Source organism: Phragmites australis, chromosome 1 (assembly GCF_958298935.1).
Source record: "Phragmites australis chromosome 1, lpPhrAust1.1, whole genome shotgun sequence".
Taxonomy (NCBI): domain Eukaryota; kingdom Viridiplantae; phylum Streptophyta; class Magnoliopsida; order Poales; family Poaceae; genus Phragmites; species Phragmites australis.
Window position 1 is genome coordinate 42,552,956 of NC_084921.1, and position 62,355 is coordinate 42,615,310.

The 62,355-nt window shown below is 44.7% G+C and overlaps 3 protein-coding genes, 1 long non-coding RNA gene and 2 pseudogenes across 10 annotated transcripts; 3 read left to right on the top strand and 3 right to left on the bottom strand.

Annotated features, from left to right (window-relative positions):
• Positions 1-153, bottom strand: part of LOC133885037 (probable 3-hydroxyisobutyrate dehydrogenase-like 1, mitochondrial) — a 972-nt pseudogene extending 819 nt beyond the window's left edge.
• A 10,982-nt stretch (positions 154-11,135) lies between these two features.
• Positions 11,136-15,495, top strand: LOC133920126 (elongation factor 2). Its single transcript, XM_062364794.1, has 3 exons — positions 11,136-11,292; positions 12,200-12,329; positions 12,752-15,495. Exons 2-3 carry the CDS (start codon positions 12,239-12,241, stop codon positions 15,190-15,192), a joined length of 2,532 nt encoding a protein of 843 aa, XP_062220778.1. The 5' UTR covers positions 11,136-11,292; positions 12,200-12,238; the 3' UTR covers positions 15,193-15,495.
• Positions 15,496-27,272: 11,777 nt separating this feature from the next.
• LOC133885043 (receptor-like protein kinase HSL1) lies at positions 27,273-35,853 on the top strand (annotated as a pseudogene).
• A 142-nt stretch (positions 35,854-35,995) lies between these two features.
• Positions 35,996-40,532, bottom strand: LOC133920135 (hexokinase-6-like). Its single transcript, XM_062364807.1, has 8 exons — positions 40,351-40,532; positions 40,070-40,252; positions 39,476-39,550; positions 39,098-39,253; positions 38,732-38,830; positions 38,344-38,474; positions 36,882-36,963; positions 35,996-36,790 (listed from the first exon to the last, which is right to left on the bottom strand). Exons 1-8 carry the CDS (start codon positions 40,513-40,515, stop codon positions 36,443-36,445), a joined length of 1,239 nt encoding a protein of 412 aa, XP_062220791.1. The 5' UTR covers positions 40,516-40,532; the 3' UTR covers positions 35,996-36,442.
• Positions 40,533-44,480: 3,948 nt separating this feature from the next.
• Positions 44,481-47,810, bottom strand: LOC133920141 (uncharacterized). Its single transcript, XR_009910008.1, has 6 exons — positions 47,554-47,810; positions 46,768-46,902; positions 46,521-46,666; positions 45,927-45,987; positions 45,716-45,832; positions 44,481-44,754 (listed from the first exon to the last, which is right to left on the bottom strand). It is a non-coding gene; the product is annotated as an uncharacterized LOC133920141 (long non-coding RNA).
• An 8,514-nt stretch (positions 47,811-56,324) lies between these two features.
• LOC133920148 (protein IQ-domain 26-like) lies at positions 56,325-59,525 on the top strand. Of its 7 annotated transcripts, none has more exons than XM_062364833.1 (5): positions 56,325-56,751; positions 56,855-57,356; positions 57,637-57,959; positions 58,440-58,613; positions 58,724-59,525. In XM_062364833.1, the coding sequence occupies exons 3-5, from the start codon at positions 57,654-57,656 to the stop codon at positions 59,381-59,383; spliced, it is 1,140 nt and encodes a 379-aa protein (XP_062220817.1). In that variant the 5' UTR covers positions 56,325-56,751; positions 56,855-57,356; positions 57,637-57,653; the 3' UTR covers positions 59,384-59,525. The 7 variants fall into 7 exon arrangements, with proteins under 7 accessions (XP_062220817.1, XP_062220828.1, XP_062220844.1 ...); XM_062364844.1 differs by having other exon boundaries at positions 56,855-57,170; XM_062364860.1 differs by having other exon boundaries at positions 56,855-57,120.
• The last annotated feature ends 2,830 nt before the right edge of the window (positions 59,526-62,355 follow it).

The window sequence follows — 62,355 nt, forward strand, 5'->3', positions numbered from 1 at the left end:
CGTGTAGCCGGCGGAGAGGAGGTAGTCGGCCATGGACTGGCCCCTGACACCCGTCCCGACCCAGGCCACACGGGTGGTGTCCGAAGAGATGGGACGATCGGAGACTGCCCTGGACACCTCTATTTTCGGGTTGAGCGAAGGGGATGAGCACATCACAAAGAAGAAGAGGAATAGGTCGATGACTCGCAAACCAAGCGCACGCGCACACAAGCCCAATGTGAGATACCCTGAATCTGAATAGACCATGTAATAGAGTTTTTTTTTTTTTTTACATTTTCTAACTTAAAAAATTAAATAAATAGATTTTAGATGAAAAAAATTATAAAAATAGATGTGACAAGCGTAGCCCTTACCGTTTCAAAGGGCGGTAAAGATATCACGGTGACAAGGGCAAGCTTTACTGCCCTCTGAAAAGGCGGTAAGCCCTTGCAGCCACCTCAGAGGGCGGTTGGGCTACTGTTCCAGTTGTGAACAGTAGCCTACCATTAAATTTTCTTTTTCTGTCTTCTCTGTTTAAAACAGTGATCTTTTGTTACTCTAAAAATCTTAAATTTTTTTTACATGTTTCGTAATCTGTGTGCAACCCATTTTAATTAGATTCACCTAGAAAGCATGTGTAGAATTTAAACCAAAATTCTCTAAAAAAGGGTACTTTTATAACTTCTAGAAATTGTTAGGGCATAAAATAAATTTCCAAAAATCTGGAAAAATTCACTAAATTCTTCTTATATGATGGAGTATTTTTTTAAATTATTTTCAACCCTATGTTATATGGTGAAAAAGTGAGTTCCTTTCTAATACTCTATTTATATGTATTTTTATAATTTCATGTGATATTCTTCTTTTAACTCTATTTGAATTCAAACATATACAAACCTAGGTCTAAAAATAATTTTAGAAATTATTCCATCATATAAGAAGAATATTAGTGAATTTTTCTAGATTTTTGGGAATTTATTTGATGCCCTAAAAATTTCTAAAAGTTATAAAGTACCATTTTTTAGAGAATTTTAGTTTAAATTCTACACATGCTTTCTAGGTGAATCCAATTAAAATGGGTTGCACATGGATTATGAAACATGTACAAAAAAATTAGGATTTTTGGAGTAAAAGAAAATCACCGTTTTAAACAGAGGAGACAGAAAAAGAAAATTTTGCGGCAGGGAACACTAGCCTAACCGCCCTCTCAGGTGACTGCAAGGGCTTACCGCCCTTTCAGAGGGTGGTAAGGCCTGCCCTTGCCACCGTAGCATCCTTACCGTGGCATCTATTTTTGTAAATTTTTTCATTTAAAATCTATTTATTTAATTTTTTAAGTTAGAAAATGTAAAAATAAAAAACTCCATGTAATAGGCTATAGCGGGCCGGAACCAGTCGGGTTTATTAGGCATCAAGTTGTGGAGTAAGAGACAAGAAAGAACAGAACACTAATTTCCTAAGCCTCTAATGCTACAGTTCTCTGCCTAAAACCTCTGCTCGATCCCTTCTTCCTCCTCTCCGATCTCTTCTACACATCTCTAACTCATTCCTCCGGCCAGGACCGTGACAACTGATATTAGAGCAAGCGACCTAGAGCTGCCAGATTACCTTCGTAAGCCACAGTACCAGACCCGCGAACAACAAAAATTTTGGCAGCGAAGAAGCATTTGAGTGAGATCAGCAAGGCGTTCATGGCATTGCAAGAATCCAACAAGTCCATCCTCGAGATGATTGCAAACCTGGTGGATTGGAAGCCGAAGATCGACACCATGGTGGATAGTGTGCACGAGGAGATCGGAGAGTTGCGCTAACAGGTTGCATAGATCGCCAAGAACTTGGTCTTATCAGTGACGCCAGTGGATCTACCTCCGCTACTTCCAACTCCACCAGCATTGATGCTCACGCCCTTACCTGTCCTGCGTCAGGAAAGCGCGAGCAGACGGGAGTGTGACCCAACCTCAAGCAGGAAGCACAACACACTCAAGCTCAATGGCCATGGCGATGATGAGTGGAACTGGAGGATGGCAATTGGGGATAAAATCTTCCTAATGCTACCTCCACACAAGGGTAAGCATCACATGCCAAAACCTATTTGATCTTTTGATTCCAAGGGGGATGGGCATGTTCGTGCTTGGAATGGTTTGGATATGCATATGCCTCCTCGTATGGATTTCCCTTCGTTTGACGGAGAGAATCCTAAGGCATGGCAAATTAAGTGCAAAGCATACTTCAGAGTGTTTAGAGTGCAAGAGGATCATTGGGTGTAAGGGTGAAAATGGGCTGGATTTTTCTTGACTGCCCGAACCGTTTTTTAGGGGGTATACAGTAGGGAGACCTCTTCCGCAGAAAATGAAACGCCTAGGTTGCAACCCCAAGGATTAAACCTAGATGGGCTGAGAAAACAATCTCGGACCAAACAACTCGAGCTATGCTTGGTTTTCGCCTAAACCGTTTTAGATGCTAATCGGATCTTAGATATCGGATACCTGAAAAAAAATCTCGGGTATCGGATTGGATCTCAGATAGTTGTATCAGATATTGGATTCAGATATAGGGAGGCAGGTATCCGTCGGATATCAGAATCCGAGAATAAAATTAGATATATTTGAAGACTATCCGACAACTATTTGGTCATATCTTCCAAAGCTTGTAAATTTTTTCATACGGAGTCGGATGAAGATGATTTTTATATGAAAATTGTAGCTCTCAACGAGATCTACATATTTGTAGTTGATAGATTTTCATTTGAAGTAATTAATAAATTTAAATATTAATAAAAGCTTCAGGCAGCATATTAGGCACTCGTAACTTCTCTAATTTTCCTCTAACATAATTCCTTTCATGGCAGTATATTGTTGATTTGCTTGTTGACCTCTAATGCAGTTGAGTTTTGGATATGTGTAATGGTCGAACGACCATAACATATGTGATATATATTGTTGTTGTTTTTACTTAATATCCGAATAAATATTCATGACTAACATTGTTTGCATCTGGCTCGTTAAATATTCGATCCGTATTCGTGACCAAGACTATTCGTATCCATATCCATGTCGGACTCTGATTTCGATGATAAAATGTTAGATGGGATATAGGATCAGCAATATCCATCCATATTCGATCTGATTACACCCCTAATTGGGTGAGTATAGCCACTTTGCATATAGGGGGTAATGCGGCTTTGTGGCTGTAGGCCAATCCCGGGGTGCATCATGTTGGTTGGGATTGATTTACTTAGATGGTGTGTAGGAAATTTGGCAAGGGAGAGTTTTAGAGTGTGCATCGACAATTTTCTAATCTTAGGCAAACTGGTAGTGTATCCCAGTACACCAAGAAGTTTAACAATCTCATGCACAGTCTATTAGCTCATCATCACTCTTGGGATCCTCAAAATTTTGTGACCTGGTTCTTAGATGGATTAAGGGAAGATATTCGGACTCCATTAATTTTACATCAGCCTACTGAACCAGATGTTGCTATTTCACTTGCATGTTTGTAGGAGGAAGTATTGGAGTGATTACGGACTCAAGATCACCGTCGATTCAAGCAAGTTACATATCATGCTAACCCATGAGCAAGCCTCCCATTGCCGCCACCACCAAGCCGATCACGCCCTGCCTCAGTTCCTCAACCTGAAGAATGCAAGGGAGGTGAGCCAACCAAAACATCTTTCACTGAAGACAGGTTGGTTGTGCTACGAGCTCAGCGCAGACCGCAATGCCTCTGTATGAAGTGCGGGGAGAAATGGTCGAGGGACAATTGTTGTGCGCCAACAGTCGGATTACATGTGATGGAAGAATTGCTAGAATGTTGGGGTGGTCTGGATAAGCTGCAAGGCTTATCGGACGAGGAACAGTCACAGATGGGAGCTGATGAACAACTATTCATCTCAATGAGGACAATGTGCGGAATTGAGGGCCCTAAGACAATTCGACTCTGAGGATTTATACAAAATATGAAAGTGCTACTGTTGATCGAATCTGGCAGCTCTCATAATTTTGTCAGTGAGAGATTTGCAAATCACATACCAGGGTTCATACATCAAATAGCACATATTACTGTCAAAAACGTTGATGGAGGCCTTTTGCGCTGTAATCAATAGATAATCAATTGTGAGTGGTGGGTTTAGGGAATTTCATTTTGCACCAATCTCAAGGTCCTGGCATTGGAAGGTTATGACATAATTCTCGGTATGGATTAGCTGGAGAAGCACAATCCCATGACAATACATTGGAATAACAAATTGTTGTTGATTGAACATCAGGGCAAGTGGGTATCTCTTTATGGCAATCAAAGAACATCTAGTCATGGTACTATGGTCTCAGTTGTGGAGCTATAGTCGCTAATTTGAAGGAAAGCAGTGTATAGGATGGTTCATTTATGCACAACAGAAATGGAAGAAGGTTCTGAACATGTACACCCTGCTATTGTTGCACTTCATCAGGAGTTTGGAAGCATCTTTGCTATGCCAAATGGGTTGCCATCTAAAAGACATGAGACCATACAATTCCCCTCAGTTTTGGTGCTAAGCCAGTCAATTTAAGACCATACTACTACAACTCGACTTAGAAAGATGAAATTGAGTGCTAAGTGACAGAGATGCTAGACCAAGGAGTGATCCAACTGAGTAACAATCCTTATGCATCTCTGGTGCTCCTGGTTCAAAAGAAGGATAGGTCTCGGCGGTTCTACGTGGACTGTCGATGATTGAACACCATCATGATGAAAAACTCTCTTCTTGTTATTGATGAACTTATAGATGAGTTTACGGGTGCCTGAGTGTTCACCAACTTGGACATGAGGGCTGGGTACCACCAATTCAAAATGCACCCTGCGAATGAAGTTAAAACTACGTTCAAAACACATCACGGTCACTACAAATTCAAAGTGATGGCTTATGGAATGAAGGGCGCACTAGCTACATTCCAAAGCGTGATGAGCATTATGTCCCCTCTGTTGCGAAAAGGAGTATCAGTGTTTATTGATGACATATTGGTGTACATACGAACCATGGATGATCATGCCAACCTTCTATGGCAAGTATTCCATATTCTGCAGAGCAATCAACTGAAAATCAAACTATCCAAGTGTGCTTTTGCACAGCCAAGCCTCACATGATTGGGACATGTGATAGTGATGTTAGTGTGGGAACAAATGACAAAACCATTCACTCAGTGTTGAAATGGCTGGTACCATAGAATGTTAAGAAGGTCAAAGGATTCTTGGGGTTGGCAAGTTATTACCACAAATTCGTTCATCACTTCGGTATCATCAGCCGCCCTTTGACAGACTTACTAAAGAAGCATGCATTATTTCATTGGACACAAGAACATTAACAGGCCTTTGAAACGTTGAAGCCCACCCTAGTTTCAGCATCAGTGGTGACGCTACCGGATTTCTCGTGGTAATCTGTGATCAAGGCCGACGCTTCTGACAAGGGCATCAACGTTGTCTCATGCAAGATGGGCATCCCATTGCGTTCTAGAGCAAATATCTCAGTCCTCACAACCAGGCCTATCAACATACGAAAAGGAAGATTTGGCTATCCTAATGGTGATCGATAGATGGTGGCAATACTTGTTACATGGGGAATTTTCTCTCTACACCAATCAGAAGAGTCTTGTGCATCTCGAGGATCAACGATTAGTGACACCTTGGTAGTAGAGAATCATGGCCAAGCTCCTAGGTCTTCAATTTCATATGGTGTACAATAAAGGCTTAGAAAATAAGGCCACCGACGCCTTGTCCAGATGTCCCAAGAGTCAAGAAGCTAACTTATATGCCATCTCGTCCATGGTGCCATCTTGGCTGGATGAGATTGTTCAAGGCTATGGCACTGATCAAGATACCCACAAGATTATCACCCAATTGGACGTGTCAAACTCCTCGATGCAAGGCTTCCAACTCAAAGATAGAGTGTTGCGTTTCAAAGGCAGAGTGTGGGTAGGCGATAATGGAGATGTTCTAACCAAGATTTTGAATGCACTGCACTCTAGTGTGATCGGTGGACACTCTGGTTTTCAAGTCACCTATGCACAAGTGTGGAAGCTATTTACTTGGCTGTGAATGAAACAAGTCGTCCAACAATTCATGGCTTCTTATGCAATATGTCTGCAAGCTAAGTCTGGGCATGTCTGTTATCCCGCATTGCTACAGCCGTTGACTGTCCTAGATGCAGCTTGGCAAATCATTTCTCGACTTTATTGAAGGATTGCCATGATCTTCAGGATAAAATTGCATTTTGGTGGTCGTGGACAAGTTCACAAAATATGCCCACTTCCTGGTGTTAGCTCATCCTTTCACAGCATATAAAGTCGCCCAGGTCTACATCCGGGAGATCTACAGGCTTCACGGTATGCCTCAATGCTTAATCTCTGACCATCACCATGTCTTTACAAGTCTACTATGGAAGGAATTGTTCAAATTAGCAGGCACAACACTCTGTATGAGCTCCTCATATCTAATGGACAGACCAAGCGTGTGAACACATTTTCACGAAAGTGTCATTCATGGCTATCTCTGGCGGAATTCTGGTACAACACTGCTCATAATTCCATCCTTGGATGTTATATGTTTGAGGCCCTGTATGCACACTCTCCTCGGCCCTTTGGTCTAGATGATCCTACTTCTTGCTCCGTGTCGAACCTCGCACAATGGCTTACCGATTGATGAAGATGCACTTGGAAAGAGCACGCCAAAGAATGAAGCACCAAGAAGATAAACGATGTTCAGAGCGTTCATTTAAAGTAGGCGATTGGGTCTACCTCTTCTTGTAGTCGTATGCCCAATCTTCCATTGCTAACTGAGCTAACCACAAGCTCTCATTTCGCTATTATGGTCCTTTTCAAGTGGAGTCAAAGGCGGGTGAAGTAGCCTACAAGCTTCAGCTCCTAGTAGCAAGTAAAATACACCCAGTGATCCGCGTCTCTCAACTCAAGAAGGGGGTTCCACCAGCAACGGTCGTATCAACACCATTATTAGACTTACAGGACGAAGTTGATGCAGAGGAAGTGCCACCAAAGAGAGTCCTACAACGACGCCTCTATCGTAAGGGCTCCAAGGTCCTGATCCAATGGAAGGGCATGCCTTCAGAGTTCGCCACTTGGGAAGACAAAGATGAGCTTAGACATCGATTTTCGGCTTCAACGCTGTGAGAAACCATCCAAATTATATTCGAATTAATCAATTGGGTGATCATTTAATAAGTTGAGAGATAGCACACGTATGTCCCTCAACATGCCACATGCTAATCCACATCTCATCACAACAATCGCAGCCACCAATGATTCAAACAAATCCAATCTCGATAGTCCCAACATGTGTTTTTTATATCCAAGATCGGAACACACATCTTTACAACAAGCTTCATCATATCAAGGCATAATAAAGAGCGAGTAATGTAAATATATTACAAGACTTTAAGTCAGTACAAGTACAGTGAATTAAAGTTCAACATAACATCAACGAATGATAGGAGGAACAAAATACATCAAGTTTATATCATAGCTAGGTGATATTACTACAATGCATAAAACAACTTATAAATAGCAAAATAGATGGCATTGCCACCATTGTGTCACCACGAGTAGCCCACCACTACTTTCGCCTGTAACCGACATTGGTGGGCATGAAGTGACCATATACTATTTCATCCTCACCTGTAAAAACTCAACAATAGCAAGGTGAGTATAAATGTACTCACAAGACTTACACAATAGTGGGTACATATAATAATCCGACTCCAAGGATCATGTATTTGGGATGCATAGCAAGGAGTAGGTTACAAGGTTAAATAATTTATACGCAAAAGTAATTTATTGACTCAAGAGTATGAGCACCTAACATATCTCAAACTTATGCTATCTCACCATAAGAACATAAGTGTAGAAATAACCATCATAAAACATACTCCTCTCAATATAGAATTACATGAGCCAACTCCCAACATACCACATACAACCACATGCACCCCAATAATCAAAAAACTCTACAATTGATGCGGATGGATATAAGCGTGCTCATGACTGAGAGCACAATAATTCGAATTGATTTTACACTCTGCAGGGGGGGTATTTCTTTATCCACATGACACGAGACCACACAGCTCAAGCAACCGATCAAATTGCAAGAGGGAGTACCCATGAAAACATTTCCCAATTAAGTCCGAACCGCTTCAAACATGCGTCTCTTAGTGTAGAGGCCACTTATATCTACTCCCAAAGCAACCTCAAGTGTCTCTCCAACCCCTCCCACTCATATCATAGATGTTTAAGCACAAATGATCATAGCTACAAGAGGTATTCGACTCATCTTTATCATATTTGGATATGTGAAAAAGTACGGATAAGTGCTTAAGCCAACGACACCAACGATCGGTGCTTAAATGATCTAGGCGGGCCTATGACCTTCGAGACTCCATTCACGAACCATCCCTAATGCCCGTCCAAATCTTATCTCATCCACACATATCATCATCCCAACATATTTATTTTGGTGAAACATTGTTAAGCCCTAAAGTTCGCGAACGATGGACGAACAACCGCTTGACTTCTACCAGTTACATAATCTTGCTAAGCTCATCGTGTTTATTTTAAGTTTGCCAATTACATAATGACACCCCGGGTTATAATAGATCAAGATATACACAATGTTAAGGTTAGGCAATGCAAAAATTAGGATCTACCCACAAACACCCTGGGTTACAATGGATCAAGATATACACAATTTCAAGGTAGAGCAATGCAACAATTAGGATCTACCCACGAAACCCGACATTGACCCGCTAAACATGCATGACATACATAAAGCTATAATTTATCAAAATTAAACACGCATAGATACAAAGTAGAGGTGGATATATGCATAGATGCTTACCTTAGTGCTTTGGTGCTTCGTTCATGTATACTTTCGGTTTGATATCGGCCTCAACCGCTTGAGCCGTCGATACGTCACTCTCTAATCAATGGAAGAACGCATCGAATGAACAAAAGAATGAACGAAGATGTATGCTCATGATGCATGATTGTGAACGAGATGCAATGTGATATGTCATGAAAACATTTGTAAAAGAACACTTAAGCGATTGGGTTAGAACAGATTTAAACCTCGCATGAGACAACCTAAGGTCATAGGGTTCTAAGTTGCAGGCGGTTAGACCGGCCCAGGTGGAGGGCCAGACCGTGGGGGTCGAACAGAGAAGAAAACGGTACTGAGTAAACCTGGCGGTCTGACTCCTAACTATGGAGTCTAACTTGAAGTCTAGCTGGCCAAGTTACAATCCGACGGTCAGACCAACCCTAGTGGCAGTCAGACTACTGGGCCTAGCTGGCAGCACCTCGATGAGGTCACCGACGAACGCTTCGGCAATGCCTTCAACCAAGAGTGGTAACAAAACACTCTACAAGGTTATGAGAGTTCATTCTAGATGATTTATGAGACATGCACGGGGTCAAACTCTAGGACCTCATGGATGAAGTCCATTGCTAGGGTGGAGCTCGGGTCTAAATTAATGGGGACTGGTTGGAGCTCATGAATGCTAGGGAAATGATTGGGGATGTCTCACCTTGGTGAGGGGAAGCTTCCTAGAGGTTTGGTCGACTCCGGGAACGCTTCGATTAGAAGATTGGGTTTCGGGGTGGTGTTTTGCCTTGAGGTGGAAAAAGACTGTGTGGAAAGCTTCTCCAGTGAAGAAGACAACAGAGAGGAGTTCGGGGAAGCTTGGTGAAGCTCAGGGAAGTCTTCCTCTGCCGATCTCCGGTCGCCATGGTGGAGCTCTCTCTCTCTCTCTCTCTCTCTCTCTCTCTCTCTCTCTCTCTCTCTCTCTCTCTCTCTCTCTCTCTCTCTCTCTCTCTCTCTCGATCTTTGGGTGGAAGAAGAAATGAGTGTGTGAGAGAGAGTGAGGGAGTCAAGGGGACCTTAAGTGGGGGTTTTGAGCCATGGCAGTCATATCGTAGGCTAGGCTCATGTGCAGAAAGTTCTCTTTCTTTTCACCGTTTCTACAAATTATTTTCCTTTTCCTTCCTAAATGATCTTAGGGCTTCCTAACTATTCTAAACAATTCCCACTGATAATTATACGGTGGGAACATGCGTTGATCAACGATGTAACATTTCCAAAATACCTTTGAACACTTAAAGCAAAACCAAAAGCATAAAGCATGATGTCAAGATGCATGGTTGGTACCTAGGTTAGGGTTTTGGGGGTGTGAAAAATGGCTTGGGGTCAAGCCGGCGCTAAAGGAGGGGGAATACCACGGGCACTACCTTTGTTGCTGGGCTGAGCGAAGGGGATGAGCATGTCACAGAGAAGAAGAGGAATGGACCGACGACTCGCAAGCCAAGCACATGCGCACACAAGCCCAATATGAGATACCCTGAGTCTGAATGGACCGTGTAATATGCTAGAGCAGGCCAGAATCGGTCGGGTATATTAGGTGCCAGAATCGGTCAGGTTTATTAGGTGTTGAGTTGTGGAAAGAACAGAACACTGATTTACTAAACCTCTAATGCTACAATACTCTATCTAAAACCTCTGTTCGATCCCTTCTTCCTCCTCTCCGATCTCTTTTGCGCGTCTCCGACTCGATTTAGCATCATGTACATTTGTTGCATCAGAAGTTGAAATCTTATAGGGAGCTACTAAATTGCAAACATATTTTTTGGTTTTTCTATTGATTTGTACTAAATCTAAACGATGTTCTTAGACATTTTTCCTGTTAAATTAGTGATGAAATTGGAATGATTTTGTATGATTGAGCTGACTACCTGCAATTTGCACTAGATATATGCCTCCTACCCTTTTTTGAGAGAAAATATATGCCTCCTACAAGAGAAATAGTTGAAAATCTGAAAAGAAGTTTAAGATTAAAAAAATAATTGAAACCACACAGCACAAAAGCACAAACGTGCCAGTGGCGCATGCAATCCCGGACGACCAGCGGCCCAGAAGCCGCCCCGCTACAAATCTGCCGAAGCCGGCTCGACTAAACCGATCGCCACAACACCGCACCGCACCGCGCGCCCTACCCGAACTGCCCCCAGAAATGGTCCGATCGGATCGGACGGCCAATCGCCATGCATCGGCCAGAAATCCCCGGACTGGACATGCGTTTCTCTTCCCCCAGCCGCCGGCCGGCTCGACCGGACCCGGCGGTCCAAGCCGCCGAATCGCCCGCGGGATATTTCTTGCCCGGTGCGCCAAGTCCGCCAGCACCTATAAATACCCTTACAGGCCGGCCTCTAGGGTTTTAGTGCTCCTCTCCCGGCGGCGCCTCCACTCCACATCTCGTCTTTCAGATCGGGAGGCGAACCCAAGGTGACGACTCCTCCTCGCTCTCCCTCCCTCTGATTGCTATATCTCGTTCGTCCATGCACTAATTGTTTGCGTAGCTTGTAGCTTGTAGCTTGTTCGTAGTTCTAGTCTAGTTTGAGGAGTTTTCGTTCCGTTTCGTGCTGTCATGTGTTGACTGGATTGAATCAGAGGCGTCGAAATGGTTTGCGTCGCTCGAATCTGAAGTTTTGTGTCTGTAGTTTCGAGGTAATCTGGGTCAATTCGTTGGGTTACAGGCCCTAGACAGGTCTCTTCTATCTGTCTGTCCGATTTGTAGAGATGCGATGCAATCCTTGTTCACCCAAAATGCCCTAGACGTCTCTGTTCTTCACTTAACTTTCGTGTCGATTACTTAGTTTTGTTCTTAGGGTGTAAGAAATAGATATGCTTCCATCCGTTTGTTGATACTGAATTTTTTACTCAGATCTGATGTTTCTGCATTATCAGTTGTGACGCACTGTAATCTGATTTGTCTAACGATTTGTGTTCTGTTGGTAGTCTTGTTTTACCTGCTCTGCTTTAGGTTAGTTACGTTATCATGTGGTTTGGCAGTATGCATGTTGTTTCGCGGTCCATTCAGTTTTTCAGATGTCCAGTACATTGAAAAGTATAGATCAGTGTTTGTCCGAGTCATAGTTATACTGTTACATGAATTTTGGTGATTTGGTCTCAGGATGCTTTTTTGTCGCCTTAGATTTTTTATCAGGAACTAAATTTTCTGCCTACTTTATATGCTTGTCTAAATATCTTCTGGCGTTTTCATGCGTGCTAGTATCTCAATTCTCTGATAATCTGTGGTAATGCATATGATACGTTGGTGTCAAGATTTTCGTTTTAGTTCTTTCCACTTGATTTTTGTGTTATTCTTACTTTTATTCTACCTCGAAAACAGGAATACATATTTGTACTGTGAACTTCATTAGAAGTCAAGATGGTGAAGTTCACGGCTGAAGAGCTCCGGAGAATAATGGACAAGAAACATAACATTCGTAATATGTCTGTTATTGCTCATGTGGACCACGGTATGTTCCAGAAGAGTGTTTTGTAAGATTTCTTATGTACATTTATTGCTTAATGTATTCTAGCCTTCTCAATATTAAGGATTTCTGTTCTTTTCAATATTTAAACTCTATGTTGTGCTTTGCTATTGATCCGTCTATGCATGATGTGTAATCCATTTTAGTCCCAGTATATTACATTTTTTCGTGTTCGTCCCATATAGGTGCTGGGTTTATCATTTCTTCATCTTGTTATTTATTGGTTCTTTTGTTGATATTATGGTATATATCATGTCTGTTAACTGTATGTTCTAGATCATAATGTATTGGTATGTCTGTTGACATAGGATTAGATATCTATGGCCAATGTTGCACTATTCTATGATGCATTTTCAGTTGGATGTCGGAGTTATGCACTGTTCTTATATGCTATTAATTCTTTGCAGGCAAGTCTACGCTTACAGATTCCCTTGTGGCAGCTGCTGGGATTATTGCCCAGGAAGTTGCTGGTGATGTTCGCATGACTGACACTCGTGCAGATGAAGCTGAGCGTGGTATTACAATCAAATCCACTGGTATCTCTCTTTACTATGAGATGACTGCTGAGTCACTGAAGTCTTTCAAGGGTGAGAGAGATGGGAATGAATATTTGATCAACCTTATTGACTCACCTGGGCACGTCGATTTTTCTTCGGAAGTCACAGCTGCTCTTCGCATCACCGATGGTGCTCTGGTGGTGGTTGACTGTATTGAAGGTGTCTGTGTACAGACTGAAACTGTGCTCCGCCAAGCCCTTGGTGAGAGGATTAGGCCTGTCCTTACAGTGAACAAAATGGACAGGTGCTTCCTTGAGCTTCAGGTTGATGGCGAGGAAGCCTATCAGACTTTCTCCCGTGTCATTGAGAATGCCAATGTCATTATGGCAACATACGAAGATAAGCTCCTTGGTGATGTCCAAGTCTATCCGGAGAAGGGAACTGTTGCTTTCTCTGCTGGTCTGCATGGCTGGGCCTTTACCCTCACTAACTTTGCCAAGATGTATGCATCCAAGTTTGGAGTTGATGAATCTAAGATGATGGAGAGGCTTTGGGGTGAGAACTTCTTTGACCCAAGCACAAAGAAATGGACCACCAAGAACACAGGCACTCCTACATGTAAGAGGGGATTTGTTCAGTTCTGCTATGAGCCGATCAAGCAAATCATCAACACCTGCATGAATGACCAAAAGGATAAATTGTGGCCCATGCTGCAAAAGCTTAATGTAACCATGAAGTCTGATGAGAAGGATTTGATGGGCAAGGCTTTGATGAAGCGTGTTATGCAAACTTGGCTTCCAGCAAGTACTGCACTGCTTGAGATGATGATATTCCACCTTCCTTCCCCGTCAACGGCACAGAGGTATCGTGTAGAGAACTTGTACGAGGGACCCCTTGATGATATCTATGCAACTGCTATCAGAAACTGTGATCCGGAGGGTCCTCTTATGTTGTATGTTTCCAAGATGATTCCAGCATCGGACAAGGGCAGATTCTTTGCCTTCGGTCGTGTCTTCTCAGGGAGGATTGCTACTGGTATGAAGGTTCGGATCATGGGTCCCAACTATGTCCCTGGCCAGAAGAAGGACCTGTATGTCAAGAGTGTCCAGCGTACTGTTATCTGGATGGGTAAGAAACAAGAGTCAGTTGAGGATGTTCCTTGTGGTAACACTGTTGCTATGGTTGGTCTGGATCAGTTCATCACGAAGAACGCTACACTAACAAATGAGAAGGAGGTTGATGCTTGCCCAATCAGAGCAATGAAGTTCTCTGTCTCCCCTGTTGTGCGTGTTGCTGTTCAGTGCAAGGTTGCCTCTGATCTTCCCAAGCTAGTTGAAGGTTTGAAGCGACTGGCAAAGTCTGATCCTATGGTTCTCTGTACAATTGAAGAATCTGGTGAGCATATTATTGCTGGAGCTGGTGAGCTTCACCTTGAAATTTGTTTGAAGGATCTGCAGGAAGACTTCATGGGCGGTGCTGAAATCATTGTTTCCCCGCCTGTTGTCTCCTTCCGTGAAACTGTCCTTGAGAAGTCCTGCCGTACTGTCATGAGCAAGTCCCCGAACAAGCACAACCGTCTTTACATGGAAGCCCGTCCCCTGGAGGATGGACTTGCTGAGGCTATTGATGATGGTCGCATTGGCCCACGTGATGATCCTAAGGTGCGCTCCAAGATCCTATCAGAGGAGTTTGGGTGGGATAAGGATCTCGCCAAGAAGATTTGGTGCTTTGGACCTGAGACCACCGGCCCAAACATGGTGGTTGATATGTGTAAGGGAGTGCAGTATCTTAATGAAATCAAGGATTCTGTTGTGGCTGGCTTCCAGTGGGCATCAAAAGAAGGTGCCTTGGCTGAGGAGAACATGCGTGGCATTTGCTTTGAAGTCTGTGATGTTGTTCTCCATGCTGATGCTATTCACAGGGGTGGTGGTCAGGTCATCCCAACGGCCAGGAGGGTCATTTATGCTTCTCAGCTCACGGCCAAACCAAGGCTGCTGGAGCCAGTCTACCTAGTGGAGATCCAGGCCCCGGAGAATGCACTTGGTGGCATCTATGGTGTTCTGAATCAGAAGAGGGGGCACGTGTTTGAGGAGATGCAGAGGCCTGGTACCCCACTCTACCACATCAAGGCTTACCTCCCTGTCATTGAATCCTTTGGGTTCTCAAGCACACTCAGGGCTGCAACCTCCGGTCAGGCATTCCCTCAGTGTGTGTTTGACCACTGGGATATGATGTCCTCTGATCCCTTGGAGGCTGGCTCCCAGGCTGCTCAGCTGGTCTTGGATATCCGCAAGAGGAAGGGTCTCAAGGAACAGATGACCCCTCTTTCCGAGTTCGAGGACAAGCTCTAAATTTTTAGTCCTGTGTTTTATGCTATTTACCCTCTCTGGTTTACTTAGTCTACTGTTAAGGGAACTCAACATTTTGATGTTTCGTTACTCTCTGGTTTACTTAGTCTGCTGTTAAGGGAACTCAACATTTTGATGTTTCATTACCTTGGGTTGTCAAATGCATGTGCTTTGCAGCGATGACCTTATAGTAGTGTGCTGCTAAGACTATTTTATTACCTGTCATGATGTAACAGATGGAACATAGACGGTATCTGTTGGTCAAGTCTTTAAGTGGTAGTCGTTGCAGATTATCCCTTCCTCTTATGTTGGTTTGTTGGTCTGCTTGAGAATTTCACTGCTTTATCAGTTTTCTTGTTGGGGCCGTCATCTATGCTGGACCTCAGACATATAGATGTCTGCTGTTCTATTTCTTGTTTTATCTAGGTTCGTTGGTATAGATGTTCTGTCTGGTGTTACTTGCATCTTCTGCCAGTCCGTTTGCATCTTCTGCCAATTATCAAGCGTTGTCGATCATTCGTGTATTCACGTGTGCTAATATTGTTGTTGCTGGGTTACTGCTCACTTCCTCATTAGTGTTGTTATTAGCATTGGCCCCTCCAGTTCACGTTACAATATTAAAATTACATATATTACCATATAATATTAAAACTACATATATTATTATATAATATTAAAACTACATATATTATTATATAATATTAAAAGATCATTTCATAATGTTGTTATAGGTGTTTGATAAGGTCATCTTAAAGCTGAGAGTGAGTTTTTCTGTTTCTAATCTTATTATATGTTTGAATAAACTGTCATAGTTTCGACAGATATGAGAAGGTTTTATCTTTTCTCCTATTTGATTGTAATTGAAGTTTTTTAGTTCTTCTGGTTCTTCCTATTTATTTTTAATTATCATGTTATGTATGATAATACATGTTATCATGGTATAGCTTATAATGATTGGTTTCTCTATTACGATGAATCATCTGATGTCTAGACATAGAACTGCTATATTGTGGAGCATTTACTAGTTATATTGATTATGTGCTAGGTGTAGTGCTGCTATAATGAGTTTGTTATTATATGAGGACAATGACGATGACGAATTTAAGAGAGATCGACAACTCATTTTATTGTGGTAGAGCTTGTATATTTAGATATGAAAAATATAGCTGTTGAAAATATTTTTTTTATTATAGGATATTAATAAAATATAGATGATTGGAATTTAGATAGTGAAATTTATGAAATCGGTGGAATTTAGGGAGTTTGTTGTAGATACTCTTTGGAGCCATAGCGGAGAAGAAAATCTTATGGAGCCCATCCCAACCTTCAGCCCCCAAACTAGGGCCCCAGTCCAGCCCTTCTGGTCTTCTCCACAAGACCACAATTACACAAATGATTAACCTAGAAACGTGGAGAGCTAACGAGCAGAAGAACAAAACAAGAAAGGGACGGGCATGTTTGCTCTAGATACAGGGGCACAGTACAAGGAGGCCCACACAGGCCGTAACCAGCGCGTCGTGGGCCGCCGCCGCGGTGGAGAGCTGAGCTGACGAGTCGTGAGGGGAGCCCGCGCGCCGGTCTAAGCACGTTTGCTAGTCTTCGTTCCGACGGGAACGGGGAACGAGGTTTGTCGCCTGCTTCCTTCCTCCGCACCACGCACGGATGATGGCCTGGATGGCGTACTGGAGATGACGCGCCCAGCGCACGGCCACAACAGCAGCTCTGGTGGCACGTTCAGTGGGCTAAACAGGAGAGGAGAGGAGAGGAGAGGCGTGCTAATTTATCAACCGTTAGTCTCTCGGAGATACCCATCCTCTCGAACGTTTGGAGCACAGACGTGTTGAAGCCACGCACACGTGCACCGTCCACTTCGGCTTCGTTCTTGGTTGATTTTCCATCGTTGAAATGCATGATGATTGCCTAGAAGTCGAGCATGGCGGCATGGCGCTCAAGATCTCTCACAGAAAGGAAAGAGAAAGCCGACCTTTTTCCCCGTTTGATCGGCTTGACTAGTCAGCGATGCGCGTCGGCCACTCGCTACATGCCAGGTGGACTCGAGGCTCGTCTGCTCAGGCCACAGGCCCACAACTCTAGTCGCCGTGTTTGACCGGAGCTACTGTTTTGTTGTGCTCAGTCTCCGGTGCCCGTTAGAAAGATTATCAGGAATTCGAAGTGACTCCGATCAAACATTTCATCTTTACCGGTGTCATAATTGGCATCAAACTATGTACTGCTCATAGTGTAGTCAGACCTGTAGAGCTAAGACCCAGGTAAAGCTCGGTCTTCCGCTAACTAGTCTGCCTGGACTCCGAACAAAGCCATTTCCGTCCGAATCACTCCCAATCGAAAGAAAACAACGTGCCTAATCCAGGCAATTTGAAGCTTCGCAGCAAGCACCTGGCCACTAAAAACCCACTCTGCAAACAGAACAGGACAGCACTAGTCAACAGCAGATTAAGCATACAAGAACAGGGGACTCGTATTTCTCACCCAAACAAACCGAACTCCTCCCCCACTTTCCCGTGTCCACCGTGGTGGCGGGACAGATAAGAAAACAAGTTAAAATATATATTAATTTATTTATGATGAGTAATTGAGATTAGTATTTATTTAGTTTGATGATCTTCGGTTTTGTATGAGTTTTGATATATTTAAATTGATTTAGGATTTTATTTGAGTATATTGATTATGGACTAATTAGAATTGAAGTTAGAGATATATGTTTGCTTATCTTATAGTGTGCAGGTGATGGATGTAACTTAGTGATCGACGACGGGATGATCGGAGCTAAACGGAGTGCTTGGTGCCGAACGATTAAAGATGTCTAGTGGAGTCAAAGGTGATCTTAGCTAAACACGTGGAGGTCAAACAAAGCATGAAATACGGATGGGGACGGCGTGTTGACAAAATCGAGCGAAGAAGAATACCGATGCAAGTGACAAGGTGGCCTGAGGGATCGGGATCGGGAGCGGAAGAGATTTGCCGGCGATCAGGATCATATGACGAAGTACACACGTTGATATCGAAGCACTTGCTTAAGGTGTAAGGTTTCGCAGTTTAGTCTCAAAACCGTAAGAGGACTGGTGGAGTACATGGCACCATCGTCAAGCTTGCATCGAGACGAAACTAAGTCGTGAAGGTGCTGCGGCTGTCCGATGAATAGAGAAGAAAATAGATCAAAATACCCTCGGTAATAGATAATAGTATACTACAAGAGAGGGGTGAGAAAAAAATTATGAAACCTAGGGGTCAAATTTTTTATGCCTATAAATAGAGGGGTAGGGTTATGAGAGAGTTTGAATCAGCCACTTGAGTCTCCTTGTATCACCCATTTAAAAGCTTAGAGCTAGAGTTTTAGAGAAGGGAAAAATGAGTGCTTAGCCTATGTATTAGGTGAGAGCTTTGTGAGGAAAAATATTTATAATCTGTCTAAAATAGGATTGACATATGCTGCAATAAATTTTATTTTTTCTTCATGCTATTGTGTTCACCTCCATCTAATTTTCCTCTATTAGTTCCCTTACAAGTTTCAAGTTTTTTGGTTTCCGGATTTGATTTTTATTTTGGTTTTTGGGCTAAAATTTTAGCACCTTGTGAGGTCATTTTCTTGTTGCTAGAGACATAAAATTCACATACACATGCTTATATGATGAGATCTTGAATTCCCTTGCCTTTAGACAATCAATTTGAAGAGTTTCATTTCTCGGTGTTTATCTTTTCTTATTTCTTTGCAAGTTGTGATTTTTCGAGTGGTAAGACACATGAATTGATCTTAAATGGAATATATGGTTCATATGCCATCTGTGGAGTCGTATTATATCGATTTTCTCTTATTAAAACTTCTCTCTATTTTTGCTTATGCTTGAATTTTGAGATGTGTTAAGTGATCTAAATAGGATAATGTCATCTATCTCATAAGAAATTTATTAAGACGCTTATTCACTCCCTCTAGTTGTCATTCTCGGTTCTACAATTGGTATCAGAGCCGGTTTGATCACTTATTAACCTTAACTGGCTTTGTGATCCGTAGGCGATATGAAGAGAAATAGAAAGATTCCGCTATTTGATAGCCATGATTTTTCATACTAGAAGATGCGCATGGAGGCTTATCTTCTAAGCCAAGGAAGTGCAATATGGGAAGTAGTTAATTCCAACTACGAGATCTCTGCTGCTCACACGACTCAGGTTCAAATTGAACAATATGAGGCCAACAATAAGACCAGAAATATTTTGTTCACAAGCCTGAGTCAGAATGACTTTGATAGGGTTCAGCATCTCCGTACTATTCGGGAGATCTAGACTACTATGAGCGTCTTTCATGAAGGCACTAATCAGATTAAGGTCAGACGCCAAAACACATACAACCAAGAATATCAAATATTTGTGCAAGGCCTCGGAGAGTTTTTGGATGCCATGTTTGCTCGTTTTGATGGAATTGTTAGCAATCTTTGATCAACTGGTATTTTACCCTATTCTGACCACAGAAGAGCGATCAAGCTTCTCTATGCTCTGGATCGTAGCATATGGGAAGTGAAGATTTCAAGCATTGAAGAATCATCAAGTTATGATACGATAACTTGTGATGAACTCTTTAGCAAGTTCAAGTCCACCGAGATAGCCAAGGCGGCTCGGATTGGTCTCAGAAACCCCCTATCTTAGAACATGACGTTGGTTTCCGGATCTAGCGGTGGCAATTAGTCTGGAGTTGATGTTTCTTGTGCTAACACTTTATCTAGTGGTTTTAATTTATCTTCCTTGGTCTCTATCACAGAGGAGCATGTGAATGTACTTGATGATGAGGATCTTGCACTTGTCGTGAAGAAATTTACCTGCTTCTACAATAACCATCGAGACCGGAAGAGGGGCAATTTTCGTGGCTGCTTTGAGTGTGGTGACACCACCCACTTGAAAGCGGATTGTCCTAAACTTAAGAAGAAGGAAGACCGCGACCACGACTACGATAAAGCATAAGGAGAAGAATAAGAAGCTCTTCTTCAAGAAGAACCACGACAAGATGACCAAGAAGGTAGCTAAGGCGGCTTCTAGGGCGTTCGTGGCAGCACTCATCGACATTGACACATCTTCCAGCGAAGAGGAGAGCTCGGAGGAGGATGAACCGCAAGCAAATAACAAGAAGAAGACTAATGACTTCACCGGCCTCTGCTTTATGGTGAACCACAACAACAATGACGGCGACCCCGAGCTAGATCCTTCCGAGGTATTGTCTTTCTACGACCATCTTTCCATCCAAGTTGATACCTTGAATGATGCTCTCGTTAGTCAGGATATGTTACTTAAGAAATCTGTTTGTGAGTTGAAGGATCTTCGGCCTAAGTATGAGCCTGTCTCTACTGAACTTGCATTGCTTAGGTCTAGACCTGATGTTGAGGAGTGTGAGAGTTGCCTGATTATCATGCTGAACTTATCGAGCTTCGTAATGTGCATGTTCAAGTCGACAGTCAGCTTGAGAGTGCCAAGAAAAAGCTCCTTGAGGAGGAGTCTATGTCTACTCTCTTATGTGCTTGTAAGAATTATCCTTTGCTTGCAAAGGATGTTGAATTGAAAGACAAGCGTCTGAATGAGCTAGAGTCTATATTAGAGAGTGCTGAGAGTTCTAAGAATGTGCAGCCAAATTATTCCACCTGCATCATCTTTTAGGACAAATTCAACTGGGTTAGAGGACAAGTTCAAAAGCTTTTAACTGAGAATGAGCACCTCATTTCTCTGATGGAAAAGTGCTCAGAGGGTAAAGGGAAAACAAATTTGATCTTGTACAAGACTAAGATGTGTGCTGATAAAGTGGGTTTGGCTCTTGGTTTGTGTTTTGAGAGGGTGACTTACAGTGGAGAGAGTAAGACTGTGTTCACAACATCTACTACCTAGAAGCTGAGAAGTCCAAAATTAATATCACAACATAATCCATCAAGAAACTCGTTCACCAACCCACAAAGAAGAAACCCGCACCACAACCTAAGAGAGATCCACAGCCTACGATGAGAGAGCCCCTGGTGACCGACAGTTGAGTTCCCGAGAGACGCTACCACTGCACCTACTGCGAGAGAGAGGATCACTTGGTTGGGTTTTGCTTTCGCCGTAGGAGAGATGAGCGGTGTGAGTACGAGTGGAGCACTCGGGACATGTACCACCCCTCTGTTGGTGTACATGAGTTTTTTCCTCGCTTCCACTCATGAGTCTCTAGCGTTTTTCAGTCTCTTCCTAGAGGTGGTGCACGGCATGGATTTTACTATGACTCATATGGTTTTGATCCACGTGTAAGAGGCTTTGAGTTCCAGCGTTTTGGCGGATCATATTTTTCTCTTTGTGGCTCTTACCCCTAGTGTATTAGTGTTGATTTACATGCACCTGCTTTTACTGCTTCAGGGCGGATGACCTAGTACTGGATTCCCAACAAGTTTATGACTAACACCAGTACTGAGCCATACACCTACTACTCTTCTCGCATATAGGTAGCAAGCGGAGGTCTGGAGAACAAGTGGCTCATTAACTTAGGTTGTTCGTGCCATATGACCGGAGATACATCATGGTTCTCTAGCCTTATCCCTATAAAGCGGCATGAGTACATCACTTTCGAGGATGATCGGAAAGAAATGGTGAAAGCCAAAGGTACAGTAAGGGTGAATGAGAGTTTTACTCTCAAGGATGTGGCTTTGATGAGAGTTTTACAATTTGCTTTTTGTATCTCAGTTGCTGGATGAGGACTTGGAAGTGCGTTTCAAACACGATACTTCTCGAGTTCTTGATTCTTCGGGTGCTTTTATTTGCTGGATTTCCAGAGTTGGGAGAGTTTTTGGAGCTAATTTTTCTGAGTCTTTTGGTTCTTCTCGTTTGATTGTTCAACCTTCTTCTGAGCTTTGGATGTGGTATAGGAGACTAAGGCATATGATTTTTGACTTGCTTACTCGTTTGAGTGCCTTAGGCTTGATCCAAGGATTGCCCAAGCTCAAGTTTGAGAAGAATCTTGTTTGTGCTTCTTGTCGGCATGGCAAGATGGTTACTGCCTCTCACCCACCAGTCAATCTGATGATGATTAAATGACCAGGAGAACTTCTCTATATGGACACTGTTGGTCCTTTCCGGGTTCATTCAGCTGGTGCGAAGTGGTATTTACTTGTCATTATTGATAATTTCTCTCGCTACTCTTGGGTTTTCTTTCTTGTAAGCAAAGATGAAATGTTTTTGCACTTTCGGAGCTTGGCTTTGAGATTGTTCACATAACTTTTTAGTGCATTGAAAGCAATTCACAGTGATAATGACACCGAGTTCAAGAACTATCTCTTTAATGCTTTCTGTCTTGAGCATGGCATTGAGCATCATTTTTCTGCCCTACGCATTCCTCAACAGAATAGTGTGGTTGAGAGAAAGAATCGTACTTTGGTAGAGATGGCTAGGAAAACTCATAGGAAGTTTTGGGTTGAGGCCATTAGCACGGCGTGCTACATCTCCAATCGAATTTTTTTGTGCTCGATCTTAAATTTGACTTCTTATGAGTTACATTTTGGGAGGAAGTCGAATATTTCACATTTGAGAGTTTTTGGGTGTCGGTGTTTTATCCTAAAGCATGATAATCTTAACAAGTTTGAGTTGAATTCTTTCGATGGCATTTTCTTGGGGTATTCTCTTCATGGTCATTCTTGAAGGGTCTTCAATATTGACACTAACACCATCATAAAGTCCTGTGATGTGACCTTTGATGAATCAACCCCTTGAGCTAGCCCTGTCTTTGAGTGTGCAGGTGATCAGGAGATGAGCGAAAGCATTTTTGTAGACAACTACCTTCCAGATTTTGGTGATGACGAGGATGATACACTACTTTCTACTACTACATTTGCTCCCGAGCTGGTTCCTACCTCCTCGACACCGGCAGAGGGTCCTATAGCCTCTACTTCCACTTTAGTTGCTTTCGAGCCTGCACCAACAGTGTTTGAGGGGGAAGTCATCTCGCATCGCGAAGCCCCTCAACACATTCAGTAACGACATCCCCCACAGCTGATGATCGGTGACCTTGGTGAGAGGGTAACGAAGTCCAAATCTATTTCTCATGCTCATTTCACTGATTCTGCATTTGTTGCTTCTTTTGAGCCCCATGATGTTGGGTATGCTTTATCTGGTTCGAGTTGGATCAGTACCATACATGAAGAGCTTAAAAACTTTGAGAGAAATCAAGTATGGGTCCTAGTAGAGCCACCCCCAAATGTTCACACCATAGGCATCAAATGGATTTTCAAAAACAAACAGGGGGAGGTTGGGTCTGTAGTAAGAAACAAAGCTAGACTAGTAGCTCAGAGTTTCACTCAGGTAGAGAGGATAAACTTTGGAGAGATCTTTGCACCAGAAGTTAAGCTAGAAGCTATTAGGATCCTCCTTGCATTTGCAGCATCCTGAGGTTTCAAGTTGTATCAAATGGATGTCAAGAGTTTTTTCCTAAATGGTTTCGTAGAGGAAGATGTCTATGTCAAATAACCCCCAATCTTTGAGCATTCTAAATACCTTCATAGAGTATACAAGCTTCAGAAAGCTTTGTATATACTTAAGCATGCACCTAGGGCTTGGTATGATAGACTTAGATCTTTCTTGCTAGGGTATGGGTATGTGATGGGTCAGCTGATAAAACCTCATTCACTCTCAAGTATGGTAATGATTTCTTATTTGTTCAAATTTACGTGGATGATATCATTTTTAGTGATTCTTCTCATGCACTTGTGGCCAAATTTGCAGAAACTATGAGCAGGGAGTTCGAGATGTCGATGGATGGGCAAGCTCAACTTCTTCCTTGGGCTGCAAATCAAGCAATGCAATCAAGATATATCCATCCACCAAACGAAGTACACTAAGTATTTGCTGAAGAAGTTCGACATGAACAATGCAAAGCTATTGGCGACACCGATGGCTACCTCGATCGTGCTTGATCCAGATGAACATGGTGAGGAGGTGGACCAGTGGAAGTACAGGAGCATGATCGGCTCCCTCCTGTATCTAACGGCGATAAGACCTGACATCCACTTTGTCGTCTGCTTGTGTGCTCGCTTCCAGGCTTCACCGAGGACGTCTCACCGCTAAGCGGTGAAACATATTCTGAGGTATCTCAAGCACACTCTCGAGTATGGCCTTTGTTTTTTTTACATTCTCTTCGCTTCCTTTTTGTGGCTTTTCGGATGCGGATTTTGCTTGTCGTAGAATTGATAGGAAGAGTACCTCTGATACTTGTCATTTCTTGGGTACTTTTCTTGTGTGTTGGTCTTCTTGCAAGCAATCTAGCGTTGCGCATCTACTGCTGAAGCTGAATATATAGCTGCTACTAGCTATTACTTATAGATTTTGTGAATGATTGCTATCTTGAGGGATTTTGGATTAGATTTCAAGAGTGTGCTACTTTTGTGTAACAATACCAGTGCCATAAACTTAGCCAATAACCCAGTTTAATACTCTAGAATAAAACACATAGATGTGAGATTCAACTTTCTAAGAGACCGCAATGAGAAGGGAGATATTAAGTTGAGATACATATATATCCAACACCAGCTAGCTGATATCTTTATCAAGCCTTTAGATACAACAAAGTTTGTCTTCCTGAGGTGAGAGCTTAGTGTGTGTCATCCCTATGGCATTGTGTGAGGAGGAGTTACCTTTGTGCATACTCTATCTTACTTTTGTTGTATTTATATTGTATAGCATTTTTTGTAAAATAATCATGTTAGAAAGCTTCACTTATATGTTCTTTGCACTTTCTTGTACTTGTTATGAATTTGTGTTAAGTGTAGTGGATGTATAACAATTTATGCAAGCTTAGTTCTTATTGAAATATGGTATAAAATCAATTGAGTAAGCTTATCTTTTCTATGAATGAACTTAAAATATGAACATAATCTCTTGTCATATTTGAGTATTTGTTTTTGCTTGATCAGTGTTTAAATTAGGGTTAGTTTTGTAAAAAGTTTGTGCTATATCGCTTTGTTTAGTTCAGCGGATTGGGGGTCTTTGACCTTTGTCTATGTAAATGTTTAGCCTATGATTAACTCTTTGGGAGAGCATGTGCTCTTTTGTGTTGTAAAGGCACAATTTATTTTGGTTTTGTGAAAAATTGCATATCTTGAATCCTATTTTGAGTTAATAAAATAAAAGAGGAGATTTGAGCTAAAATTGAATCCAATACGATGACTTAAAACTTCATGTGGTTTGCTAAAGAAGTGAACCAATGATTACTTAAAACTCACTTAAAGATAGTTATAATCAAATGAGAAAGTTAACTTGTGTTTTTTAATGTGCTAAGAATATTTTTTTTTCATGTTATCAAACTAAGACTTAGATTGATATGTGGGTATTTGTATAGCCCGTCGGGTTAAACTCGGTTGCCTAGTTTGAATTTGACATAGCACTAGTTTCTCTAATTTTTACACCGATCATGAAACTGTGGATGCATTTGTGGTGACCTCTTTTGGATAATTGAACAACATGATCAAAACTTACTTTACTCCTGGTGCTTGTGACATGAACTCACCTCGAGACTTTGTGCGCCTTTGAGTTATATTGTTTACTCCTTATAGTGTTTTGGCATCTCTAGTCCTTGTAAGTGCTTTTTATCTAGTGAAACTTTGTAGGCTTGCATTTTATTTGCATATCTTTTGCATAGCCTTGTATCCTTAATGTTTGTATTGCTAAATGGGGGGAAAATATGCTCAAAGATATTATGCACAAATATTCAATAAAAGGGAAAAATTATATTTATCTAGAAATGAAAGGGGAAAATGTTAAATGTACAATTATCAATTAGGAGCATGTGTTTTTAGGTTTTTAAGATGTTCTTGCTCTTTTGAAGTTTTTGGCTCGTCTTTGCCTCTCTTAAGCCTTTTGTAACCTTTCTTATGCTAAGTGACATATTTTACTTTTTCTCGAGTTTTTTGTCATTTAGATGAGCTTATCTTGTTTTAATTTCTTCAAACCAAAATCTTTGTACTTTGACGGTTATCAATGCACTCATCAAAGGGGAGATTGACAAATCAAGTTGAAATGTGCCTTGGTTTACTTGTGATGAGCGATTGACATTAGTATTTATTTGGCTTGATGATCTTCGATTTTGCATGAGTTTTGATGTGATTTGAATTGATTTGGGATTTCATTTAAGCATATTGATTATTGACTAACTGGAATTGGAGTTGGAGATATGTGTTTGCTTGTCTCATGGTGTGCACGTGATTGATATAACTTGGCGGTCGACGACGGGATGATCTGGGCCAAGAGGAGTGCTTGGTCCAAACGATCAAGGAGGCCGGGCGGAACAAGGATGATCTTAGCTGAACACGTAGAGGTCAAACAAAGCATGAAAGATGGATGGAGACGGCGTATTGACAATTTTCTAGGTCTATAAATAGAGGGGTAGGGCTATGAGAGAGTTTAAATCAGTCACTTGAGCCCTCTTGTACCACCTATTTGAGAGCTTAAAGCTAGGGCTTTAGAGGAGAGGAAGATGAGTGCTTAACCTATGTATTAGATGTGAGCTTTGTGAGGAAAAAAATTTGTAATCTGCTTAAAATAGGACTGACCTCTACTGTAATAAAGTTTATTTTTCTTCATGTTATTGTGCTCACATCCTTCTAGTTTCGCTCTATTGGTTTTCTTGCAAGTTTGCAAGTTTTTCGATTTTCGAATTTGATTTTCGTTTTAGTTTTTGGGCTAAAATTTCAGCACCTTGTGAGATCATTCTTGTTGCTAAAGATATAAAACTCGCATACACATACTTATATGATAGAGTCTTGAATTCTATTGCCTCTAGATAATCAACTTGGAGAGTTTTGTTGCTCGATGTTCATCTTTTCTTGTTTCTTTGGAAGTTGTGATCTTTCGAGTACTAAGACATATGATTTGATCTTAAATAGATCCTATAATTTATATACCATATGTGGAGTCATGTTATCTTATTTTTAAAAAAATTTCTCTCTATTTTACCTCCATTTGAGTTTTAAAGTACATTAGATAATCTAAATAGTAGAATATCATCGATTTTAAAAAATTATTAATCGGACCTACAAAACCCACGCCAGTACGCCCCGATCGAAACCGGCCACCACATGGCAACACCGCGCCGCGCGTGCGCGTACTCCTGCCTGCTACTGCCCTGCTACCTCGTACGCCGAGCGGCCGCGCAGTCCCTGCCGGCCCAGGAGGCGCAGCTACTGCTCCGGATCAAGCGCGCGTGGGGCGACCCGACCGTGCCGAGAACGCCTCCGCCGCGGTCGCGCACTGCGCGTGGCCCTACGTCGGGTGCGACACGGCCGGGCGAGTCATGAGCCTAACCCTCGCCAACACCAACGTCGCGGGGCCATTCCTCGACGCCGTCGACCGCCTCTCCGCTCTGACCCACCTCGACGTCTCCAATAACAACATCGCGGGCGCGTTCCCGACCTCCCTCTACCTCTGCTCATCGCTCCAGTACCTCAACCTGTCCCAGAACTACCTCGTCCTGGAGCTCCCGGCTGGCATCGGCCACGGCCTCGGGGCGAGCCTCACCACGCTGGACCTCAACGGTAACGAGTTCAACGGCACCATCCCGGAGTCGCTCTCCAGGCTCCGGAACCTGCGGTTTCTCGCGCTGAACAGCAACCGCCTCTCCAGCACCATCCCGGAAGAGCTTGGCGAGCTGACGAGCCTCGAGACGTTGTATCTGGTGAACAACCTGTTTGATGCAGGCGAGCTGCCGGCGTCGTTCAAGAACCTGACCAAGCTGACTAGCCTCTTTGCGGCGCACTGCAACCTTCTCGGTGACTTCCCCAGCTACGTGGCTGACATGCCGGAATTGGAGAACCTATACCTGTACAACAACGTGTTGACCGGAATCATACCTCCGGGGGTTTGGAGCCTCAAGAAATTGCAAGCCTTGGCTGTAGACGGGAACAACCCCACCGGTGAATTGGTGGTTGACGACCTCACTGCGATGAGCTTGACACTAATCGACGTCTCGGAGAACAAGCTTACTGGAGTCATCCCGGAAGTCTTCGGGCGCCTAGAGAAACCTCACAATCTTGAACATCTTCCACGACAACTTCTCTGGTGAGATACCGGCCAGCATCGGCCGGTTGCCGTCACTGTCAATAATGAGGCTGGACAGTAACAAGCTTACTGGTACGCTCCCACTGGAGCTTGGAAAGCACTCGACCTTGGCTTATATTGAGGCTGACGACAACGAGCTCACCGGCGCTATCCCGGAGGGGCTGTGCGAGGAGGTCAGTTCCAGTCACTCACCGCCTCACGCAACTGCTTGAACGGCTCCATTCCGGTAGGCCTTGCCAACTGCTCTACTCTCAAAGACCTGCAGCTAGACAGTAACCAGCTTTCCGGTGAGGTGCCAGAGGCTCTGTGGACGGCGACGCAGCTTCAATACGTCCTCATAAGGAATAACCGGCTCAGTGGGAGCCTGCCAGCCACGATGTACTACAACCTTTCGATGTTACACATAGAGAACAACCAGTTTAGTTGTAGCGTTCCGGCTGGCAGCTGTTGCGCTCCAGGTGTTCACCGCCGGGAACAACCGGTTTTCCGGCGAGATACCGGCGAGTCTTGGAGACGGCATGCCACTGCTGCAGACACTGAACCTGTCCGGTAACCAACTCTCCGGTGGGATCCCGAGAAGCGTTTCTAAGCTAAGGCAGCTGACGCAGATGGACATGAGAAGGAACCTGCTCACCGGTGAGATACCGGCAGAGTTGGGCGCCATGCCAGTGCTCAACGTCCTTGACCTGTCGTCGAACAAGCTCTCCGGCGACATACCATCGGCGCTTGTCAATCCAAACCTCAACTCCCTCAACCTGTCCTCCAACCAGCTCAGTGGCCAAGTCCCGGCCGGGCTCACCACCCCGGTCTACGACCTCAGCTTCCTTCACAACCCCGGCCTCTGCACCACCGCTCGGGGAACCGGCTACCTCGCTGGCGTACGCTCCTGCGCCGCTGGATCACAAGCCGACGCCTCTTCCGGAGGTGTCTCGCATGCGCTCCGCACGGGGTTCACTGCCGTGGGCTCCGCGCTCCTCATCGCCACGGCCTTCGCCTTCTTCGTCGTCCGCGACATGAAGAAACGACGACACCTCGCGAAGCAGGACGACTGGAAGACCACGCCTTTCCAAGCTCTGGACTTTGGGGAGGCGGCCATGCTCCGGGGACTGACGGAGGAGAACATCATCGGCTGCGGCGGTTCGGGGCGCGTGTACCGCGTCACCTACACCAACCGGTGCAATGGCAGCGCAGGCGCGGTGGCCGTGAAGCAGATACGGTGCGCCGGGACGCTAGACGAGAAGCTAGAGCGCGAGTTCGAGTCGGAGGCGAGCATCCTCGGCAACATCCGGCACAACAACATCGTCAGACTGCTGTGCTGCATCTCTGGCTTCGAGTCCAAGCTCCTCGCGTATGACTACATGGACAACGGCAGCTTGGACAAGTGGCTCCATGGCGACGCCCTCGGCGCCGGCGGGCATCCCATGGCTAGGGCCCAGTCCTCGCGGCGCACGCAGCTGGACTGGCCGACGAGGCTCGGAGTGGCCGTCGGGGCCGCCCAGGGGCTGTGCTACATGCACCATGAGTGCTCGCCGCCCATCGTTCACCGCGACGTCAAGACGAGCAACATCTTGCTGGACTCAAGGTTCCGGGCCAATGTCACCGACTTCGGGTTGGCCAGGATGCTGGTGCAGATCGGGGTGCCCAAAACGATGTCCACCGTCGTCGGATCGTCCGGCTACATGGCTCCCAGTAAGGATCTCTGCTTTGTACTCCGGTGGGTTCCACCCTCATTTTGCCGGATCTGCACAGCAACCGGTGTAGTAGTTACTGTGTTGAAATAAACCTTGCGTGCTCAAGTTAGCTTTTAGTTTTTCTTGTAATTAGCTTAATTTGCTTATTGCTAAGTAGGCGCATGGCCGTTCATTGCGGGTGTGCGCGAGTGGAGCTCTGACGTGCACGTCGTCCGCACGGGAGCGCGTTGTGCGGCATGCAGGCAGTTCGCTGCATGTCACGCATATCGGGCCCAAACGAGGCCACGATCCTAGATTAGTTGTTGTCTATTTAAGCAAGTAAAGGGAGTCAGAAAACGCTGCCAGTTGCAGCACAAATTTTCGCATGTGTTCTTCGTGTTCTTCTCTCGCGCTCTGCCTCTCTCTCTGTTCGTTCCGAGCTTGATCAAATTGCCAGTTCTAACAAGTGGTATCAGAACTTGTGTGTTTGATCCAGGGCGGCAATGTCAGCTTCTGGGCGCTTGCAGCACGGCGGCTCTCCAGTGCGTACCCCGCGTCGTGCCTCACCGTCTCCTCCGCCTCGTCGACCCCGGCGCCGCAATGGCGCCCGCGAGATTGTCGTCGAGCGCGTTGTCGAGAGGAGTTCTTCCGCCGTCGTGTACCCCACTCTCACACGTACCAACTACGCTGAGTGGTCCATGGTGATGATGGTGAACCTGCAGGCGCAGGGCCTGTGGGAGGTGATGAGCACGGGCGTCGGCGACTACCGCGACGACAGGCATGCCCTGGCCGCGCTCCTCCGTTCGGTGCCCCCCGAGATGCAGGCCGGGTTCGCGCAGAAGGACTCGGCCTACGAGGCGTGGGAGTCGATCAAGGAGATCCGCGTCGGCGTCGAACGGGTCAAGGAGGCGAATGCGGAGAAGCTTCGGCAGGACTTCGCCGGGATCACGTTCAAGCCCGGCGAGACGGTGGAGGATTTCTCCATGTGGATCACGACGCTCGCGAACCAGCTGCGCGTCCTCGGTGACAACGTCACCGACAAGGAGGTGGTCAAGAAGATGCTGCACTCGGTGCCTGATCATCTTGAGCAGGTCGCAATCTCCATCGAAACCCTCCTCGATCTGAGCTCGATCTCGATTGAGGAGGCCACCGGGCGGCTGCGCGCGATGGAACAGAGGAAGAAGCCAGCGTCCAACTCCCCCAAGGACTCCGGCGGGCGCTTGCTCCTCACTGAGGAGGAGTGGATGGCGCGCCTCAAACTGAAGGACGGATCCAGTGGGTCGTTCGGCGGCGGTGGCCGCAGCAAGAAGCGCGGCAAAGGAAAGGGGCGCGGCGGCGGCTGGAACCCGAGTCCGGGCGCGCGCGAAGGGCGGGATGAATCCGCGGGCCGTGATGGGCCCGGAAATGTCTGCCACAACTGCGGTAAGGTGGGCCATTGGGCCAAGGATTGCAGGTCCAAGTCCAAGAAGGGAGGCCAGGCCCACGTGGCCCAGGATGATGAGCCGCCCCTGATGTTGGCGGAGGCTGACTCAATCCAGATCGTAACGCCGCTGCCACCACCGCTCGTCGCCGCTCCACCGCCACCGCCAGCGCCAGCACGCACCACGCCGCCGGCGCTGGAATCGACACCGGCTCCGGTGCGCAGTCCCTCTACTCCAACAGTTGGGGCCGTGCACCTAGTCGAGGAGGTCTTCGCGCAGATCGGCGAGGAAGGGGACAAGGACCATCGACGATGGGTCGTCGACACGGGCGCTACCAACCACATGACGGGGGCCCAGTCCGCCTTCTCTGACCTCGACACCAACATCCAAGGCACCGTCAGGTTCGGAGATGGCTCGGTGGTGCAGATCAAGGGCATCAGGACGGTGCTGTTCAGCTGCAAGAATGGTGAGCATCGGGCGTTCGCCGGCGTCTACTTCATCCCGAGGTTGACGTCGAACATCATCAGCCTGGGGCAGCTGGACGAAATCGGGTTCCAGGTCATCATCGACGGCGGCGTCCTCAAGATCCGCGACATCGACCGCTGTCTCCTCTGCAAGGTGATCCGCTCCCCCAATCGGCTGTATGTGCTCGACATCAACATTGCACAGCCGGTGAGCCTCGCGGCACGAGGGGCAGAGAGCGCATGGCTCTGGCACGCGCGCTTCGGGCACCTGAACTTCCCGGTGCTGCGCAAGCTGGCGCGTGAAGGATTGGTGCGCGGCATGCCGGAGATCGAGCACGTCGACCAGCTGTGCGACGGGTGTTTAGCTGGCAAGCACCGCCGCACACCGTTCCCGTAGTGCGCCGAGTACCGCACGGAACAGGCCCTGGAGTTGGTGCATGGCGACCTGTGCGGGCCGATTTCGCCGACGACCCCGAGCGGCAATCGGTACTTCATCCTCCTCGTCGACGACTGTAGCAAGTTCATGTGGCTGCAGCTGTTGCCTACCAAGGATCGAGCGGCGGACGCCATCAAGCAGTACCAGCTGGCGGCCGAGGCGAAGACTGGGCGCAAACTCCGGGCGTTCCGCTCGGATCGCGGCGGCGAGTTCACGTCTGCCGACTTCGCCGAGCATTGTGCGGAGCAAGGAGTACGTCGATAGCTCACCGCGCCGTACACGCCACAACAGAACGGCGTGGTGGAGCGCTGCAACCAGACCGTCGTGGGGACGGCGAGGAGCATGCTCAAGGCGAAGGGCTTGCCCGACTGGTTCTGGGGAGAAGCAGTGGCGACGGCCGTGTACGTGCTGAACCGCTCGTCGACGAAGAGCATCGAGGGCAACACGCCGTTTGAGGTGTGGTACGGGAAGAAGCCGGCGGTGCATCATCTCTGCACGTTCGGGTGCGTGGTCCACGTCAAGCTCACCACCCCGAACATGAAGAAGCTCGACGACAGGAGCAAGCCCATGATCTTCGTCGGCTACGAGCGCGGATCAAAGGCATACCGCGCCTACGATCCCACCACGAGGTGCGTCCACGTGGCGCGGGACGTGGTGTTCGACGAGCAAGCCTAGTGGGACTGGGGCGCCAGCGCCGAGCACAGCGAGCAGAGTGACGACGTCGACACGTTCACGGTGGAGGAGTACATCACCGTGACCCAGGGAACTCCGGCGAGGGCACCGTCGAGGAACCTGGGGACGCTGCACCAGAAGGATCACCACCGCCTCCTCTGTCCCCGCACTCTGCGCCGGTGGCGAGTGATGGTGGCGCGTAGGCAGTGGAGTTTGCCACGCCACCAAGCGTGCTCGAGGAGGACTTGGATGCCGACCACGAAGACGACGCACCTCTTCGCTTCTGCAAGGTGGACAACATCATCGGCGCGGCGTCGCCACGCGGGCTCGCGCCGCGGGTGTTGGCCGAGGAATTGCACGCGGTGAGTTCTGATGAACCTGTCTCGTTTGCTGATGCTGAGCGTGATCCAAGCTGGAGGAAGGCAATGCTGGAGGAAATGAAGTCCATCGAGGACAACCACACTTGGTCCCTCGCTGACTTGCCACATGGGCGCCGTGCGATCGGCCTCAAGTGGGTGTTCAAGGTCAAGCGGGACGAGCATGGAGCCGTGGCGAAGCACAAAGCCAGGCTAGTGGTGAAGGGCTACGCGCAGTGCCAAGGGATCGACTACGACGAGGTGTTCGCACCCGTGGCGCGGTTGGACTCAGTGCGCCTCCTCTTCGCGCTCGCGGCGCACGAGGGATGGCAGGTGCACCACATGGACGTGAAATCCACGTTCCTCAATGGTGACCTCCAGGAGGAGGTGTACGTGGAGCAGCCGGCCGGCTTCATCAGTGCCGGCAACGAGCACAAGGTGCTGAAGCTGCGGAAGGCCCTCTACGGTCTGCATCAGGCGCCAAGGGCCTGGTACGCGAAGCTGGACGACACGCTAGTGTCGCTCGGGTTCAGGAGGAGTCCATCGGAGCCGGCCATCTACACCAGGCGGAATGACGGCGAGCAGCTGGTTGTTGGCGTGTACGTCGACGATCTTGTGATCACCGGCACCAGCTGCGGCGACATCGAGCAGTTCAAGTCCGAGATGGCGCGCGCGTTCAAGATGAGTGACCTCGGCCTGCTTCACTACTACCTCGACGTTGAGGTGAAGCAGAGCCCGAGGGTGATCTCGCTCAGCCAAGGAGCCTACGCCATCAAGATCCTGGAGCGGAGCAGCATGGCGGGATGCAATCCCTGTTACGCGCCCATGGAGCCGCGGCTGAAGCTGAGCAAGGCAAGCACCGAGCCGCTGGTGGACGCGACCTCGTACAGAAGCATCGTCGGTAGTCTCAGGTACTTGGTCAATACCCGCCCAGATCTTGCATTTGTTGTTGGATATGTGAGTCGATTTCTGGCGGAGCCACATGAGGATCACTTGGCGGCGGTGAAGCACATCCTCCGCTATGTGGCGGGGACAAGCAATTGGGGGCTGTGGTATGGAAGAGAGGAGAAGAAGCAGGTCTGCCTGACGGGGTTCAGTGACAGTGATTATGCTGGGGACGTGGATGCTCGCAAGAGCACGACCGGAGTGGTCTTCTTCCTCGCCGGCAGCCCGATCACCTGGCAGTCCATGAAGTAGAAAGTGGTGGCGCAGTCGAGTTGTGAAGCAGAGTACATTGCCGCCACGAATGCTACCTGTCAGGGGTTGTGGCTCACTCGGGTGCTAGCTGAAGTGTAGGGTGCAGCACAGAGTGTGCCCATTTTGAGAGTTGACAACAAGTCAGCCATAGCGCTGACAAAGAATCCAGTACTCAGCGGGCAGAGCAAGCACATTGAAGTTAAATATCATCTTGTCCGAGAGAGTGTTGAGCAGGGGCTGATTGAAGTGGAGTTCATCAAGACTGAAGATCAGTTGGGCGACATTCTGACGAAGCCGCTCGGCAGGGTCAGGTTTCAAGAGCTTCGCGCCAAGATTGGCCTGATCAATGTTGATAGTCCGCACGGCAAGGCTTAGGAGGAGAAATGTTGGAATAAATCTTGCGTGCTCAAGTTAGCTTTTAGTTTTTCTTGTAATTAGCTTAATTTGCTTATTGCTAAGTAGGCGCATGGCCGTTCATTGCGGGTGTGCGCGAGTGGAGCTCTGACGTGCGCGTCGTCCGCACGGGAGCGCGTCGCGCGGCATGCAGGCCGTTCGCTGCATGTCGCGCATATCGGGCCCAAACGAGGCCAGGATCCTAAATTAGTTATTGTCTATTTAAGCAAGTAGAGGGAGTCAAAAAACGCTGCCAGTTGCAGCACAAATTTTCGCGTGTGTTCTTCGTGTTCTTCTCTCACGCTCTGCCTCTCTCTCTGTTCGTTCCGAGCTCGATCAAATTGCCGGTTCTAACATACTGTAGCAAATGTCACATGTTCTCGTATTGCCGCACTTTAGATTGGATCTTTCGTGCTTCTTCTGCAGAGTGTGCTTACTCGACGAAGGTGAACGAGAAGTAGATGTCTACAGCTTCGGCGTTGTGCTCTGGAGCTCACCACCGGCAAGGAGCCCAACGACGGTGGCGAGCACGGCTGCCTGGCGGAATGGGCACGGCACCACTACCGATTAGGGGGGGAGCATCCCCGATGCCACAGACAAGTGCATCAGGTATACAGGGTACTCCGACGAGATCGAGGCCGTGTTCAAGCTAGGCGTGATGTGCTGATGTGCACCAGCAGTTCGGCATCGTCACGGCCAACCATGAAGGACGTGCAGCAGATTTTGCTCAAGTGCAGCGAGCAGACGCACCAGAAGAGCAAAACCGAGCGCGGTCTGGAGTACGAAACCGCTCCGCTCCTGATCCCGCAGAAAGGCAGTCGCCGGAGACAGCTTTCGAACGGCACAGGGATTGACATGGAACACAAGAGCGACTTCGACAGCACTGTCTGAAGAAAGGAACTGGCCATTGCACATGCAAGTAAGCAAGTTAGGACAGCATCAGTCAACAGCTATAGTGACACTGTAGTTAGTACATTTTAGCAGAGTCCCAACTTGTCAGTTGTCACCATGACCTTGACTCTACACTAGGTACAGGCACACAGCAGGGCTTGTGGCCAACCAAACCATTCTGGGTTTTGACAATGTAAACTTGTATTAAATCACACACACATTAGACCAATCAAACAGAAGAAAATAGCAAATATCACGATTTTATTTTCTCTTTGAAACAAAGGCAGGAGCTCTGCACATTCATTCAAAAATTGTACGATTGTATGATTCTGTCCCCCTCTTTATTCTGAATGACAGAAGATTACACAGATAAGCACTGGTTGGTTTGCCATATCGCATCATGATACAAACTTTAAAGGGAAAGGGAAAAAGAATTGGCAGGAAAGGAACGGCTTCATTCTACCCTCCGCTTCCACTTCCCTGAAGTTGCTAATGCTTTGCTCCATATGATATACTCCAAATTCACTGGCACCATACTAGCTATGTCCCGCTGCATAGGCACTCATTTATGCGTTTGCAGAATAACAAAAAAGAGATGTGGATCGCACGAGGGGAACTCTCGATCGAAGGAAGAAGGAAAACAAAAGGTTATACTCGGAGGTCAGTCCCTCGAGATCATAAGAGTCTAGGACTATTCAGCTTCAGCATACTGGGAGTGTGAGGCTGCAAGAAGTGCAGCTCCGATTCCTGAGCCATCGTTGGCCAATTTGACGACAACTGATGAGGCAGCCTTCTCACCAAGCAGGTCTGCGAGCGTTGATTCTACACAGGCACTGAACTTCTTGTAATGCTCGTATAAGCCACCATCCATAGCAACGACAGTCCTTTGCTTTTGACTACCGTCACTTGAAACTTTGTCCTTGCCCAGCTTCTTTAGAATGCCATATATACCAGCAGCAGCCAAGCGTGCACCTCTCTCTGCGACAAGGTCGCAGACATGAAGAGTAATGTATCTTGCTTCGAGGGAAGTATCAGGAACCTAAAATAAGTTGAACATAACACAAGGAATCAATTGTTCTTGAAGATTATATCTAACAGTACACACTTTTCAAACATTTGTATAATCATACCCCGAGAATATCCTTCAGCTTAGCTCCCAGGTGTTTGAGATCATGTGAGGTGTCATGATGCATGGCTGACATATCCGGCGTCCTGCAATATCACAATTGCAATTTCATTGAAAAAAAGATTTTTTTTTTGTTTACAGAAGACTTACTGACTAATTCTGTTAGACTCCAGAACGTGAAAGTTATGATCATAGAATAAAGGTTACAATGTACTGACCCCTTTTTTTTTGCCTATTGTTGACATTGTGATCTTTTTTTCTCGAACACGCATGAGAGTTGTGTGTCATTGCATTAAGATAGAAGAAAAAGTTCAAACAAACAACAACAAAACCCACACATACTAAACTTAACTCGCACCCACCCACGCGAACAAATTTCTGAACTGATTACATGGCTCGCCACTGAACTAAGAAGAAGACCAGCTACCAGGACCCAGAGGCATTACAATCCTCCTCCGACCAGCTGCACCATCATACATAACCGAGGGTTCTCTGCAGTTAGATACTTTCCAACTAACAAAAACACAATTACAATTGTTACTTCTTCAATTCTTCCTTAGATTAGCCTATGGGTAGTGTTTTAAGGCTGCAAGATGGGTATCGATAGGAGATTTTGGATTTCTTTTTTCATTACTGGGAGAGGTCGGTCGAGAATCGTATTGGTACGGGACTACAAGGTTCAATAATCCCAAATGTACCTTAGTTGTCTTGACATCCTCCCGTGATTTGCTCAATAATCCCAAATATACCTTAGTTGTCTTCACATCCTCCCGTGATTTGCTCAATAATCCCAAATATATCTTAGTTGTCTTGACAGCCTCCCATGATTTGCTCAATTGCTTATTAGATTCTGGGGTGGAGTAAGAGCAGTATCTTCAAATAGGGTGGCTTTGTTCTATGACTTATCTGGAGTTGGAAAGGGCTAATTCCAAGATATACAAGAAAGTCGGGGAATTATCTTGTGCTTCACATGAAAAAAAAGGGCCCAAAAGGTGGGGGAAATTACACCAAAAATGCTTCTCAATTCTAACTTCATGATTGACTGTGTAAATAAATATTTAAAACAAATGAGAGACTGATAGCTTTCATCATAACACTATCAAAGCCTTAATTCTTAACACTTAGGGCCTATTTGGTAGAGCTCTAGCTCCAAGAATTCTTGGAGCTAAGAATGCGTGGAGCTAGATCTCCAAGAATGCGTGGAGCTAGGGCTTCATTTTGGACCAAAGTAGAGGCTTAAACCACTTTATTTTAACCTACAAAGTCCAAATCTGTTTTCTAATTTGGAGCTTCAAAATGTACAGTAGAAGTTACCCAAACAGATCTATAATCAATAAAAATATTTGTGCTTTGGAGTGTGCAACTAACCATGCAACATAATCTAAGTTATTTGGATCTTGTTTTTGCATGTATCCTACTAATGTAAGAAAATATAGATGATCAATGGATGGAACATGAAAATGCACCTCAGTATAAATAGTTGTTCCAATTTTGGAGGAACAACATCACCAAACAACGAAGTGTCATGGGCCAGTTTCAGCAGGATCCTTCGCACAATTTCTCCAAGATACATTCCAGAAATCATCTTTTCATATATCTGAGGAAAAGAAGACAAAAATTCTGTTCAACACCCAAATACAGTTAGAACAAATAGTTTATACGGTTTCACTATTTGTAAGTCACCCTTTTTCCCCCTTTAGTCTGAGTGCACTTTTGTGACTGGATCAGTGTATCAGTGTATAGATAGGTCTGCAATCTGATTGAATGTTAATCTAGTGGATAACAGATGTGACTTACGCTCAAGGAAAAAATTAAACACCTTAAAACACAGCCCCATTGATTAACTAGGCATACCTGCTCGCCAGGGTTCAAACTTTCAAAATCCAAGGCACTATCATACTCTGAACGAGGAAGCTTATCTGACCTGAAGTTTCCCCATTCCATGTTGATTACCTGCAGCGCACCAAAACAACCAAATGTTATATTATTAACTTGCGTGAATATCATACAGTAATACAGCACAAAAGTTACAAACTTAAATTGGATGTAACGTCACGGTGACGTGGTCGCTGACATGTGGGCCAGCTCTCAGTGGGCCTCACATGTCAACGACGACATCACGGGTTGATGTTACGTCAGACGAACTGCTTCCGTACAATTTAACAAGATCCAAAGACCCTTAATAATACCCCAAGCATGCAAAGGAAGTCAGGCACTAACCATATTCCCAGATCTAGGTAGTAGCCCATTCCATTTTGGAATTACATTTGCATGCTCCACATAAGCTGCATTAGTGCCAGTTCCCAATATTACAGCTGCAACAACATCATTATCGACATATCTCCCGCCAGCCAAAGTGCCTACAGTATCATTAACCTGTGCAAAAATGTCAGTGGTCACTTTACATGATGTTGAAAGTATTTGCCAGTAATTTGTGTCCAACCTTAGCTTTCCATCAACATAAAACATCTAAAAAAAGCAAAATCAGCATCAAAATGCATAAGGAAATGGCAATGTCTATGGTATATGTGCAAAAAGCTGGCCATGGGAATACTTGTGATGCTAAAATATTTTAAATGAACAAATGAACTTACTTACCAGAGCTGTAACTTTCATATCAAGACCCTGCCTCTCCATAGCCCTGCTCAATTCAGCCACAACATCTTCCCCAACCTGAGCTCATAGGAATTAATAAAATCAATATATTGTTCAATATAGGATAGTTGACAGTTGACACAAACATCACGAATCCTGAGAAACACAGATCTTTTTTTGTCACTTAAAACCTAAAGGGTAACTTTTCTAAACATGCTCATAACTAGGTCAAACAAAAAAAAAACATATATAAAGCACTGAAACAATTCATAGCGATATTCTATTTTCATTAAAAAATAACATTTACAATATTCTGAAAGAACAATGCAAAAGCGCAGATGGCCAGTTGTTACTGCAGGGAATTCCAAACAAAGCAGCATGAATCACTGAAAGCTACTCGTTTGTCCATTTAATAACATGTTTTTGAGAAAATAAAATGCACAAAGCTAAAGTGCCACATAGGATGATCAGGAAAAACACATAGTGATTAGATAGAAATCCTATCTTGGTAAGAAACTCGGATTCTGATCAAGGCAACAGAAGTATAAATATGTAATGCAGTCAATAAAGTGTGAGCTATGGTCATATTGGTTTTACCGTGCCATTGATGCAAAATCCCTTGGTCCACTTAATTAGAGTGCCCGATGCTATTGATGTTTGGTGCACTGGGAAAGAAAAGGTGAAACCCAGTTCTCTCTGCCTGCCCTCTGGTAGGTGGAAATCTTCTCCTTCAGTCCGGACAAAATTTTGCAACTCAGCAGCAATGAAATCAAACAGTTCCTGTACTCATGCTTTGATAAATGTTAGTTAAACATGCAACAAAATTGTGCTGATGCAGTGGACTTGAAAAGAACCATTGGAAGCACTCGGTTACTCACCGTGGAAGTCCCAACCATTAGATGAGGCGGAATGGAGACCTCTTGGTATTGTTGTTTCACAACACGCTTCTGTCTTCCTCCAAGTTGCACCCGTATGACACGAAAGTTGGTCCCGCCAAGATCCAGTGCATAGAACAGTCCATGTTCATCCCTGCAGAATGACATACATCATTAAACAAGAAACTAATAGCAATGGAAACACTAAAAGAAGATTTCATGAAGCGGGAGACACATGTTTCATTTTAAGACGTGCGTGGCTACACTAAAGAAACACGGAAGGGGAAGCTGACGTAACGACGAGCGCTGACGCCCGCGTGTCGACACATTAGCGGCTGGAGTGCTGGACCGGTGGCCAGGACAAAGCTGCCCGGAGTCCGGAGATACGTGCTTCGCGCGCGGTGGCGGCGGCGGCGGCGGCGAGCCCATCTCGCGCGCCGCGCGGCGTGGGGTCAACGGCGTGTACCAACCGCGGGCTGTGGCCGTGTGCGCCAGAGGACAGAATAGCACCTCGGCAGTCGCCCCTTACGCCACTGACAGGTGGGCCCCTGTCGAAACCGTCCGCACCAATGACGGACGGACACGGGCGCAAGGTTCGAAAATCTTTTGAAACCCAGTCTATATTTGCAAAAACGGTTAATTCAGTCAGCAGCACATTCTGAATTCGATCGGTTCCGAATTTAAATTTAAAAATAAAAATAAATAAATAAATTATAAAAATACTCGAGACAATTTGAAGACTTTCTGTGACTATTTTTTAAAAATAATATCCTTTATATCATATTTTATGGAGAGAAAGTTTAAAAAAAGAAAAAATATGCTTCAAAAACGTCCAGCGCATTTAGTAGGATTAGAAAAATATTAATATGAACATATATTTTTTATGTGTAGGGTGTACCTTAAGAGAATCTATAAAATTAGTTTCACTTCATATAGAGTTTTATTAATTTCTCTATTATTTTTATAAGTCACAAGCATAAAATGAACATGTTAAGAAACAATACTGTAATTAATATTTTCATGTCTACCATTATTTTTCCCACATAAAGCATAGTATAAGTAAACTAATAAACACAGTTTCACTAATTTTGGAGGTGTGATGGGTTAGTTATGAATTAATCTATTTGTAGCATATTTATACAATTCTGCATGTTACAATAACTATTTCATGAGTTTATGTATTTTTAAAAGACATAGATCATGTAAGAAGACTAGCAAATTTGGTTTCATGATTTTTGGATTAGCAAAGAATTAAGTATGCATTTAACTAGGATTAGCAAATATATTTTCTTATATAAAATATTCAACTTTATGATTATAAATATTTTTATCATATAGATAATGTTACAAGGAAAAAAACTTGTTTTATTTGTGAAAGGATAATAATGTCGCTTAGAGGAAGTGAATAGGTGTTTTTACAAAAATTCGTCCCCTTTTACTATTGACCTAAACTTGCAACGGAATATAAATTAACAAATTTTTCACAAGTAAAAAACCTAAATATGCTAGGCTCAACTAGTGCACAATTACTCTAAATAAGTGTGAAAAAATACAATCCTAAGGTGACTAAAATTATTCAATTCTAATCAGAGATATGCAATAAAACTTAAATTAAAAAAGGCTGAAAACACTATTTAGATGCCTGAAAACACTGTTCATCCAGAGTATCCGGTGTAGTCCGGATACTCCGGTGGTACAGGTCCGGAAACTCCGATAAAGTCTGGATTCTGTACAGAACTGAGCCCGAAACTGAATATAAAAGATGCGTAGAGAGTTCTAGCTCAAATCAAGTGATGTCGTGTGTTCCCGGAGATGATTCCAGGTAGATCCATGGAGAACCTACAAACAAATAGATTGAGCAATATGCACAAAGATTGAGCAAGAACTCAAAATTAGAGAAATAAAAGAGGAGACACAAAATTTATTTCCCGAAGTTCGGATTCACCACCGTGAATCCTACGTCTCCGTTGAGGAAGCTCCAACAAGCCGGGTCTCTTTCAACCGCTTTCCTCGATCTACTAGCTTTATCTCTTCCCTTTCGGAGGCGAGATCGACCTTCACAAACTTTCCCGCGGCTCACCACACGTGCGGGAGCTCGTCGGGCAACACCTAGCCGGCTAGGAGGCTTCACCTCCAAGAGTAACAAACGCAATCGAACTTCTTGCCGATGAACTCGAGTGCTCAAGATTGGATTTGGCTCACTTGCACTCAATCTTCCGATCTCTCAACCCAACTTATTTTTCTTCTCAAATCACACACTAGAATGGAGTGGAGAGGAGTTATTTTGGCTCTAAAAAATGTTTCTTTCGTGCCCTTGCAGCTGCCCCAAAGGATGGGGGTGAGGGGCTATAAATAGCCCACTTCAAAAAACTAGCCGTTACTCAACTTTTCTGGTCTTACCTGGAGTCTGCGGAGTACACCGGAGTATCCGGGTCAACTGGAACAGTCCAAACCGAGAGCCTCTGGTGGAGACTCTCCCGGAGTCTCCGGCCAACCCGGAGTATCCGGGCTTCACCGGAGTATCCAAGTTCAGCACAACTGACCTCTGAAAAACGGCGATAACTTTTGATCCCGGAGTCCAATTTCGACGATTTCGGCAATTCTCAATATGATTGTTAGTCCATATGCATTATCATCACTTACCCGAGCATCACCTAAAGCTCATTCATCTTGATGCATTTTCAATCTCCCCATTCACCTAGAGCTTATACATATCTCTCATCCATGCATCACCTATGGAACAACCTACTAACAAACTCAACATCATTATTAGTCCATAGGTATTATCATTAATTATTAAAACCACATATAGGGGCTAGATGCACTTTCAATTTGATTTGAAGCTCAGATGAATTAGTTATCAATTTTACCGGATTGAGCTATTTTATGGTTTTTCTTAAACTTTACTAAAATTCGATAAAACCGAATGGTTTCCCATGAAATTCGAGCAATTTTTGAAGAAAATTGAGTGGTTTTTTTACCACAAATGAAATGCGAAAAATGCAGTCGGATACCGACAAAATTGATCGATTGATCAGTGAAATCGTCCGATTACTAAATTCCTAATTCGGTGATTTTTGCTGTGGTCAAACTAGTTTGACTAAGTGAATTTTGTCGAATTCTCGCTGAAATTCAACCAAATTTTCCAAACATCAGGAATTCAATGACCTCCACATTTCAGGGTTCAAACAAATTTTTAAACATTGCACGGGTGGACCAGAAGAGGCATTGCACATGCTCAGCTCAAATTCTTGTTTTTTATGGACTTAGATTATTATTTTTAGTTTCAAAAGCCCAGTCGTTGTGCGTCGCAAACCAAGAAAACAGGAATGTCCATCGCATTATGCCTCTAAGACCATCTCTAACTATATTCTCTTCATTTCGTTTCTTTCCTGATTCATTTTCCCGTTCCCATTCCCTTTATTTTCTCTCATCTCCAACAACTTCATTTCGAGAGGAATCACGAAGGGAAAGGAGAGAGAATTCCGTCGTAAAGGGAATGACGTTAGGAATCCCTTCGTGACGGGAACCGTGAAGGGAAACCGTTGGATCGCTGAAGGAAACGAAAATCCTTTCACGATGGGATTTTCGTCCCCGAAGGGAAGCCCTTGTAAATGACCTAAGAGCAGCTCCGGTGTTTGCCAAAAGCGAAAAGGAACCGTGCACATTGGAGCAGTCGGATTGTGGGTCAGAACCTAAAATCAAACTCCAAACTCGGTTCAACCACAACTGGATAAAACAATATTATCTCCATTGGCCCAACTGTTGCATACAAGCTTGCTCCATGTAGCCAAGGGCGATGCACAGCGATCGCTGGAGGTGCTGTACGGCAATAGGACCACCTCCTCTCTCCACCGCGGTGGCAGATCTGGAGGCCCGTCGTTTGGCGCCTAGACGAAGGGCGACGGTCTGGCGTGACCTTCACCTCTTTCTCTGGCGCCATCAACACAAAACGAGCTCCAACGTTGCGCAGAACTGTTGCTCCAATGCGGCGCATATTTGAGGAGGAAGATGCTTAACTAACGGAAGTAAATTCTATAGAATAATATTCAGAAAGATCCAAGTGAGACTATATTCATAGTGTCCATCCTGTGATTTAATGACTAGGCTAAAGAAGAAAGAGAAAGTAAACATAGTAATCATAGAAGAAGATTTTTTTTAATCGGATTCTATAAAATTTGTTTAGAACGCAAACTTCTAGACCTATAAACAATAGAGATAGTACGTGCAATAAACCATGGAGACTGTACTTGCAAAATGAATGACTTGAAAGTCAAGCCACGAGCTGTAACATGCAAGTACAGCCTAGCCTCGTTGACTGCTTTTGCTCAGTATAATTAGAGCACAGATCGGGATTCAGGAACGTTGCACCGGGAGATTTGAGTTCCAAGCTACTTGCTGCATTAGCTGTGAAAGGTAGAAAGACAGGAAAAAAAAAACCATCAATAATTGAAAAGGAGTTTAGGTGACGAGCGAGTACAAGAATAAAAATATAAAATGATTGAGATCCAGATGTGCATTCCTTAGGGGGCGTAGAGGGATAGCAAGGACTGATAAAATTCCCACTAGATAAAAGTAAGGGTAACACACTAAACTCATAATTTTTTGAGCACTAGGCCTGCAGGGGCAGGTAATTTCTTATTCCCTCCGGTTATAAACACTTACGTTTTGATCAAAATCTAATCGAAATTTTAAAATTTTGATCGTCAATAATTTTTAAAATATTTAATTTAAAAATATAAAAATTATACGTGTAAATTTATCTTAAAAAATACTTTCATAATATTATATTTTTATTAGATATTATAACTATATTCTAATATAAAATAGTTGTCAAAGTTGCACATTAAAAACCGTAAAAAATAAAAAACATTACGTTTTTTTTTTTACCAGAGGGAGTTCCGTTGACCGTTGTGGAGATCTTGCAAGTTGGGGGTGCGTACAATTGCACATGGAACTTGATATCACTGAAGTCTGAATTGTCATTTATCTTTTTTTTAGATGAACTGTCGGTAGCTTATACAAGTATCAGGCCGCATTCTGAAATGAAGGTATAACAAATAGCAGGATCCATGTCATGTAATTCATTATTTCAATCTGTTTTTTGCAAGTTTTTACAGTATGCACTTGTAGTTTATAATTGTAACTCTCTTTTACATTTTTTTATTTAGCAATGACTTTTGGTTACTTAGATCATTGAATTGGCGGTTGGAAGAGAAAGAATAAACAACACAAAAACAAGGTAATTTGTTCATACTATTATAGTTTATATACGCTATATTACTTTTTAAAAAATAGTAAAACATATCTACGTATCGGGTTTTTTTTTAAAAAAAACCGATTCCATGTATTTGTATCGGCCTGATACCGTGCTACAAAGTTCATAGCTTCCAAGGCATCCCTCGTGTTGCGCTTGAAGGACAGCAAATCTCTTTGCCTCTCCAGCTTTGTTCACATCCAGTCTCGCTGGCAGCGCACCGGAAACCTACAGAAGTGGTGACGCATCAAGAAGGGGTCTTGGGGAATATCAAGAAACAGGTGAGAAGGCGTCGATTGCCAATTGACGTGTCAGGGCATACTGATGAATTCGAAGATGCTGCCAACTTGTCCTTATCTAGGGCAACTTGAGAAGGCCTGTCCCTATGTTCAAGAGTGCAAGGTAAATTTGCAGCAGACAACACAATAATTTGTCAGTTGCTACGTACGAGTTGGTCACTGTTAAATGAGAGGTTCAAATTTACAGATAACTAGAAGATACACTAGGTTTTGCTGCTTTCTACCACTGCATCTACTTGTTAGTGTTACAAAATTACCTTTATACGTGCAATCAATTACAGCCTCAACTCTTATATCAGCTTATACGACCTTAGATACGATCAACCAAATATAAACTTAACTCAACTTATCCAGACAGATACAACCAACCAAACACTCTTCTTTTCAACAAGTATGACTCCACTCAACCTACATATACAATCCATACGAGCAACCAATCACAACCTAAATGATTGGTGCCATTCACAATTCAGGTAAGTTGGGATGAAGTGCCCTTTCGGTCCACTCAGGTTGTTGGTGTTGTGAACCTTAACAATGATAATCAAATTTAGACATTCAATCGAAAGTTCAATAACAGAATAGCTTGTTTTGTTATTGACTAATGAAGAAGTACAAACCTATTTGCCTTCATAGCTGTCTGAGAAGGATCTACAGAACATGAATTAGACTGCACTATGTTTTCCTTTTGTGAATTCAGGCAAGTTAAGATATGCCCTTCTGGTCCACTCAGTCTGTTAATGCCATGAAACATTGAAACCTAACACTGGCAATCAAATTTAGACACGGAATGGAAAGTTAACAAACAGAATAGCTTGTTTTGGTTCAATGATTTGTCCGTGTAATGACTAATGAAGAAGCACAAACCTATTTGGCATGGCACAGCTATCCACCGAGGATCCATAGAACAAGAAATAGACACTGTGTTTGTCATTTATGTTTATGCTGCAGACCATGGTTGGAACTGGATTAACATCCTTGAGCGAAATAAAGGTTTTCCACCTATTTTTGGTAGCGTGGCACAAGCAGATTAGCATACAGTACGCGCACAACATAGTTTATCCTTCAGGATCATGCAAGAATCCGAAAAAAGAAAATCACCGGGACCGTGAGTGTTAAACTGGAAAGAATCCCCAGAGTGAAGAATGCATTCTTCTTCTTCATGCCTGTGTACTCAGATCACCCACCCCCACCTACAATACTCAGATATGGCCGATGCCCTAGCAGGTCCAGACCGGAATATTGGCTGAAAATTATCTCTGGGGAAGAAATGCAAAAGGACCTCAATATTCGCTTCAATCAGTAAGGTTCCATGCGAATATCAAGCCTTTTGCCGAAATACAGATGATCACGCACATTGCCACACTCCAACAAAGCCCCTTTAGAAGAACACCAAAACCTAACGTACGGAGATGCTCACAAGATCACCTAGTCCGGAATCTTGCCTAAAAGAAACCTACACTTGTAGCCATCCCCCACTCCACTAGCCAAGATGGAAACTTTCCAATCTGCTCATCGAAACTAGAAGGGAAGCACAACGCGTTCTGAAGAAATCAGGCATGGGCGTCCACTAAATCGGAGGGTTCGGAGCATGAAGCAATCGCAGCAAACATAACGAAGAGGCACGCGGGAAGGGTAGCGGAGAACTGGTACCTCCTATGTGGTTCGATCTTTCGCCGCTTCGGCGGCGGCGGCGGCGGCGGCGCCGTCGCCGTGGAGCCAAGCTCTGATCCCACGGCCGCCATGCCGCGACTAGCTCCTGCTTTCCCGGTGGCTCGCGGGCCTGAGCCCAGTCAACACTTGTTTAGTAGAGTTGGGCCGAAAGGTCTCCCCTTTCGGAGCCAGGATGAGCCCATTGCAAGTCTTAAACTTCTCGGAGTGACTTCGCCAATTTGGCACAGCAAATTTAAGTGAACTAATGAAAGGGCTCGTGGCATTTCCAACTCCAACGATATTTTGATCGGAGGATCGATCCTGCGTAGGGAATCTTTGTTTTCCAAAATCATGTGCTCATCGTGCCATTATGTCCGAAAGCACCAAATTATGAGCGTCTTGTTGGTGCACGTTGTAGCAACATCCTTACTTTTAGGGGTCGTTTTCTACGCATCGTGCACAGCTGGTGTCGTTGAGGTCCTGCGTGCCTTGTCAGGTGTCCACTTTACACTTCGTCGTTTCATAATCAGATGAACGGTCACCTTTCAGCTTCTGATCCCCAGCGTCTGATCTGCACTTGGTCAGCGCAGATCGATTCAGCTCAACCATCATCGATTCGTCAATCAGCCATGCATGCGCCAAATGCCTTTGTTAAGAAGAGCGACGTAGCACTAGCAAACAAGTACGTGACGTACTCCCTGACAGGACGCGGCAGGAGGGCATGCGTGGGCTTCCAGGTTTCGATCTCGTGCAGTTTACACAACCCAAGTTCGTGCACTTTTCTGACGACGCGTCGTCCTGACCCAACCCTTGTAGCCGTGGACCCGCCGATCAGAAGCTCAGAAAAGCTCGTACTGCCACAGCCGCAGAGCGTTGGCCATCACTTCCTCCGGCGCGGCCGCCTGCGCGCGGACACGGGACGACGAGCGGCGCAGGGCATGGCCGCACGGGGCACGTCCGCGGCTCCGCGCGTTGACGCCCTCTTTCAACAAGGCAGCAGAAGAGGGAGGGCGGGAGCTGGCCGGATCGGACTTAACTTGGGTGCTGGCGCATCGCCTGCCACCGCCACTGTCGCTCCGGCGTGCGAACGTACGTGCGCGACGCGTGCACGCCGCATGCAGCTAGGCGCCTATAGCTAAGGCTAGGGTCTCGAGTGATTGCGCCTTTTCGGTCGCGTTACTGTGGCCGCCTCCCGTTTCTGTCTGCTTCTCACCTCCCTCTGCGAATTCTGCAGGCCGCAGGGCCGCGGCCCACCGGTGCCACGAACGAGCAGCAAGCGCCGGTGGAGTGGAGCGGAGCGGAGATCTCTACAGTTGCGTGCATCGTGCGGTAGCGAGGAATGGAGCGGGCGCGGCCGAGGGTGGTGTCCACGCCAACAGAGGAAAGGGGGAATCTTCTGCTGAGCTGAACAGGAGGCACACCCTGAATGCAACAGTGCTGATCGTGGCAAGCAACTCTGGTGCCATAGTAGTCTGAAAACGGTCACGTCACCTATTGGGCGCTGGCGATGCGTGCACGGCAGGCACGGAAATTTGCCTGCGCTGCAAGGCACGTGAATATCACATCAACCAGCGAAATTGGCAGGAGCTAACAGTAGTACCAGTCCGATGTGGTCGATTGGCTTCGGCGTCTGTCAGTTTCTTCTCCTAGCTAGGGCGGGCCCAATACTGTCACTGCTGCTGCTAGTACGACCGAATAGACGCAGCTTTCTGTAGTGTCCGTATGCTCGTCCGGAGTTCCAATCAAACACGGCAAGTCGGCAAGGAAGAGCGGTGGCCGCCGCTGGCTTCGACGTGCGCGCCGGGTACGTCGTCCACCAGGTTCCAGCCATACTTGTGCCGTGACGACCCCAAGGTTTGCGTTGTAAGTACACTCGTGCTGTGTAAACTCGTCATCCAAACTCCAAAGACGTGCGACCGCGGAATGCACGAGGTACATCATCACATGCCACCATGCATGTATAGGAAGTTAGCGTTAGTGTATCCAACGCCGAAAGCATCCTTGTTTTGGAGTGTAGTATGCGTGATTTTAAGCTAGTTTTTAGATTGGATGTTGCTAAGTGCACACCGAGTTAGTCTTTTCTCTTTTATTTATTTATTTTCTTGTGTATTGGTTGAATACATCTACGGGGAATGCACGAGGTACATCATCACATGCCACTTTTTGCGTGATTGCATCGCACACTCTTATGCGAACACCACCATGCATGTATGGGAAGTTAGCATTATTTTCTTGTGTAATGATTGAATGCATGCTAGGTGTAGAGATCGGAACTTTCACCTTAAAATAGAACTTCCTTCATTTAAAAAAGAACCCCAAAGCATCCAACACTCCTATTGTCCAACTGTTGGTTGTGAATTGCATGACTACTGGTGTACGAAGTAGCAGCACGTAGTGGCAGCGCCAGAAAATTTGAACAGCCTAGGTAAACTTTACCTGGACCAAATATTAACCAGCCCAACTTCGATTTTGCCCAGGTTAAAATTACAAAGTTCAGTTGGCAATGTCTATTCTCTAGATGACGTGCCGCCGTGGAGCTCAAGCAATGGCCCAGGGTTTGTTATGGTTATGCTACTTGTTATATAAACGGAGACGAAAATACGGTGCTTACGTCTAATCAAACCGATAGTGCCAAAGCAGTTAAGCATGAAATGAATTAGCTAATTGCACCATGCATACATGCGGACTTTTCTACGCTAAACACCTAACCACTTAAATTACTAGTACGCACCCGTGAGCCATGGAAACGCGACTCCACGCGGACGGATGGAGACGCTGCCGGCCATGCCCCCACCGGACTCGAACCCGGGTCTGTTTGTTATCGAGCGATCCCCTTGGCACCCGGGCTGAAATCCGTTCGCGAGTCACTGGGCCCTGGCTCTGGCTCTGGCTCTGGTAGTACGTTGCTACTGGTACCTGTCCTAAGCCGTCCTTACTGCACGACAGGTCGACTTCAAGTTTTCTCAATTTATAGCATCGACAGTGTGACAGCGCGTCTTCTTGCCTATCAAAAAGAACAGAGAACGAAAGGAGACAAGAAGTCAACAAGGGCCATCAATGTGGGTTCGGTTGTTGCTTAGAATTTGATACGGACGAATATAGTTTATTTTATATTTTTTAAGATAGATATGAATAGTATTGAATAATTATTTTATATTTTATATTATATTTTATATTTGTTTAGTTAGTGTCAGAGCGGATATTGTTGTAAATTTTTTTTTGTCTAAGTTAGATAGATCGAAAGTTTTCAATTTATTTGTATCTTTACATAGCATATTAAATAGTATAGGGATACAATTAAAATAAGTATAGAGATAGTGATCACTGAGATATAAAAATAAAAATATTCAGTATTATTTATCTACAGACATATGATAATCTAACTATATATTATAATATTTTTAAGTAAAATTATAATAGATTTTTTTCATAATATCTAACATTCAGATACTTCATACGGATACTTAGTCATCTTATATACTATCTTACTTTTTTTCTTAATTTAAAGTCGAACATAAATAATATTAAATATTATCGAATAGCTATTATTACATCCTATATTTACTTCGTAAACCTTCAGTCTAGCAGGCAGACGAGAAATATCTGTTTCATTTTCAGCCGTATTGCTTATAATGTCACCAGCAGAAGAATTCTTGATCGATGCCACATAAAGATGCATGCAGTTCGTTTTAGGTGCACTAATAGTGATCTGCAACATTTTCTTTGTCTTAGTTTCTTTTGCTGGAGGATTCGCAATCGGAACAACTGCACGAGTGGGGGTATTTTAATTACTTGCAAATATACTGATTGCGTGTGCCATTTATTGGTTAAAAACTGAACACATTAAGGTGATATAAATATATAAGAGTTTAGTCTAATTTTTGCATAACTTAGATACACACAAACAATAGATTAAAAAAGTGTCAAAACCAAATCCAAAATACAAGAGATTTTTTTCAAAAGGTGGAAAAATCACGGATAGCTATGATGGAGGAGCATTAATCCAAAATCTAGATTATCATTTAAATAGGCTAAAGAACTCTCTTACCACTCACTCCAGTTGTGCGCATGCCACCGTTATCAGTTCTCGATGCTTTTGCTACTGCTGCACAGGTCATGTATGAATCTAATGTATACATACATACACACACATATATAACCTGCCAAAAAGAAGGTATTTTTTTTATCAAAAACAATGTTATTTCTGTATAATCATAACGACCAATAAAAATTACCGTAACCACCATTATATTATCTTTCATTTATTTACTTAGTTTGTGAAGCCATTTCCCAACATGTGTGACACACTATGCAAAGGATAAAGATTTGAAACCAGTTGGATGATGAACCATGCAGATCGAGTAAAACAGCACTTCTGATTACTTCTGATAAAGATTTGAAACCAGTTGGATGATGAACCAGTTGTATTGTCGTATTTTTATGACAAAAACAATACTTCTGATTACTTTTCCATTGCATTTTGCTCAAAGATAATAGTACACCTTTAGGGCACTTTTAGTTCCCACAATTGTCTATTTATTACCGGTGCATCACTATATATAAGTGCAAGATAAAAAGAATTCATCGAGAATTTCCTAGATCGGTGTAAATTCTAGCAAAATTCATCACGCTCTTTGTGATAGATTGATGTTGAAAAGACATGGAATTAGTTCATTCCACACTATCAGCTTCAGACCGATTAGATTCCTCTGAATGAAATATTTGAAGGGAAAGACTATAATACTTCAACAATTGTATCATGTTTATTTCGTATTATATTATATAAATAGAGGTACTGATCTGTTAGAAGTGAGTATCCCAACTACTTGTCCTCTCAGAATTTGATTGTGAACACTTATTGATATTGAAGATACCAAAGTGAAATAAGTGTTGCTTCACCTTCATAAATCCGGTCTAGAACTAAGAGTCACTTGAATTCTATTTCACTCGTGCTAAGGTTTTTGAGCCCAAATATTTGTTTCCTAATAGATTTTGCTAGAGTCCATCTTCACTTAATAATTTGAAGACCCATTTAATAAGCAGAGAGGTGTTTTAAACATCTAGGTCTTGAATCCATATATCGTCCTATTCTTTAGGACGACATAGGATACTCTATTTTTTTTAAGATGATACTGTTTTTCTGTCTTATACTTTGCCAATAAAATCCAAAGAGAAGATAGTCAAAGACGTTATAAGACCCCTTATAGAATTTGAAAGAAAGACATTAGGTACATAGACAGACTACTAAAAACTTAGTTAATAAGAATAATCCTATCATCCATCGACATATGCTTACCCATCCAACTATCCTATCGCTTTTCAAACCGTTCCTCCACACCTTTTCCCTTTGAATTCTTGAGCTTCCAAAAATGGATCGCAATGCCCAAATAGCGCAATGGGAGTTTGCTCGTAGCGCATCTAAACATACGGGTATATTGTTCGAAATAATCCTAGGTCATACTTAAGCAAAACAACTTATTTTTATGGTAGTTGATCTTTAGACTAAAACGGTGCTCAAAGACACATTGCAAAAACTTATGTTCGTAGCAGTACTATCATGAGTTAGTACTTAGTTGATTGAGTCACGAGGTTTTGTGCAATCAACGGCCCACGCCCGTAAGGTTTTGGCACGGCGTGACGATCTGTTTTGCAGTAATTGCCTGTCGTTTTCCAGCGAACAGGTTAATGGATAAGGGACTGTTTGGATACATAATTTTAGAGAATACTATGGTTTTGTAACAATAATATGGTATTGAAAATTGCGAGGTGTTTGGCCATTAAAAAATAGTGGTTTCAAAAACCATAGTATGTCTAATACCATGTGTCAATAATTAATAAAATCGATTGTACAAATATTTATTTAAAATAAGTATTCTTGTTCATCAACTGAGCATATCAAAGATGAGTATACAGGATTTTACACAAGTTTAGATCTCATTTAGGATAAAAGTCATATGTTCTATTCTGTCTTGATTAATTCTATAAAAACAATTATGATAGAGATGTGTTTATTTAATCCTAAGTATTTTGATGAGTTCTCTCATGTTTTAAATATTGTAGTTATTACTGAATGAATTTAATTGTGGTCTGAAATTGTTGTGATCTCAATATATTATTTTTGTTTCTATTCGACTAGACTTGCTTTATATTATTTGTTCGGTTTTTGACTTGTTCCTTAATTATCTTCTTCTTACCCCTCTTTATGTAGTCGAGTTGAGGAGACTTACTATACTTAGATTATCTGAGTATAACATATCCAGATTATATTTCTTCTGAATACTTAAATAACCCTTTCTTAATTTAAGAATGATTTTTTATAGAGCACGATGAACTACCTAAAATATCGTCACATGTCTTATTTACGTGATGTCGATTATAAAACCTATCTTATCAGACTAAGAACACATGTATGATATATATTTGTCTATAGGATATACCGTATCCTAATAAATTCTTTAATAATTAATTATCAAATCCTCATCACCATGTTATTTCTGGACTTTTTAAAAATATACTCGAGACCTCTTTTTTCTGAAACCGAGAGACGATGCGTGCTCTCATCCCCATCTCCCATTTGTATGACGGTCCTGGTATACCTTCTTCTGCTATCGTTACCGCGTAGTGCCGCTGTTCTGCATGCATCATCTTCCCCAAATCCCCATTGTCTGATTGATCACGCAGAATGCTTTCCTGCACCGCCGTGCAAAGCTTCCGGCTGCATCTGCTTCGCTGTATAATTGCAAGGTTGTGGCTGGTTAGCTGCAATAGCTTCTCAAATTGAAAATGGTCCCTCCCTGCGGACAGCCTTCTCACTACCATTGACTGCATGTGTTATAAGAGGTCAATAATTTCAGTTGTTTTATTTGTTTAATTACGTATCCATGCTTCCTCTGGTCGTGACATTCTCATACACCGCGGTGCATGTGTCCGGTACGTGCAAGTGCTAACGCATAAAAAGAAAATTATGAATTCAGATTTGTTAAGAAATTAGAACCGTAAAGAATGGATCGTCCAATTCTTTGAGCTGATAAACGGGTATGTTAGCCAATCTATGTGAAAACTGGGGACATAAAATACAAGAAAAAAATGACAAAGATCCATGCTGATGCCTAGCTAGCAAGAAAATAAATTCTATAAAATTAGATCTTACGTGAGATCTTCTTCCTCGTGATAACATATGTCTCATTTTTTTCTCTTATTTTTAATCTAACTGTTAGATCAAAATATATGTGGCTAGATCAAATTCTTACGTAGATTTTTTTATAGAAAGAGCATGTTAATACTTCTCATGGGCTTTGAATCAACAACTCTTTTACGGTGATCTATACTACATATAGGCAGGAGGTAGTATGAATTTAATCTGATTATCTACGTGATTGGATATTTCTGTAATTACGACAGTAATATTAATATTTACCCACCATACCATTGAAGGACATTGCAATCTCTTTTTTTACCTAATTCCTAAATAATCGGTTCGTTCAACTAATCGGTTCGTTCAACACGCGAGAGTGGCTACGACATCTGTTGCGGCACGCGCGAGTTTGGCAAAGAACCAGGCTCCTAGCGTCGCACCTTCCCCCACGAATCGAGATGCCGTCACTACAACTCGAGTCGCCGTAACCCTAGTCACCGTCAAATGGATGGACCGAACTGGTTCTCACCATTCAGATTAGTCTAAATATTGAATCTATGAATTTGCACGATATAACTACCAACTACCATATCATTTCTTTTTTTCCTAAAAATACCCTTATACTACATATATTACTCATACTACCTCTAAATAATAAATAATATTCTAACAAATCTAGACTATCCGATTCAAAAAATAGATGACTCAAAATTCCTCCAAAACTACATAAATTTTTTCTACATCAAACACTACCAGTACTAAACGCGTATGATTTTTTTTGGCTAAAACTACATAATACTGTACTTTCATAAACTGGTATTTCTTGCACACAACTCAAAAAAAAATGATTTTCATATATTGTAGTACATCCGAACAGCCCCTGAATGTCGCGACTTCTCACAGCTACAGCTAGTCCGAAAATATTGGTACTAGCACGTACGATCCTGGCCAGATCGTTATCTTACCTAGTCGTGACTCGTGAGGTCTTGGAGCCCACATGGAACCATGAACATCCACATGGGGATGGTGTAATAAAAAAAAAAAGAGCCACATTTCACGAGTTACAGCCGCTGCACGATGTATCGTCGACGCAGTAGAGACTTGATTTATCAACAATGTAATCCCGAAATGATTTAGATGGCAGAGCTCTAATTCTAAAATTTATATAAAATTTAAAGTTTATATGATAAAATAAAATAATTTAAATATCTATTTTTATTTTAAAATAAGAATAAAATATTTTAATCGAAGATCCTCAAACTACCTAATTCCAGACCGGTTAATGCTAGAACTATAAATAAGGGACCAAGATACCTATAATTCGAACTCCAAAATTTCTAAGGCAAGAGATGACACGCTTTAAAAACTTTTCAGAGCGAAAGTTCCGTCGAACATGCCCTTAAGATTAAACAGTGAATTGACATGAACTGTTGTATCGTCGCCCGTTCCCATTCTGCCCATACCACACACCGTGAAACAGCGCAACCGCACAAGAGGGAGACACATGCAGCGCACACGTACAGTAGTGCTACGAGTCTACGAGATTTGACGCCGAGCACACGCCAGCGCCCCTACCTACCTACCTCTGCATTCCACTGTGCCTCTCGAGCATCTGACCATTCGGGCTAGTCGATCCGGGTAGCCTGTGAACTCAGCTGCCTCGTGGCGCAAGGAAATGGAATTTATGTTGGGCCCGTCGGAGCAGTCGTCGTACTGCCACGTAGAGCGTCGCCTAAGCCGCAGTAGTTTATCCTCTCCGGCGGAGGCTTTCCCTGCGTGCGATCAGAGTGGGAACACGCTAGCTATACAAGGGGGCGCGCCAACGAACCGACGCAGCAGCCACGAGCGCGCTCGGAGCTCGGAACAAGTGCGCGGGAGGCAGCAGAGCAGAGCACTCGCCGCTGTGTACTTCAAGAAAACACAATCCCGCTGGGCGCTGGCGCCCGCGAAGTCTGGGCCGGCGGATCTTGGCGGCATCGATCGGTGAGCCGATCCCGCTGTCCCGGCGGCGGTCAGGAGCCATACGCGCGGGAGCGCCCACCGGTACCGCGATCCCTTTCGAGGTGCGAGTGACCGCGTGAACCTGCACATGCGCCTTGCCGTGTTTTACTACCGGTTGGTTACCAATTCATCTCCTTGTTCCCTTGCGTCGTTTTACTCGTGTAGGGCCGGGCCGCCGGGGCATGTGCCTTAGCAGGAGGGAGTAGCAAGCAACAGTGCGGGCGAGCCGCCCCTGCGCGGCCGTCTGAGCTGGTCGTTTGGATTGCGCTTTTGTTGGCTTGCGCTCGGAACCTGGGCGGGGAGCAAGCGGGGGGAATCTCTCGTGAGCTGGGTGTGCGGTGCCGAGTTGCGGCAGTTCCGGCGCTCGGCTCCTACGAATCCGATCGCCGCTGTTGCCTTCGCCGGGTTCGCTGCTTGTTTTCCGGCTCGAGGTTAATCCGCGCGAAGTTTTCAGCGAAAGCTTAGCCCCTGTCCTCTTCGGGTCTGCACGTAAACCTCGCCCGTTTCCTCGATCGGACACCGCAATTTCCTGCTCTTTTGCCGCTATATGTCCTGCAAAGTTCCTTCCTTCAATCTCGTTCGCTTTTGCCTCTTGGAGTCCAATCGCCCCCTTGGGATTCCACGTACAACTCGCCATTCTTTTCTTCTTTGCCTACGGAACGAAAAGGTTGTATGCGGTGTTTCCTTACTCCAGGCTTCTCGTTTGTTTGTTTCAAAAGCTCTTTTTTCTCGAGCTGGAAGCACACTTCGTTGTCTCATCACTTATCCAAAGTTGTCCTCTTCCTTCGCGTTCTGCGATTTCTCATCTGACTACAGTTTTGTTTCTCATGCAACGTTTGGTTCATTGTTTCTCTGTTTCATGAACTCGCATGTTGGTCTCCACTTGCTGTAACGCATGCAGTCCTTTCGTTGACGCATTTCTTCCTTGTTTCCATTCTTGTGCGCAGAGAGTACTAACGGCAGCATGAGGCGTATCATGAGATGGTTCAAGCAGCTATTCACGGGCAGAAAGGAAGCGCACAAAGGTCTCGAGGAGAACCATGTCTCCAGAGAGTGGAGCGACGGGGCAGAGAAGGAGAAGAGGTGGAGCTTCGTGAGACAGAGGAAGAGCGGGGTTGACGGCGGCGGGCGGCCTTCTGGTCAGGCCGCCGTCGCTGCCGCGTCAGAGTCGCCGCAGGTGAAGTCATGTCATTCCTATGAGGAGGAAGATGTCAAAGTTCGAGAGGAGAAGGCGGCCATCCTGATCCAGAAAGCCTTCAGAGGCTACCTGGTAAGTTGCCTGAGTATCTACTCTTCTTTTGATCTGTGCGTGGTTTCTTGTTCTGTCATGCAGTAGAAGTTTCTTTCTTGCAACGATGCAGATTCTTCTTGCAGTGTATTTTCTCTCTCTCTATATTCTTCACTTTTTGGTTTGTTACTACTTGGCTAAGTGGACTAGATTTTTGTTGCATATGATGTCACTTCTGCTCCTTTACCTTTTCATGATGGACAGTTGTTTGTTAACTCTTGCACTGTTTGCACTATACAAAATCTGCTGTTCATCAGATACGCAATCGTTTACTCGATCACTCTGCTGCGCGGTGACATCTGCGCATAACAGAGTTTCTTATTGGCGTCGATCCGTCAGAGTTCGCAGCGTGACATAAGCCTGATTACCTAACCCGTAGTTGTTTAATCCTCTGTCTTATTGTATAAAGCAACTAGCTCGCAAAAACAAAGTCTGAGATTTAGTCTGAATCCATCATGTCAGGCTCGGAAAGCGCTTCGCGCTCTCAGGTCGCTCGTCAAGCTGCAGGCTCTGGTCCGAGGCTACCTGGTGAGGAAGCAGGCAGCCATGACGTTGCACAGATTGCAGACGCTCATGCGGCTGCAAGCCGACTCCATCGCCGTCAAGGCTTCCTACCGGAAGTCCATGGAACAAGAAGTAATTAAGATCTTTGTTTACAACATAAAGATGTTCTCCATCAAGTCTCATCATTTGGAACCTGAGTTCGATTGTTTCATGTGGTCTATTTTTTATTTTTTGTCACGCAGGAGAGGATCTTTGCGCAGGAAGCCAGGGTGAGAACACCAACAACGCCGGTGCACCACCGGAGGCTGTCCGACAGCACGGACTCTAACTACGAGTGCAGCCCGCGGATCGTGGAGATGGACACGTGCCACCTCCGCTACCGGTCGTCCCGGATGACCAGCCGGTACACCCCAGATCACTCATCGGAGTACCGCCTCCCGGCCCCGACACCGTCGTGCTCGCCGCTGCCCGGCAAGCAGCATCCCGCGCGGCTCTCGTTCCGGCGGTCCAGCCACGAGCGCGACCCCCGGGGCTCCAAGACGGCGCATAACACGCCCCGCTTCGCGTCCCACGACTCCTCGCCCGCCAAGAGCGTCGAGTACGGCCTAGTCACGCCGCGGCGCCCCGCGCAACGGGACGCGCTCGACAGCCCGCGGTACATGGCGGGCACCGCGTCCTCCGCGGCGCGGACGCGGTGCCACAGCGCGCCCAGACAGCGGCAGACGGCAGTGTCGGCCGAGGCGCCGAGGACGAGCCTGACGCGTCCCGGGTCGAGGAGGTCGTGCTCGCAGGCGCACGGCGGCTTCTGCTTCCAGTGCTCGGACGCCGCACGGACAGGCTACTCCGAGCTCAGTGTCAGCGACGAGGCGGCCAGGGACTACTACCTGGATAGCATGTGGTGATCACATGACGTGATGCAAAACTGGTGGCTTTGTTACAGCGTTTGTGTTTAGACCGTAGACAAATATCCGGATGTGTACATACTTTAGATGCTAAAACATCTAGCAGGTCATGGCATGAGTAAAAGAATGACAATTTTCTCAAGCAGAGAATCACAATTGAGTAATACTTACGTAGCACAGATTAAAAGAATCACAATTTTCCAGACTTTTCTCAAGCAGAGAATCACAACTTTCTACAGTGTAGTGGCCAGTTCAGTTGTGCCCTGTGCCCACGCTCTAAAAAACAAAAAAAAAACTTTACAGTGGCTAGCTGTTTTACGGCTTGCTTGGATGAGTCGAAGTGTCCCCATGTGAAGGGTAAAGCTAGCGACATTGTCAACCAGTGGTACCAACTAGTTATGTGCAGAGCACTGCATCTGCTTACATTGACCGCTACGGACCCGTGACAGGGCTGGACGTACTTTGGTTTGAGACGTTCGGACACAAGGATAACTTGGTTCGATGCCCATGCTCGCTCAGGTAAATATTGGCTCACCCAGTCCAACATAGCCTGTGAACCAACCCACAAAAGTCAATTTTTCACCAACGCGCGAGCGAACCAATGTCACGGCCTTGGATGATTTGTAGTACAGACTAGTAATTCAGATAACAAGTTGGAGAGGACATGGGAGTGAGAGGAATTAGAGGAAGGTTAGGGTTCATTACAGTTATCAAATTCCCCACACCACCAAAGCCAAGTGTTTATGCCCTCATCTTCCACCACCAGGCTGGTAGCCCACTATCCTATTATAAGGCCAGAGGTTCAGCTCTTTGGTCGGCCCAAATCTTCCAGCAACCCATGTCGCTACTTCTACACTATCTTGCGTTGTGCCTTCTTGCCCTTGCGCTCACCTCCGTGACATTCCCCTTCCCTTCAGTTTCGGATTGACCCTAAGCCGGTGCAGTCGGGAAGTGCCGCTGTAGAGCCACCAGGTTCTCCCAGGTGGTAGCTGCGGGTGGCAGACCGGCCCACCGCACGTGAACATGCGTAACCAGAGAACTAACTTGGTGCACAGCCATTCTATCGAGAACCTATACAGGAACTGTAGGAATAGAAGAATCAAGGGAGATAGCATGTAAGTTAGAGCTCACCACTTCGACTGGAACATGCCACTTGAGTTGTGAAACATGTACAACCGGATGAATTTGAGATGTTGGTAGATCCAACTTGTAAGCCACCACACCGACTTTCTGCAGGATTTAAAAGGGACCAAAGAATTTGAATGCAAGCTTTTGATTGCTGCGTTGTGCGACATAAGTCTAAGCATATGATTGGATCTTCAGATACACCCAGTCGCCTTCCTGAAATGACCGCTCTGATCGGTTTTTGTCAGCTTGAGATTTCATGCAACGTTACACTCGATCCAATTGTTGTTGTAGTAGCAGATTCATTGTCTCACGCTCCTGAAGCCAATCTGCCAAATCAGATGTTTTGCAAGCATGCAGATTTGATATACCGAAGTGTCTAGGACTGTGCCCATACAACACTCCAAAGGGGGATTTATTCAGTGCTGAATGGTCTGTGGTGTTATACCAATACTCTGCTAGTGCAAGCCACTCATACCATTTCTTGGGGCATGCATGAACGAAACACCGCAAATATGTTTCTAAACATTGATTCAAGCGCTCTGTTTGTCCGTCTGTTTGGGGATGATAAGAGGAGCTCATGTTTTTGAGGGTTGTAACTGTCAACTTGAATAATTCTTGCCACATCGTACTTGTAAATATCTTGTCACGGTCAGATATGATTGCCACTGGTAGGCCATGAAGTTTGTATACATGCTGTAGGAACACCTTAGCATGTGAAAGGGTGTGCCACTGGCAGTGAAAGGGTGTGCCAATGGTAAGCAATGGGCATACTTGAAAAATTTGTTGATGACCACCAAAATCACTGAGAATCCATGAGAAATGGGCATACCTTCAATGAAATCTAAGCTGATGATAGTCTGCTTGAGAAGGAATAGGTAAAGGTTGTAATAAACCCGGTAATCTGACATGTTCCACTTTGGCTTGCTGACAGACCTCACAGGAATTCACAAATTGATGTACGAAGAGCTTTAGCTTGGGCTAGGCAAATAGATTGCGTACCTTGTGATATGTAGCATGAATACCTGAATGCCCTCCAATACTGTTGTTGTGCATGGCTTGCAAGATATGTTTCTGAGCTAAAGAGTTGTTGCCCACCCAAATGCGCCCTTGATACTTGATGACTCCACTAGTCAGAGAAAAACCTCTATCATTGGATCCAGTAAGGGCTAGTTCAGCCAAAATATGTTTAGCTTCGTCATCATCTTGGTATCCTTGGACCAGATTATCTAACCACACCGGAGTATTGGATGAGATGGCCATAAGTTCAGGATGATGTACTAATCTAGAGAGAGCATCTGCAGCTGAATTTGATACACCTTTCTTGTACTGAATTTTATACTGCAACCCCATCAGTTTGAGAAAGGCCTTGTATTGCATGATGGTAAGGAGTCGTTGATCATCCAAATGCACTAGACTCCATTGATCAGTACGTATAATGAATTCACGATGTTGCAAATAGGACCGTCATTTTGAGATTGCCATCAAAATTGCCATACATTCCTTTTTCATATGCTGAAAGGGATTGATCGAGAGGACACAATGGTTTGCTCAAGAATACAATGGGATGCCCATCTTGCATCAATACATCCCCAATGCCCACATTTGATGCATCGTTCTCCAAGACAAATGTTTTGGTGAAATCCGACATTACAAGTACTGGTGCTTGAACCAAATCCTACTGCAAGGCACGAAATGAAGCTTATGTGGTTGGTGTCCATTGGAAGGAGACTCCCTTCTTTAGTAGAGTTGTGAGAGGTTTACTGATGGTTTTGTAGTTGTGTATGAATCTGCGATAATATCCAGTGGGGCCGAGGAACCCCCGCAATTGCTTGATATTAATGGGA

Coding starts and splice junctions, on each gene's coding strand:
- LOC133920135 (XM_062364807.1), bottom strand. CDS start 40,515: ATGTCATTCTGCAGGGATGAACATGGACTGTTCTATGCACTGGATCTT. Junction 39,254..39,475: donor ATATGAAAGTTACAGCTCTG/GTAAGTAAGTTC, acceptor ATTTTTGCACAG/GTTAATGATACTGTAGGCAC. Junction 36,964..38,343: donor GAACAACTATTTATACTGAG/GTGCATTTTCAT, acceptor GTGATATTGCAG/GACGCCGGATATGTCAGCCA.
- LOC133920148 (XM_062364850.1), top strand. CDS start 57,654: ATGAGGCGTATCATGAGATGGTTCAAGCAGCTATTCACGGGCAGAAAG. Junction 57,960..58,439: donor AAGCCTTCAGAGGCTACCTG/GTAAGTTGCCTG, acceptor CCATCATGTCAG/GCTCGGAAAGCGCTTCGCGC. Junction 58,614..58,723: donor GGAAGTCCATGGAACAAGAA/GTAATTAAGATC, acceptor TTTGTCACGCAG/GAGAGGATCTTTGCGCAGGA.
- LOC133920126 (XM_062364794.1), top strand. CDS start 12,239: ATGGTGAAGTTCACGGCTGAAGAGCTCCGGAGAATAATGGACAAGAAA. Junction 12,330..12,751: donor TATTGCTCATGTGGACCACG/GTATGTTCCAGA, acceptor AATTCTTTGCAG/GCAAGTCTACGCTTACAGAT.